Genomic DNA, 72,089 nt, shown 5'->3' with positions numbered 1-72,089 from the left:
TATATCTCTGCGACTTGTAATGTGGAAGCATTGTATTTTACTATCTTCTCTGTTAAATTTTTGCTTTACTCAGTATCCCCACTCCTATATTGTCGTTATTCTCTGTTAGAATTACATCCTAGCCTATGGTTTATTTTGTTTTCCCTTTCATTTTTATTTTCTATTTGCATGTTATTCCTGTTTTCCTGTTGATGATCCACTGTCCAGATATTTATCCTTTTTTTTTTCTTTCTCCCCTCTTATAAATCATCGTCCCCTTTAGAGATTTCTGCATTTTCTGTAAGGGCTTCATAGAATCAATGCTAGATAGCTTCATTATTACCATATCACGTGAGCATTTTGCTTCCTGGTTTATGCACTTCACGACATGTAGCCATTTCCCCACTACATTATGCACAAATTTTCCTTTACTTCATCATGTACATCACCTCTAATTGTGGCACTAGGTACCAATTTATGTATGTCCCATATAGATTTTTCTGTAGCATCCCCCATATACCTCTTGTATGTTCATTGCCATCAGTGTGTTGTCCCACCTTCTTTTCATTTTGTTTTTATTTATTATTGTGAGTAATTGATTGAAGTGGGCGTTGGTTAGTTTGATTCAATCTATTGCTGGAAAAGGGTTTCATGACGTTGCACATAGGGCTTTACGTCATGGAACAACCAATATGAATGTGCAAGTCGTGCCTGGCATTTCAGTTTCTTATTTCTATCTCAGCTCATGCGTTGTTGTATGATGCATTGATTCTAACACATGATGAGACAAGTGCCATGTTGATGATATTGGTGTGTGGGGAGAATACTTGAAAGATGCTGCAAAAGAAAAGGCATCAGATACTCTAAAAAAAAAAGGCGTGTGGAATTTGCTCCAACAATTACATTATTGCTCACTATGGATTCTGAAGGGAAGTGCATTGGAGAATGTGAAATTGATTCTTGACTAATCTAGCCTGGTAATATCTTAAGAGCTTTTTTTTTCTCTTTTCTCTTTTCTCTTTTTCTTTTTCTTTTTTTTTTTTGATAAAAAAAAAAGAAAGAAGATTGCCATGATGGTTGTTATGCCAGATATGCTAGATAACATCATTAGCACCAGCAGTTACAATATGATCTCAAATCCATGTTTGACTTGGAAATAATGCAGAATGATGAACACAAATATCACTTGGCAGGCTTGGATCATCTCCATGATGAGCATTTTTTTCCTTTTTACTTTCTATTAACTTTCCCATAGCCATTTTGTTCTAGGATTCAGCAGTGATTGGTTCCATCAGTAGTTGTTGGACTGAAGATGACTGACCCATGAATGTGTCTTTGTTGGCGTATGCGTGACATGCCAAGTTTGATACAGGGGAGAGGCTGACCGCAGGTGGTTGTCCTACTTATTATGCAAAGAGTTTTGATGTGTTACCTGATATTGCTTGTAGTTGTAGATAACCTGTATTTATTTTATTGTGTTTTCAATAGCAGTTGTAATCTTGTAAAACCACCCCTTTCAAATCTATTGTTGATTTTCCAGCCCAAAGCCAAGCTAGTTTAGGGAATTCCCTGAACGAGAATTTGCCTCACACAGTACCCACCTCACTTATCATGCTAACTTCTCGGCAGCACCTATGCATCACTCTCAGCCCATTTGCAACAGTTGCAGCAAGAAGTTTGAAAGTCCTGCTGACATGTTGAAGTTGATAGAAAATAGTTAAATAAAAGGAAATAGACTGGGTAACAGTTGGAGATTGGGAATGCCTTGGTAGATTTTGTCATCTGCCTCACCCTCAAAGAGAATAAAAAAAAATGCATGCATCATTATCTACTGCAAGTTTGCTTACTCAGGTGCAGGTTAGTAGAAACAATTGATTCCATGTAAATTTATGGTGATTTATTTGAGAAATAATTCATTCCCTATGTACTCATCATGATTTGTCAGGTTGTTTATAGCTTACCCTTATTTTGAATCGTGATATATGCCTAGAACAGGAGATCTGCCAGTTCCACTTTCCATGCCACCATCTAGCATTTATCTGCAGTTATTCTATCATATGGACTTTAATTTTAAAAAGTCATTTACAGTGGGTCATTAAAATCATTGATCGAGTTCTCAGAAATTTTACACTTAAGTATCACTCAATGATAAACCCCTTGATTGCATTTTATGTTTTACATTCTGGAATATGTGACAATCCTTTGATCAAAACATGATTCTCCAAAGTTTATGCATGCCCTGTATCTCGTATTATGGCATTGGATTACATGAGGTCTTCATCTCAGTGAAGTCTTAGCGGGGGCCTTTATCATATCACCTCTGCTTAAACTATGGATATGAAGTTTTCAGTTGTACCACGTTTGGCAGGGGATCATAGGTTAATGTTTTGGGGCACCCATAATAAATGGCTTTCGATATCAAGTGATTGGATCATACACTTTAGTACCTGTGTCACTAGACCTACGGAGAGATCAAAGTGTGAACTTTCCCCCTTTATCAGGTATGAACTATATCCTTTTGAGCATTGCATACATGTGGGATTTTGTACAGGGCACTCCACCTCTCACCTATTACATTATTACTGTATATTCCAATCCCCTTGCATAGTTGTTCACAGTAGCTATCCACTTCACATCACCACATTTCACCATATAAACACATACATCATCTCACCATGGCACCCAACATCACAGCCTTGTCACCTGTAGTATTTCACAAGATTTTGTCATCTTCACAGCCTACCCCTTTAAAATTTTTACCAACACCTTGCTGCACAACATCACATTTAAAACTTTCATAACACTTACTATCCAACAGTTGCTCCACTGCACATTTTTATTTCTTTTCTCCAACCACCTACTACATATCATAATATTTAATATCATTCCTTGCAACTTGTCCTGTCTCCAACAGCTTTTCATATTCTCAGAACATAATTAGTCCACCACTTGAGTGATTATGAGTATTCGCTAACTTCTCTAGTTCAATTTATTTTGACAGATCCATGGTGGAGTGTCGTGTGTCTAAAACATGTAATCGGTTTCCCAGAGTGTGTTGTGTTGATACTTGATCAAATTTTAGAATTCTATGCTTTATATTTGGTTTAAGAGGAATTTGGTAATCTTTAGGAGGAAATGGGTTTGTATTTTGCTGAATTCGTTCATTAAATTGTTTGGTTCCTGACATGGCAGCTTCAAATTAGTTCATGAGTATTTTCCCCTACACACTGCCAATGCACTTACAGATGCTACACTTACAACATATTCGCTGCCAAGGCAAATAATTCCCACTTGTGCATCCTGTTTGTAGTAATTTCACTTGATGTATACATCACACTTTGGTCCAATGGTGTAGACAATTCTCATTTTAACAGCATATAGATCTCGATAGCATATGCAATCTCTCTCATCCTAGCAGTATATACATAAACAATATGACTTCCTCCATTTCCTCTTATGCTCATGTTTGGCTAACTTGGTTTTGCAGGGGTTATATAAAAAATTTTGTTTTCCTTCTTAGTCTAGGAATTTGAATCAATGCTGCAATGACTAGATATCAATAAGAATTTCACATCTCTAACATTAGGGTAGAATGTATGAGCATGTAAATATCATAAATTACCTGTTTTCATGTCATTTTTCTTTATTTTCAAAATACTTAAACGGTGAAACACGAATGACACGTGCACCATTTCGTAAGAGGTAAATTAATCCTAAGTTGATGATTTACATCAACGGCCATAGTCGAGATGTAAACAAAACTTAGTATTTTTATCTTTTATGAAATAACACTGGATCCACACTAGATCCCTCTTTTCAAAATCATCATATTTTCTTTAAATATTTTTCTCTTTTATCAGAGTTTAATTTAAAATTAAGTCAATATATGTACCAATGGCCATAGTCAGGGTATATTGAGAGTCAATTTCATTTTAAACTCTATAAAAACACCAAAATGTGTTTTATTCTTCATTTGAACTTAGATATAGATTATTATATAATACATTCAATGACCATAGTCAGGGGTGTATTATATTTTCAATCTTATTTTAAATTCATTTAAAGAATGAGATATGACTTTCAAATTCAATTTCGAAAATTATTTTAATTCATTCATCATTTAGGAAAGAATTACATCATATTTTCAAAATTCCTTTTTCAAAACTCCAAATGACATTAATATCTTCTTCAGTCAATCTTCCATTCTTGCAAAATCATATTCATCTTCTCATTTTCAATTCTATTTTATCTTCAAATCTCAAAGTTCAAGTTAACTTTGAAATTTCAATCAAAAATTTCCAAATCAGATTTCAAAGTTCAATTTGACTTTGAAATTCCAAATTCATTTTATATTCAAAACTCCAATCAAATTCAAAGTTCAATTTAACTTTGAAATTCTTGATTCATTTTCTAAATTCCAGATTCAAGCTTCAAATTCAAAATCCAATTTGACTTTGAAATTCATTTGTGTATTCAAAATTCAATTCTCAAATCAATTTTCGAAATTCCAAAAACCAAAGCTAGATCCTAATCTCAACTTGGATCCAGATTTCCAAGTATGAATCCAACTTCACTTTGAATCTCAGACTTCAGATCTGAAATCCCTTCTAGGATCCAGATCTCCATTCCACTTTGGATCTGAGGCTTAAGATCCAAATTCATTTAGGATCCAAATCTCGATTCCACATTGGATCTCAGGCTTAAGATCCAAATTCCATTTAGGATCCAGAATCCAATCTACTTTGGATCTCAGACTTCAGATCCAATTCCATTTTAGGATCCAGAATCCAACTTCATCTTGGATCTCAAATTGAAGATCCCAATTCCATTTAGGATCCAGAACCCAATTCTACTTTGGATCTCAGACTTCAGATCCAATTCCATTTTAGGATCCAGAATCCAACTTCACTTTGGATCTCAGACTTCAGATCCAATTCCATCTTAGGATCCAGAGTCCAATTCTATCTTGGATCTGAGACTTCAGATCCAAATTTCATCTTAGATTCCAAATTCTCAAATCCAATTTCACTCAAAATTTCTGATCCAAAATCCATCTTGATTCCAATTCTCAAATCCAATTCCATTTTTCATCTCAGATTTTAAATCCAATTCATATTTCCGGGTTCTAAATCCAAAATTCAACTTTGAACTCTATTTAAAATTCAGACTTTGGATTCAAATTCCATCTTGAATTCCAACTTCAAATCAAACCCGTTTTTCAATTCTATTTAGATTTCCCACATTTCCTTTTGATTTCAAACTTCAAAAGTTAGGATTCAATTCCATTTCATCTTTATTCTGATTCGAAGTCCATTTAAGACTTTGAAATTTTTCTTTCTTCTTCTTTTATCTCAAACTTCAAAATCATCTCTTTCCAAACCCAGATTTATTTTCCCAAAGCTCTGATTATTTCAAAAACTTAGAACTTTAATCTTAAGTTCTAGGTTAAAAACCATTTCTTCACTCTATTATCAAATTCATCTCAGAAACACTTGGAAAATTTCAAAAACATCTTTTCAAAAGAGAGCATACATCTTTGCATTTGCACAAGCATGATTCTTTGTACATTTTGGACTTAGAATAAATTCTTAGATAATTTCTTAACAAAGCAAAAGGCATGAATTCGACCCTTGGTTCGATTACCCCTGGTAAAGGCGCCAGGAACGGTCGAATCTCGTACCGACGAGCGGATCCCGTCTCCCAGTTTTCTCGCAAATATTTAAAAAACGGAGGTGAGTTGTTTTCTTAAATATTTTTAAAATTAAGGTCAAGTGAGACCCCGCAAAAAAATTCCTCTTTTCTCTTCTCTCTTTTTCTTTTCCGTCTTTTATTTTCTCCCTTCAAAAAGGAGGAAATAAGGGATTGGAAAGGAAAAGAGAATGAAGAGAGAGAATAATACGAGAGGAAAATTTTGCGATGATCACAGAACGTCAATTACATGCCTGTGTTGACCACATACATCGCAAATGAGTTTTGAGATTTGCAATCAATCGTAAATATATATGCCAGCCATTGTTGACCGCGTACATCGCAAAACTATCTTGCAATTTTCATTCGCGGATGTTGAGAAATACGACGATTTGGGAACATCAAAATTTTCTTATCGATGACGTCAATTTCTAAGGGCGAATATTATAAGCAGTTGTTGGCCGCGAACCTATTGCGCGATTTGAATTTACCGATGATCATCAACAGTGATTTCTGAGCAGCAAACTTTTCTTATCGATGTTGACTGTTATCATTTAAGACGGGAGAACGTGTTCACCCATTGTTCACCGCATACATCGCAAATCTATTTTGTGATTTTCTTTCAAGGAGGGAGACAAATTCAGCGATTGTTGAACAACAATCATTTCTTATCGATGTTGACCGATATCATTTCTGAGCATCGATTACAGGCCTTTGTTGACCACATAAATTGCATATGTGTTTTGCAATTTTCATTAAATAACGACAAGTTATATTGTGATCTGTGAACAATATTACTCGTCGTCAGGTGCTATTTTCTTTCAAGGAGGGAGAGCAATACAACAATCACGGAACATTAGTCATTGGTAGATTGATCTGCCTTCTATCGTTCCCAGTTACTATCAAAGGCCAATGAGTAAACTGAAAGTGTTGCTGTTGATGATGACGATAATGTTGATGAGGTCTGTTTCGAAGCACATCAATATATGGACGTTGGTTGATGTTGTTGATGATGATGTTAATGTATTATATCTAAGTCAAACCATTGGTCATTATGTATTGTAACTTAATACTCTTGGTAACTGAATATGTTTCAAAGGGCCAATATTACGAGCCTTTCTTTACTGCATGAATCGCAAAACTATTATGTGGTTTGCAGTTACGATAGATCAGTAAATGAGTGATTTCTGAGTAGCAAACAAGCAATTGTTTACCGCATAAATCGCCTATGTGTTTTACGATTTTCATTCAATGACGATGAGTAATATTGTGATTTCTGAACAACAAATGTTCCTTATCGCTGCTGACTATTATCATTTAAGATGGGCAAACGTGTAGAGCGATTGTTGACAACATACATCGCATTCATGGAGGTTGAGCTATAATAGTCATTTTGGCCCCATGAATCGCGTATGAGTTCTGCGATTTTTATTTATTGACGACGAGGAAAATTGCGATTTCTAAACAACAAACGTTCTATTTCCTACATAGCCAGCCTATTGATGACCTATATCCCTTCCCACTTAGAGTACTCTAGAACATGCGAGGCGTGTCAGTAGTATGACGATTGGATGAGAATGTCTTATGACCTCGATTAGTTCTTTGTACACGTTATTGATCAATACAGTGATTTCTCATCATCAAAATCTTCTTATCGATGATGTCATTTATGCAAGCCGAATATTATAAGTCGTTGTTGACCTCATGAATCGCAATCCTATTTCGCGGTTTGCATTTAAGGTATCTCAGCAAAAGAGCGATTTCTGAGCAACAAACATATCTTACCGCTTTTAACCTTTATCATTTAAGATGGTCGAACATTAATTGTAACGCCCGAGAATCCCAGCTTGGAAAATTCTTTAGATTTTCAGGGTAAATTTTTTTTTTTGAAAACATTACACAAATACGAGAAAACCAAAAGGGAAAAACAAGTGGAAATTCTGAGTGGGTTACAGAGAACAACAAGATGAAACATTTTATTAACCATATTTTACAAGATGATACAATATTTCCCTTTTTACAAAAACCAACTGCCAAGATCTTTGACGTTCTAGAAGTGTGGGTTCAGTCCTTTGTCGCACATCGAGTTCCATCGCACCATGAGAAGTCAAAACACTGTAGCCCCATAAAACGGGGTCAGTACTCTTACAAGCTGGTGAGAAATCAACCACGACAAGCCATTTGCGCAAATCATAGCATTTACAACATGATATGCATCTAAAAACATAATTAACCAGAGCAATAGCACAAGTGAATTTATCATGACAGAACAACTAAAATATCACAATCAATGCATATGTACAAGTAAACATATATGTGCATCGTGGTGAGACAATTAACATAATTAAAGTGATTAAATAAGTGTAACTTCAATAAGTAAAGAATAATGCCAAGAAATAAACAACAATGTCAACCACTAACATACTTAGGCAGTAACATCAAATATCTAGCAAGTGAGCCAAAAAGATACAGCTCTAACATTATGATCAAAGATAAGTAGTACGATCATGATCAATCAACTAACATGATTGACATTAGCATTCAACAATGAATATTTCATTAATTATCTAACCAAAGGAAGACCTCTCTAGAATTATATTGCATGAGACATTCATAAGAAAGAAAGTACGGGTAACTGCATATTTCTGACATAAGTGAGCTCAACTCACAAGGTGGGTCTGTTGCCCACACTAGCTCGCCACAGAGTTTTTAGTATTCCACAAAGTCTCACTGACAAATACACCCTTACAAGGGGCCTCGAGCCTCCCTTATACTTGCGGGACATATCAAGTGTCAAGAGTGGATCATGTGATCAATACAAACATACACAAAACATAATCAAATATTTATTAAATGTTAGGACACTTGAATTATTAACGTAATTCATTTAATACATCTAAATTTGGTGACAAGATGTGCAAGTGGAAGTACGCATTCATGTTATAACATTTATGTCATATTGTTCTCATGTAGTATATAAGCGTACATAAATTAAAGCAATACGAGCATGATATCGCATATTGGCTAATCCCAATTTGACCATATTAGATGATAAATAATCTTAATTAGGCAATTTGAGTTCAGTGACTTGGTGTCTCAGTTGGGCTGCACCCAACTTGACCCCAAAAGGACTCATATTTAAAACAAGTTAAAAGAAATTCATGACTTCCTATAACAGCAGAAAGATTAATATTTTTTAGGTATTTAGGCAAAAATTCAGCTCTGACCCTAAACACACAAACTATAGAGTTATCTGTTATCTTTTTACAGAATCAAACCAATCGAATTTTAATGGAGGGAGTCAGGAGAAATCTCAAAAATACAAGACATTGTCTAGAGTATTCTGGACTGAACAAGGACTAACAAAAATCTGAATGTTCTATATTTTGACAGAGGATTTAAGAGACCTTTAAACTGAATCAAGAAATGTCTTCAACTAAAAAGTTGGAGGATTGTGTCTTGGCTTTCTAAAATATTCAAGAACACTGAAATATGACTTGTATCCAAGGAGATACACTCAGTTTATCAGAGGTATCTCTGACAACTCTGGATTCGGGAAATAATCAATGCATACAAAAATAACATTTTTAATAGAGCTTTTCTAGGATGATTCATACCACATCAGACTAAACCTTCAACTACAAAGTTGGAGGTCTATGTCTAAGTTTTCTAGAATGTCTAAGAACACCAAAATTGAATGTGTATCCAGAGCAATACAGTTAATTTATTAGAGATGTCTCTGACAACTTTGGATTCGGGAAAGCATCAATATATGCAAAAACAATATATTTGATAGAGATTTTAAAGGATCTCAAGCCAAACCTTTAACTACAAAGTCAAAGGTCTACATCTTAGCTTTCTAGAAAGTCTAAGAATACCAAAATCGGACATGTATCTAGAGTGATACAGCCGATTTATCAGAGGTATCTTTGACAACGCTGGATTCGGGATAACCAATGCATGCAAAAACAATATTTTTAATAGAGATTCTAGAGGATCATGCGAACTAAATCAGATCAAACCTTCAACTACAAAGTTAGAGGTTTGCATCTTAGCTTTCTAGAATATCCAAGAATACCAAAATCAGCATGTATCCAGTGTGATACAGTCGATTTATCATAGGACTCTCTGACAACTCTGGATTCAAGAAAAACTAATGTATGCAAAAATAATATTTTTAACAGAGATTTTAAAGGATTATGCGGACCAAATCAGACCAAACCTTCAACTATAAAGTTAGAGGTTTTCATCTAGGCTTTCCAGAATATCTAAGAACACCAAAATTGGACATGTATCCAGAGTGATACAGTTGATTTATCAAAGGTATCTCTGACAACTCTAGATTCGAGAAAACATCAATGCATGCAAAAATAATATTTTTGACAGAGCTTTTATAAAACTTTGCATTCCGAATCTGGAAAAGTCTTCAACTACAAATTTGGCAGACTCTGTCTGGGCCTTCCAAAATGTCCAAGAATACTAAAATTTGACTAGTATCTAGGGAGATACGATCGAATCTTCGAAGGTATTTTTGACAACTCTAGATTCGAGAAACTCATTTTTACAAAATACATATTTTTTTTGAAATATAAGTGTGTGTGTTCACGTGACACATCTCACACAAGTGCTATGAACTGAATATAAGGAACAACACACAAATCTAATACACATGCAACTCACATACATGCATTTGGGAAATCAAGTTTCATGAAGGAAGAAGATACAATCACATATATTTCTTTGAAACGAAAACAAAGGATTTACAAATGGAAGATTGAAGAAAACTCACCTTCAATGACTTCTGGAATGATGGAGGGGGTCTCCTCTTGCTTGGGTGTATAGGATGGAGTCCCACGTGGTACCCAACCCTACACACTAGCAAGGTGAAGAGAAAGAAGGGGTTGGCTATGGTGGGAGAGCCCCACAATTTTGGGAGAAAGAGAGGGGAGAGAGGAGGGAGAGGGAAAGAAGAGAAGAGAATGACTTTCTCTTTCTTCTCAAAGGTTAAATATGCAAGGGTTTTAAGTAGATGGCTGAGATTAAAAGTTAAAAATGAAAGGCTAGGATGTATGTCACACCCTTCTAGGTGATGGCATACTTGTAATACTTTAGTTCTACTTTTCCAGCACCAATAGGCTTATTTCATTTGAATTCTCTAAAAAGACTTTTAAAAATGCCATTAATTAAGGTCTATTATGCCCTATTGCCTTTAAAATTTTTCAAGAAGTGTCCCATGGCTGGAACCAATCATAATCATTTCTGAGAAAAGTCTTTCCTTAAATTACAAAATAGTCACCTCTTAGATTGGTCAACTTGACCAGCTGGTCTCTAGTGTTATCCATGTCCACCTATGGTCGACCATGGGCTAGGTCAACCCCCCCCCCTAGTTGGTCTCAAACCCGATAAAAATTCAAATATAACCTGAATATTAAAATATATTCTAAATTATTATTTTTCGTGAAAAACCATCTTCGGTATGACCCATACCTCTTTAAAATTTATATTCCTTATTAATTTACATAAAATGATGAGGTTTTAACATCGTTTAAATTTCTTGATTTGAGATCTGATTGATCTCATGCAATTTGGATAAAGCTTTGGGTTTTGATGACCGATGCATCGAAATATGCATGCATATGCATTTATTTCAATACGTATATAAACACTTGTCCACATTAGGGTTTTTGATATATATATATATATGAATGCACATACACACATACATATGCATATACATATTTATGTACAAATACATAGATAATGACAATTATGAAATTTCATCTTCTATTGGATAATTTTCTTAGAAAATTCAGGGGTCTTATATTCTACCCTCCTTAAAAATGATTTCGTCCACGAAATCACAAAACATCTAACAACGACAAAATGGTCAGATCTCCTCTGACGGTGCCTAATCGGCAATAACTAAGTCTCTAGTAGACTTCCTCGGACAAAACTTGGCAATATGCCAGGTTGTCCACACTTGAAATACTTGCCATCGTAGCGAGGGAAAGTTCCGAAAGAATGATCTTCGTTGCATCGTCGACACTTTTGTTGGGCATTCGGTCGCTGAAATTGCTTTTGCTGGCAGTTCTGGTGTCCTTCCTGATGCTTTCGCTTCCTTGTAGGTGGCGAGGACTCCTTCCTTCTGAGATTCTTCTCACTCGCAATCGCAACAATCTTGGTCTGTTGCTCGTCTTGGTCTTCTTCCAATAGGGTAGCTACCTCAATAGCCTCCTCGAGCGATTTTGGCCCGCTAGTGAACACTTTGGTTCTTAGAGTAGGCCTCAAACCACGAGCAAACTTCATTGCTTGTTCCTTCTTCGCGACATAAACGTTTGGACAATATCGCTCCAAACAACGAAACTTAGTAATATAGTCAGACAGGGTCATCGTCCCTTGTTGCAGGTCCAGAAATTCTTGCATCTTATTTTTTTCATGCTTAGGAAAATACACCGAATTAAAAACTTTGACAATTTCATCCCATGTAACATTTTTGTCTTTGAATTTAACCAAAGAGATCGTGTCCCACCACTTCTCAGCGTGGTCTTTCAAATGATAGGTACCAAAGTTCACCTTCAGTTCCTCTGGAACATCCAAAACACGAAAAGTACGCTCTATCTCATGTATCCATGACTCCGCAGCTTTAGGGTCCGTCTTACCCTTAAAAGCATAAGGATCCAATTCCATGAAACGCTTATAGGTAATTGTACTTATGTTCTTCCCACCTTGGGTTATGTGTTGAAGGTTTGCACCCATTTGTTGCAGAACCTCTGCAAGGTTGCTCACAGTGCCCATAATATTGTTGCATCTGGTCTTCCAAGTCATCTATCATGACAAAAAGACATAATAATTAATCGATAGGTCTGACAACCATGCTCGCTAAACGATAATTGCAAAAATCATAAAAAAAATCACTGGGCGCACTACATATAATTCAAGCAAAATACACCAAACTTAATTATGCAGCAACATGACATATAAACACATTCCTCGAACAACCTCAAGCGACACCATACAAGGCCGCTATCGCTAGAAAGTCATTATTCTAGACGACCAACGTTAGAGAATCACCACTCTAACATAACAAAACAAAGAGAATCGTTACTCATATGACATCGTTAGGGAATCATCACCCTAGCGGCATCGTTTGAGAATCACCACTCTAACGGCATTGTTGAAGAGTCACCACTTCAACAACATCATTAACGAATCACCACCCTAATGGCATCGTCAGAGAATCACCACCCTGACGGCATTGTTGAAGAATCACCACTCCAACAACATCATTAGAGAATCAACACCCTAATGGCATCGTTAGAGAATCACCACTCCAACGGCAGCGCTGGAGAGTCACCACTTCAACGACATTACCGAAGAATCACCACTTCAGTAACATCATTAGGGAATCACCACCTTAATGGCATCGTTAGAGAGTCACCACTCTAACGGCATCGCTGGAGAGTCACCACTTCAACGGTGTCACTGGAGAATCACCACTCCAATAACCTTCATTAGAGAATCACCACTCTAATGGCATCACTAGAGAATCACCACCCTAGCGGCATTACCGAAGAATCACCACTTCAGTAGCATCATTAGGGAATCATCACCCTAATGTCATCGTTAGAGAATCACCACTCTGACGACATTACTAGAGAATCACCACCTCAGCAGCATCATTAGAGCATCACCACCCTAATGGCATCCTTAGAGAATCACCACCCTGACGGTATCGTTAGAGAATCATCACTCTAACGGCATCGTTGGAGAGTCATCACTCCAACGGCATAATTGGCACTACCAGGAATCACCACCGGGGCCAACTCACCACAATTCTTTCGACTGTGGTTGGGAAACAAGAATTCCCACAGCGCTCTCTCAAGAGCAAAAACACCTTGAAGATCAGTGTTATGCTATCCCCAATAATGGCCCTCTTAGGAGTCAATTACCATTATTGGCAACACAAAAGTCATAAGCTAGGCACTCAATATCATACATGTTCTCATCACCGAGAATGATTGGGGATCAATAGCATCCTTCAACGAGGAACTCAAAGATCAACTGACACAGACAAGGCTTTCGCCTTCTGTGCGAAGATCACACTCGAAGAGATACCCTTCATCCAAGACAGGGTCATGAATATCTCTAATGAAGTTGGAGAAGGAAAAAGATGAACTTAGAGCCTCATCCGACGATTCTCCTTAAAACCACATCATCTTTAACACGATTGGTACATCAGTTCGATATTCGTTACGATTTATCCATCGTCTTCACCCAAGTAAGGTGGAACAAGAAAACGAAATACGCAAGAGGTCTCTAGGTTAGATCAACGACTTTAACTCTCACAGAAGTTGACATGAACTAGCTTGGGCAGCTATATCCGCAAGTGTAAAAGCACTATCATTCACGAATTTTATACTGACATCAACCGACACTTAATCTCTAAGTGTCTCTATAGGACACAATAGGCACGTATACTCAGTTCATCAAGATAGATTCACCTCACAAATCTATCTTACATAATAGTCTGAACCTCTTGGATCCGACACTTGATACCTCAAGCCAAAACATATAAGGCTTTAAACATAAAATCGCGTCTCGCATCAGACGACAACCGTAATATCATACAAATTTATCTAAACATGTATGAAAAGAAATAAAGCAACAAAAACTCAATTCTACTAAATTAAGCATACTTACAGTGTGATGGTCGATGTGTGCAGAGACTTGAACCACACTTCTAAAACACTACTCTGATACCAAAACTGTAACGCCCCAAAATCCCAGCTTGGAAAATCCTTTAGATTTTTAGGGTAAATTTTTTTTTTAAAACATTGCACAAATGCAAGAAAACCAAAAGGGAAAAACAAGTGGAAATTCTGGGTGGGTTACAGAGAACAACAAAATGAAACATTTTATTAACCACATTTTACAAGATGATACAACAGTTTCCTTTTTATAAAAACTAACTGCTAAGATCTTTGACGTTCTAGAAGTGTGGGTTCAGTCCTCTGTCGCACATCGAGCTCCATCGCACCATGAGAAGTCAAAACACTTGTCGCCCCATAAAACGGGGTCAGTACGCTTGCGAGCTAGTGAGAAATCAACCACGATAATCCATTTGCGCAAATCATAGCATTTACAACATGATATGCATCTAATAACATAATTAACCAGAGCAATAACACAAGTGAATTTATCATGACAGAACAGGTAAAATATCACAATCAATGCATATGTACAAGTGAGCATATATGTGCATCGTGGTGAGACAATTAACATAATTAAAGTGATTAAATAAGTGTAACTGCAATAAGTAGAGAATAATGCCAAGAAATAAACAATAATGTCAACCTCTAACATACTTAGGCAGTAACATCAAATATCTAGCAAGTGAGCAAGAAAGATACAACTCTAACATTATGATCAAAGATAAGCAGTACGATTATGATCAATCAACTAACAAGATTGACATTAGCATTCAACAATGAATATTTCATTAATTATCTAACCAAAGAAAGACCTCTCTAGAATTATATCGCATGAGACATTCATAAGAAAGAAAGTACGGGTAATTGCACATTTCTGACATAAGTGAGCTCAACTCACAAGGTGGGTCCATTGCCCACACTAGCTCGCCACAGAGTTTTTAGTATTCCACAAAGTCTCACTGACAAATACACCCTTACAAGAGGCCTCGAGCCCCCCTTATACTTGCGGGACAGATCAAGTGTCAAGGGTAGATCGTGTGATTAATGCAAACGTACACAAAACATAATCAAATATTTATTAAATGTTAGGACACTTGAATTATTAACGTAATTCATTTAATACATCTAAATTTGGTGACAAGATATGCAAGTGTAAGTACTTATTCATGTTATAACTTTTATGTCGCATTGTTCTCATGTAGTGTGTAAGCGTACATAAATTAAAGCAATATGAGCATGATATCGCATGTTGGCTAATCTCAATTTGACCATATTAGATGATAAACAATCTTAATTAGGCAATTTGAGTTCAGTGACTTGGTGTTTCAGTTGGGCTATGAAAGTGCAGTAGGATCGAGGCAACAAGCACTAAAGGGGGGGTGAATAGTGCTTTTAAATATCGTCTGCAAAATTATGACGGATTTTGCAATCCGTAAAGCAATCACACAAAGAACACAATAATTTATCTTGGTTCGGTCTTTCCCGACCTACATCCAGTCCTCAAGCAAAACCCACTTGAGATTTTCACTATCAACCTTGTGTAAATACAAGATCATACAAACCAAATCCGGTCCCACTTTCAATAACACACCTACTGAAAGCAAACAACTCCTTTAAACCAAGGAGTCTTTCCTTTTACAGAAAATAGAAGTAAGTAACAACTTACAAAACAACTTATGTGCCCTTCTTGTGAATGCAAATGAGATGCAATTAGCTTTTGAGGTTGTTGAAATACTCAACTCATGAATTCACTGTCTCTCAAAGGAATTTGAGTGACAAACTGAAGTGAAAAATATCAAGTGAGTGAGAAAATGAATATGAGTGAAAAGCAAAGAGTAATTCAATGAAATTTCTTTCAATTTGATGCTTTTGCATGTAGAATGCACTCATATTTATAGTTGAAAGATTTCATACGTTGATGGTATGAAAGAGTGTCAAAACAGTCCATTTTGAACAATCAAAACGTTTGAAAAATGAAAAGACATGCCTTTTAAAAGTTTTAGAAAAAATAACAAAATTAGTCGACTGGAATAGTAGTTAGTCGACTGATAGTTAACTATTAGTAGACTGACAGTTATCGTCGATCGACTAATGTGTTTATCGAGCTGTTTGAAAATCTGGAGATTTGAAACTTAGTGGACTAGAGAAAAAGTTAGTCAACTGATAATATCATCAGTAGACTGAAAAACCTTTCAATCGACTGCTGCTAATTTTTTTTTAAAATACATGTTATGTCTGGTCGACTGATAAAATCATTAGTCGATTGCTGCTAAATTTTCAGAAAACAGACATTCTGTCTTGTCAACTGATAAAACCTTCGGTCGACTAATTTGACAAAAATGACATTTTGTTTAGAAAATTTGGCGCGAAAGGATTAGTCGACTGGTGAGTCTATTAGTCGACTAATAAACACGAAAAATTAAATAAAGAGTTTTCTAAAAAGATTTTCATGAAGGGTTCTTTTAGAAAAGTTTTTCTAAAGACTTTTTAGGTGAAATGCAACCTAAATATGCACTCTAAGTAAGGCTCTTACAAGAATCTAAGACATTAAATAAATTTTACATTTGCACACAAGTCTTCAAAGATTCTTCATCAAATTCTTCAATTCTTGTCATCTTTCTTCATTGCCTTAGCTGAAATGCAGTTGATTCACTTGTTCATCATCAAAACCTTATACTTGAAGTATCATGTACGGCTTCATTGTCGTAACAATCTCCCCCTTTTTTATGATGACAAACTAGTCAAAGATGGAGCATTTAGATGCATAGATGGAGATTTTACTCCCCCTATCAATATGTTGCAAAACATTAAAAGTCAGTGCATTCAAAGCACATATATCACATATTGATTGGTTTGCATTTCCATCATTACTTCATGCATTTTTTTTAACTTTTTCATAAATGCAATTTTAAATGCAATTTCCATGTCATAATGCAATATGCAATTTCTATCTTTTTCTTTTAATTTCTCATGTTTTATCTATTTCTTCAATTTTCAATTTCCATATGCATGTGTCTTTGTCTCATGCAAGTTCTATCTTATCTTTTTCTCCCCCTTTGTCATAATAAAAAAGAGTAAGGGCAGACATAGCATAAGCAAAATGCAAATTCAAGTTCAAAATATTACAACCCATAAAGTATCAAAGTTTAGTAAGGACAAAAATCAAAAGAGTTGGTTGAGCATCTTCTTGAGTTTCGAAATATCTTTCTGAATTGAAGAAAGTTGTTGAGTCACATCTTCACAAAAAGTGTGTTGATGCAGCTCCAAATCTTCCATTTTCATCATTGTCTTGACTAGTAAAAAACTTCTTTCGTTTTGCTTGAGATGAAGGTGTCACAGAAGATGGTGATGGTTCAAAGAGTGATGGTTCATATGGTTCAGTTTGATCAAAGTTTAAAGGAGGCAGATATTTGATTTTCATACGTTTAAAAATAGTTTGATCAAAGAACTCCTTTTATTCAATATATTTTTCATTGGTTAGGGATACTTTAAAATATTTGAAAATACGAGTAAGAAGACATCCATATGGAAGAAAAGGTTTTTGTTTCCACAAATTAGTAAAATACACATTGGCCCAATTTACAGAAATATTTCCAAATAAGACATAAAGAGCTGTAGAAAGATTTGTGGAATAGTAATCAAAAGATCATGTTTTAGGTAGAAAATTATGGGCAAGAATTCGTCCAGCAATACGAGCACGAGTTTGAAGATTGGTATTTTTGAACGGAGGACAATAAGGTGCACCGAGAAGAAAAATTTGTTCAAAAATTCTTTTATCATTAAGTTCAATAGTAATGAAAAGAGTTTCTGAAGGTGGAATATCTAGGATTTGTCCAAGCAGTTTAGAATCAAACTCAATTTCAACATCGCGAACAAGAGAGAAAAGAACTCCAGTTTCATGATCAATCTGTACATTTGTGTAAAACAAGTGGATCAGTAAAGGATAATGAAGGGGGTCTGCACTGGCATCAAACAAATATGAAATGCCTGAGAATAACTCTTTGATTTTGTAAGGAGAAAACAAGTGAAACAGGACATTTCGGCCTGGTAAAATAGGAAGTGTAGAAATCGATCCAAAAGTATCATATAAAAGAAGATTTCTGAGTAGTCTGAGAGAAAATCCATGACGTGCTGGAGGTGTAGTTGAAGGAGAACCTTATGCGGATGCAGTCTTATGACGAGGCATGGTTGATAGAAAATGAAACGGATTCACCTATCAAAGAAGAATCACAGTGGATGTCGGCTTCCAAATGACGTCTGGTTGGAGAAAGATATTGTCTGGCATCGTGGTGGAGATCCAATGCAAACGATGTGCCTTCTACGATCAAGGTTGTTGGTAGTGTCCAAAACAATCGATAGAAATAATCCACCGAAAAAAAATCGATTTACCATGAATTTTAGGCAAGAAGGAATAGCCGTGGAGGAGTCTGTCTGCTAAAGAATGACACGGTGGTAGACGGCAGGTGAGAGGAGGCTGACACCGACGACATTTGCTGAAGAGGCACCTTGTCACGGCAAGAGGATTTCAACGAGGAGGGGTGCGACCGGCACTCCGAGAGGTTTTCGAAAGAGAGAGAGGAGAGAGAGAGTGAGAGAGGGTTTTGTTAAAAAGAAAAACGAATAGGCGTAAAAAAAATGAAACGATGCCGTAAAAAAAAGACGTGGGTGTTTAAAAAAAATATTCCAAGGGGTATCGGGTCCCTTTAGTTGAAATTTAAAAAAAATATCAGTCGACTAAAATTTTATCGGTCGACTAATAAGGTGTGTTTCCTTTAGTAAAAATTTTAAAAACATCAGTCGACTAAAATTTTATCAGTCGACTAATAAGGTGTGATTTTGAGATTTTGTCCAAAAAGCAAATTTTATAAATCTAAAAATGAGCAAATGTCTAGTTCTCTTCTAATTCTCACAAAATCTTCATTTTTAAGTGGTTTAGTGAAGATATCGGCATGTTGTTCATTAGTGAATATAAAATTTAATGAAATATCTCTTTTTAACACATGATCTCTTAAGAAATGATGTCTAACTTCAATATGCTTAGTTCTTGAGTGCTGAACAGAATTTTTCGAAAGATTTATAGCACTAGTGTTATCACAATAAATAGCTGTTGTGGAGTAATTCAAACCAAAATCTTTTAAGGTTTGTTTCATCCATAGTACTTGTGAACATGCTAAACTAGTCGCTATATATTCTGCTTCAGTTGTTGAGAGTGACACTGAATTTTACTTTTTACTAAACCAAGAGACTAAGAAATGACAAGTTTCGCTAGTATTCTTGCGATCATATTTACTTCCTGCAAAATCTGCATCACTATATGAGACTAAATCAAAGGAAGATGATTTTGGGTAAAACAAACCAAATATGAAGTATCTTTCAAGTAACGAAGAATTTGTTTTACTGAAGTTAAATGAGATTCCTTTGGATTAGCTTGAAATCTAACACACATACAAACACTAAACATTATATCAGGTCGACTAGCAGTTAAGTATAATAGAGATCCGATCATACCTCTGTATAGCTTAGTATCTACATTTTTACCATTTTTATCTTTATCAAGAGAAGTAGTTGTACTCATAAGATTTCTTCTTGATTTCGATGAGTCCATCCCAAATCTCTTGAGAAGTTCTTTTGCATACTTAGCCTGGTTGATGAAGATTCCTTCTTCAGTTTGCTTTATTTGAAGTCCAAGGAAGTAGTTTAATTCGCCCATCAAGCTCATTTCAAACTCTTCTTGCATAGCTTTAGCAAACTCTTTACAAAGAGAATCATTAGTAGAACCAAATATTATGTCATCAACATAAATTTGCACAATAAGAATATATGAATTAAGATTTTTAATAAATAAAGTGGAGTCTACCCGACCAATGGAAAAACCAAATTGTTCTAGAAAATTTCGTAGTCTTTCATACCACGCTCTTGGTGCTTGTTTAAGTTTGTACAAAGCTCTTTTTAATCTATAGACTTTTTCTGGATATTTCTCATTTTCAAAGCCTGGAGGTTGCTTTACATAAACTTCTTCATTGATGTGTCCATTTAAGAATGCACTCTTAACATCAATTTGATATAACTTAAAATTCATGTAACTAGCAAAAGCAAGCATCATTCGAATTGACTCCAATCAAGCCACTGGTGCATAGGTTTCATCAAAATCTATGCCTTCTTCTTTATTATAGCCTTGTGCTACTAGCCTTGCTTTGTTTCGAATGACTTCACCATTTTCGTCCAACTTATTTTGGAAGACCCATCTTGTTCCAATTAATGGATGATCCTTTGGTCTATCAACTAGATCCCATACATCATTCTTAGTAAATTGGTTAAGTTTTTCAGACATGGCCAAAAGCCAAAATTCATCATCACAAGCCTCATTGATATTCTTTGGTTCTATTTTAGATATGAAAGCAATATTTGCAATATGTTGCAACTGCCTTCTAGTTTGGACACCACTCTTTATTTCTCCAATAACTTGCTCATGTGGATGATTGAGAACTTCTTTCCAAACCGGTTGAAGAGGAATATTTTTTTGAGAAGTACTCTCTATCAAAGGTTGTTCTTGAAGTATTACTTCTTCTTCTTCACTTAGAGGAATAACCTGCTCACAATTCTCATCAAATGCAATATGTAAAGATTCTTCAATGCAAGATGTTCTTTTATTAAAAACACGATAAGCTTTACTTCTAGAAAAATATCCAAGAAATATTGATTCATCTGATTTTGAATTAAACTTATCAAGATTATCTTTGGTATTTAACAAGAAGCATTTACTACCAAAATTTTTGAAATATGAGATTTTTGGAATACGATCATAATACAATTCAAAACATGTTTTATGTAAATTGGTCGAATAAGAACATGTTTTAAAACATAACATGTTGTATTTATTGCTTCAGCCCGAAAGTATTTTGGTAAATTTTTATCTTGAAGCATGGTTCTAGCACATTCTCGCAAAGTTCTATTCTTTCTTTCAACAACTCCATTTTGTGGAACTGCTTTAGAAAAAGCAAAGTTGTGAGATATACCATGTATATCACAAAACTTTAGAAAAGATTCATTTTCGAATTCACCACCATGATCACTACGAATTTTAAATTTCGTAATAGAACAACACTGCCAACATAATTAAGGCCAGTTATCCGCGCCACATCTTCTAGGGTCATGGTGATTTCAAAAGAATCAAACTAGAATGTGTTCATTTTATCATTCCACTTATTTACCAGGTGGGTCATGGTCTTCCAGCAAGTTTTAAAATATTCCTGGTCCAAAAGGCCATCAAAGTTCATATTTCGTAATCGGTTCTTCTGATATGCACTCAGCTGACCATACCACGATAGAACTACAGGCCACTGACACCGATCTCCGAGCTTTTCACCTGGTCCTCTACTTCTCTTCTGACCTCATTGTAACACACAATAACATATTATTTGTACCAATTGTACATCAGTCTCATTTGTACTTATAAATAATATTCTACTAATCACTATAAATAATATTGGTTGCACACACACTATCACAGTAATCGCTATACATATTAATATCTATCACAATAATCGCTAAACATAACATTAAATCTTCACAGACATGACGAATTTATTTACCTTGGTCGCACTTTTCTCCTCTTCAACCAATCCCTCCAACCTAGGCCTTTCTTGTTGGTCAACTGCCTCCCACTGCTTTTTCACTTCTACCGTCCCTAGCTCCATCACCGATATCATTTGATTTTCAATTTGTTATTTTCTTTCCCTTTTCTTCTCTTCCTCCTCCCCCGTCTCCTCCCTTTCTCTTTCCTTCTTTTCCTTGTCCTCCTTCTCCTTCCGCCGCCTTTCCTTCTCTTCCTCATGTTGTTTCTTTCTTTCCTCCACCTGCTTCTTCCTTTCTCTTTCATTTTCTTCCTTCTCCTTCTCCTTCCTTCTTTTCCTCATCCTCCTTCTCCTTTTGTCGCCTTTCCTTCTCTTCCTCATATTGTTTTCTACTTTCCTCCACTTCCTCCTCCTGCTTCTTCCTTTCTCTTTCATTTTCTTCCTCCTCCTCCTTCTCCTTCGTTTCTCTTTTTTTTTTCCTCATCCTCCTTGTCCTTCCATTGCCTTTCCTTCTCTTCCTCAAACTCCTCCTTTGCCTTTCCTTTTCTTCCTCATCCTGAAGCTTCTTCTGTTCCTTCTCTTCCTCCTCTTTATTCAATTGCCTTCGCCTCCTTCATTTGCTTTACCCTCATTCACATAGCTTTATGCTCAATGAACATCTTTGGCATTTCCCTCCTAGCCTCCTCCTTTATATTGTTCAATTGCCTTTCCCTCTCCTCCTTATTCTTTTTTTGCCTTTCCCTCTCCTCTGCCTTCTTCCTTTGCTTTTGCTTTTTATTCTCCTTCTTATTTCTTTGCTTTGCCTTCTCTTGGTCATCCTTATTCTTCAATTTTAGTTTTTCCTCATTATTCCTTTGATTCGCAACCTCAATATCTGATGGATAATCCTCTGCATAATATAATTCCAACGCTTTTTCTCTGTCTTTATCATTCTCAATCTTTAGTATATTTTGATACCTTTCAAAAAACTCAGATAGATGGGACTGACAGATCACTTCTCTAATACACAACCCATAGAACGATTGGGTATTTCTTCTCTGATAAGCCACAGACTAATAATACAAATTAGTCTGTATCATTATATGTTATAACCGCCTCACCAGGTATATAATAATATAAATTATCACATTTGTTAAACGATCATCATGATTACAAATCATCGCAATATTTGGCTTCATAGGTAAACATCATTGTAAAATTTAGCAAACTTATCTACAAATTGAGGTATCTTCATAAATACACATCGTTGTTGCTTTAAATTTATAAATCATCGCAGATTCAAACTTACAAATCATTGTATAAATCGCAACCTTCAGATTGCATAATGAAACCTTACACGAAACTCACTGAAACGATAGGAGTTTGGGTAATCCAATAGTAGAGTAAGAAACACTCAGAAGGTAGACGCAATAGATGCTGGCAACGATGTTGCCACTGCGCATAAGATGGAAAAGGATGCTTTAACAGTAGCAGAAGAAAGCAAAGGCTGCTCCGACGACAACAGAAGAAGGCAACAGATGATCCAGCGACAACAGATGAAGGCGAAGGATGCTTCAATAAACTTTTCTGCTTAGGGCGAAAATGAATTGTTTGGACTATTTAAATCCTAGAGATAAAGCTTGCTACATACGCAAACTTTGCTGGAAATTTTGGTGCGATCATGATGGAAGGCAGTTTTGTCCTTTTCATGAACCAACAATTTAGTTTTTTAGATGGAGGGCATTTATGCCCGTTACAGGAAAAAGAAGAGAATGACAGTAAAGGGTACTTAAGTCTTTGTGACAACACCAAATTTCAATGCTATGTGATGCAGACATACATGGGGATACTAGCCGGATTGGATCTTATAAGTGGTGCTCATTGGGACCCCCAACATGAGATGTAGCTACCTGCCATGTTTAGGGGTAACATATATCGCAATGTTGTCAATCAAAACATAAATAAATAAATATTAGAATGCAAAGTCGTACGATTAAACAGTTTGCTAGGAATGCCACCCGGTCAGATATAATTTGATGTTAGATCCAAATTCAAATCCAGTTAGTCCCATTCAATATTGAGTTTTGCATCAGTGTTTGAATCTGAATTATACAGAATAGGAAGCAGATCAGGTCATGAACATGAGCGTTTTTTCTCATGCCGACATCATGGCCGTTTGTTTGCACGTGGTTTTGTTGACTTTTGAGCTTATAAAATGCAAATCGGATGGCCACGATGTCAACACGAGCAAAAACGCTCATGTTCAGCATGACCTGATCTGCTTCCTACAGAATCCATCCGATTATGCGTAAATATCGAATTTCAGGCTAGTCGGATCTGAATTCGGTACTGACTGATCCCATCCAACTAATATTCTGGTTTTGAATCCGATTATGTCAAACTCGCTAATGGCTAAATCCAACATGTTCGCATCCCTAATAAAACGATAGGGCTGTCTACTAACTGGGTTTGGCTTGGATATTTGATTTGCCGATTAGCATTTACTTGGACCCAATCAAAAGGTTTCAGGAAATGGGTCATATTCAACATCAATATTTTACATTGGAATCCAGATATGTGTATGTATATCAATCGGATTCTACTTCACAAAGAGGTTCAACTTGAAAGTTATTTTTTTTTTTTTGGAAAATAGGACACAAAGGATACAGAATTTTTAAATTTTTTAATCAATAAAAACCAACTTTATGATATTTTAATGTTAAAAATATAATTTTATTAAAATAAAACTTTAAACATTAAAATATTAAAAAATTGTCCGTATAGTTCCGTGTCTATGTGTCCGCTTGTGACACTACGGAGACAGCACCAAATGCGTGTCCTTGTGACATACATTCATTAACAGATTTTCCCATCCATGTCTGAACCGGATTGCAAATCCTCTCACGTTGGATTCAATAATATGCCCATATCCTATCTAAATCCTATCCGTCTACATCAAGAAGAAGTCACCCGATCGAATCCTGTCTGCGCCCAACTATTTTGAAACCCTAAAATTTCTCTCTCTCATTGAAGGGAAGGAGGGAAGGAAGAGAGGAGGGAGTTTTCTTTCCCGCTTTTCCCTAAAACCCTAAACCCTAACTTGGCAAACACGCAACGTTTTGATTGATCAACCCTAAACTCTAAGTTCCACGGACTACTGCATCACTGATGCTTCTTCTTCCTTGATCCTTCCTTAATATTAGCTCAGAGTGATACTCTTTTTTTTTTTTTGAAAATTGCATCCAAAAACCCACTAAACTCTAGAGTTTCCTCCAAGTTCCTAGGGTTTCTTCTTCGTTATCTCTTGATTCTGTTCCTGCTTGGATCCGTCGTCTCCCGATGTCAGCGAAGTGGAGAGCTCTGCAGCATCGCCACAAATGGACCTACGGCGTCATCAGTTTCCCGTCCCGCTACCTCGACACCCTCCGTGATTCCGAATTCGCAGATTCCCGACTCTTCGAGAAATTGAGGGAATTCTCGTCTCTGAGCTCCACCTACCTTCAGGTGAATGCAGCGAAAGATGTCGCTTCGGCGTTTGGCGAGCTCGTCTCTTATGGTGGAAAGAATCCTGCCGGACTGGTTGAATCAGCTATTCGGTTGTATCTGGAGATCCTGTTTCTGGATAATTCTCTCCCTGTGCATCGAGTTCTCATATCTGTCCTCGCAAAGAATCGTTCATTTTCGTACCATCGACTGTCTTTTGATCGTTGCTTCAAATTGCTGTGTGGGGAATACGGGGTTATGGGTAAGCGATTCTCGGTTGCCCGGGCATCTCTATCTCTTGTCAATTACCCTGGGATTGGTTTTCTGATGGAGACGGTTGGAAGTTGTTGCAGAGAAGTTGCGTTTGATGTTTGTAATGGATTGAAATTGGTTTTCTCGGAGATCAGAGATGGTTCCCGACCATCGCCCATCGTCATGGAGCAATGCCAAGATGCATTGTCGTGCCTGTATTACCTTCTCCAGCGTTTCCCGTTGCAATTCGTCAGTTTGGGAGGTAATGAAGAATCATTAGGTGTTTTCGATGTCGTCGTTGATTCTGTTTTCCATGTTCTTAAATCGTCTGAATTCTCAAGGGATTGTCTGGTGGGTGCTGGAGTGAGCTTATGTGCTGCTCTGCAAGCTTGTATGAGCCCACGGGAGCTTGCTGTGTGTATTGCTCATGGAGTTTTTTGTCGTCCTGGTTATAATTTTGATGCCATCTCTGATGCCGAGCAAGAGAATTTCAACAATGTCAATCCTGAGAGTGGGAAATTGGTTGGTTATGGTTGCAAAATGAAGGAGAGATTGAATTCAAATATCCAATCTCTGTCTGCTTTAAGTAGGCTGTGTTTGCTAAGAGGCATTCTTAATACTGTTCATCGTCCGGTGCTTAATATGCGATTTATTCTATATATTGATGGCAGTCGAACAAATGACTCGGGAGTGTGGACTGTCCTTTTTGATGGTATTTTGTGTGAACTTTGTGAGTATTGCGAGAACCCATTTGATAGCCATTTCAATTTCCATGCTTTAACTGTCACCCAGATAGCTTTGCAACAGGTGAAAACTTCTTTCATGTCAGATCTTGTAAACAAATCGGGAAGCTATGTTCCATTTTCAGTTTCATTGGCTAACCGCGTACTAAAGATCATTTGGAATAATTTAGAAGACCCCCTAAATCAGACAGTAAAACAGGTTCACCTCATATTTGATCTTTTCTTGGATATCCAGGCGGTGGTTCTTAGAAATTTCAAGCAGGATTCAAAGGCCTTTTACTCCAAGATTGCTGGTGACCTCTTGTGTCTAGGCAGCCGTTGCAAGGGAAGATATGTACCATTAGCATCTCTTACGAAGCGTTTGGGTGCAAAAGCTCTTCTAAACATGTGTCCAAAAGATCTCCTATCTGAAACCATTCAAGCATACACAGATGACGATGTATGCTGTGCTGCAACAACATTCTTGAAATGTTTCCTTGAGTTACTGAGAGATGAATGCTGGCAGAGTGATGGCGTAGAGAGAGGATTCATGTCCTTTAGGCGTCTTTGCTTGCCTCCTATTTTACGGGGGCTTGTCTCTGGTTTGCCTAAGTTGCGGTCAAACTTAAACACCTATGCACTTCCCTTGATCCTTGTCATTGATGTCGACAGTATATTCCCCATGATTCATTTTGTATGCAACACACAAAGCAGACACAAGAACGGTATTGATATTCATGATGAACGTGACACTGAACTTTCCTTGCCTCTTACAGAAGATCAGCGTGTAACTTCATTGCTCTCTCTCCTTAAGGTAGCCCGGTCACTTGCTTTAATTGAAGGAGATATAAATTGGTGGTGTGACTCTTCTGCAAATGGGCATGAATATGCGGTTATCCATATCAAGGGGTTAGAAATCAAGGTTCTAGTGAAGTGGCTAGAGTCTGCACTCTCCCATGTTGATGATATTCTCCGTATAGATGCTGCGGAGTCTTTGTTTCTAAATCCGAAAACTTCTAGTTTACCTTCTCCATTGGAACTTAGCCTCATGAAGAAAACAATTCCCTTGAATATGCGATGTTCTTCAACTGCTTTTCAGATGAAATGGACAAGTCTGTTTAGGAAGTTCTTTTCTCGTGTGAGAACTGCATTAGAGAGGCAGGTAAAGCTAGGTTTATGCAAACCAGTTTTTTGTTTGAAGGTTACATCTGAAGAATCAGAACTAGCATCTAGTGTGGATTATCATGGCAATGATAGTATGGAAATAACAGAGCAAAAAGCTTTGGATCTCTTTCATTTTATGAAATGGTTGAGCCGCTTACTATTTTTCTCATGCTATCCTTCTGCTCCATATGAGAGGAAGATGATGGCTATGGATCTCCTTCTCATAATGATCAATGTTTGGCCTGTTGTACACAAAGGAAATTCTCACCAAGATTCTGCTTCAACTTGTGCTGCCTCTTTTTATCCATGTAGCAGTGAGATTGTTTTGCCAGATTCAACTTTGTTCTTAGTTGGCTCGATAGTTGATAGTTGGGATAGACTGCGGGAGAGTTCCTTTCACATTCTTCTAGATTTCCCAACACCTCTTCCTGGCATATCTCATGAAGCAGAAGTCAAAAAAGTGATTGTGTGGGCAAAGAGGCTTGTGTGCAGTCCACGTGTTAGAGAGAGCGATGCTGGGGCTTTGACCTTGAGGCTTATTTTCAGGAAGTATGTTTTGGAGCTTGGATGGATAGTAAAAGCTTCACCTGATATCATTGTTCCATGGCATCATCCTGCAGATGATTTTACAATAGGTTCTAGTCCTGACAGGTCTAATGCAGATGATTTTACAGTAGGTTCTAGTCCTGACAGGTCTAATGATTGCATTCAAACTTTCAAGTTTAAGAGTCCTGTATCTGAATATGTATTCTCACTTATTGACTGGTTACAAATGGGTGTTGAGGAGGGTGAGAAAGATCTATCTGAAGCATGCCAGAATAGCTTTGTCCATGGAATATTGCTTTCTCTGCGGTATACTTTTGAGGAACTTGATTGGAATTCAGAACTGGTAACAAGGATTAGCCATGAAATGAAAGAGGCATTGAGAAAGCTCCTAGAACTCATTACAAGGATAACTTCTTTGTCACTCTGGGTGGTATCTGCAGATTCATGGTATATGGCTGATGACTTGGATGATCAAGTTGAAGACAGCTCTCTTCTTTCAGATTTGACAATTGAGATCGGTGCAGGTGAATCATTGTCGGCAATGCAGAGCAAGGATCTGAAAGATGTAGATGATGCAAGGCCAGCAGAACATATTGTTATGGTTGGTTGTTGGCTTGCTATGAAAGAGGCAAGTGATTTACTTATTTCCTTCTTGCTGCTAATTTATTTGCTTTTCAAATTAAAAGCTCTGGGAATGATTGAACATTTTAAACCTTAGTCTAATATGTCTGGAGGCATACCTTTCCAACAAGCAATCACAGTTGCAGCTATATTGTTGTTATCTGGATTAAATCCTACGTATTTTACTTTATTTCATGCAGTTATGATGACTTATAGTGGATATGCTGAAATAGTTTGGTTGAACTTCATCAGCTATTATAATTGTATCTCTGTTTGCAATTTTCCCCAGCCACTGATTCTTTCGATATTTTGAAAAATATCATGATCTTGAGGCTTGCAGGGAAAGAAAAGAAAACAAATGAAATATTGAGATATTCTGAAAAAACTTCAAATTGAGAATATCTTAATAATATCATGATCTTATCTGATAAACTCGGTTGTTTGAGTTTTGTTTTTTTAATTATTATTTATAATATTAGTTCCTAAATTTGGTTAGTGATGTTTTAGTTCTCCAGAGACAAACCTTGCCAAGATATTGCTCTTATTTATATGGTGACTGTTATTTTGAAGGTTATACGTATCGTATCGTAAAAAATCATAATTTTTTAAAATAAAAATAAAAATTCTAAAATAAATCGTAATGCCCATAGATTTTCCTTTTATTAATTCATCATAGAGAGGTAAAAGGATCAACAATTCTTGCTACCTGCCCATTTTGCTTTCTAGTTCATAGTTTTTTGAATTCATCAATCTCAGTTGTTCCTAAGAAAACTATGCATGTCCATAATTTAGGTTGTGATTATGAGATAAAAGCACTTGGTGCCAAATATTGCATGATTTCTTCAACCGATGCATCATTTCTAAAGAACAACCGAGTCTTCTTGAAAAAGGTGCAAAAGGATCCAACCCGGGATCCGACCCGATCCATGTAAAAATAAATGTGTACAATATACGTTATATTTTAATCGGGTCTGGATACACCAGACTCGGATCCAAACCTCTGTAAAAATTAAGTTATAAATGAATAGTTTAGGTCACGATTTCACACTGAAATAGTGACAGCCGCTCACCTCTTGCTTTCATCTCTTCGTTTCTCTCTCTCTCTCTCTCTCTCTCTCTCTCTCTCAACGCAGGTACGAGTGGATTTCTAACATGGTACCAGAGCGAAGATCTGTCTAAGGGCAAAAAAAAAGGAAGGAGGTTTCCGGCAGGTGCGACCATCGGAGTTTTGAGGTTTTCCCCCTTTTTCTACTCTTCTTCTTCGTTTCCTTCTTCTCTCGTTCTTTCCTCCTCGTTCTTTTCTTTTTTCTGAATTTTTTTTGTGTACCCACATCGCACATGGGTTTGCTTCTCTCTTGGATCTGAGATTCAGTTTTTTTTCTTTTTTCTACTCGTTTCCTTCTTCTCTCGTTCTTTCCTCCTCGTTCTTTTCCCTTTTTTGATTTTTTTTTGTGTACCCACATCGCACGTGGGCTTGCTTCTCTCTTGGATCTGAGATTCACGTGAACCCAAATCGTAAAAAAAACCAAAACAAAACAAAAACGAGTGGCTGAAACCCAGACCTATCGAGTGCCTCATTTCATTTTTTTTGTTGGATATTGCCTGCGTGACTCTTTTTATTGCTATCGTTTGTCCAATCCCCTCCACGCATATATTTCTACATATTCAAATATATTTGCTGTGAAGTTCCCTTTCCTGTTTCTCTTTTGCTACTTGTTTGAAAATATATTTAACGTGGGAAAGTTTCAATATCAATTTTCTCTGAGTGCAAACAAAGGGGTTCAGTCTCTCTATTCTCTGAATCTAACAACCTCTCTATTCTCTGAATCTGACAGCCGTAAAAAAAAAGGGGCTGAGCATTTTGTGAGCACTCTTGCTGAATTTCATTCTCTATGGATCCTTATTCCTCCCAATCACATATTTCTTCAAGTTTTCTCAATCAACTCGTTTCTGAAAAGTTGAATACCTCAAACTTCTTGATTTGGAAGAGGCAAATCATTCCTTTTATAAGGAGCCAAGGTCTATTAGGTCACCTGGATGAAACCACCCCAGTCCCACCAGAATTTGCTCCGAGAGAAGAGAAATATGATCAAGGGGCGAGTTTGATCGTGTATGTCAAAAGTGTAGAATTTTTCAATTGGGCAAAGAAAGATCAATCAGTTGTTGCATACATCACCTCAACCCTATCTCAAGAGGTCCTTGTTGCCATTCCTGACAATTGTACAATACTACAACTCTGGGAACGACTGGTTCAGACGTATTTGCAGGTTTCTCAAGCAAGGATGTTTTTTCTGAAAAGAGAATTTCAACTGTTAAGAAAAGACTTCATGACCATCATGAAATATTTGAACAAGATAAAGATCATTACAGATCAGCTTGCAGTTATAGGATGTGCTGTAAGTGACAATGACATGGTGCAACAAACTCTGAGTGGATTGGGATCTGACTACAATATGATAGTCACTTCACTATTGTGCGTTCCTGTTCTTCCTAACTTTGATGAGCTACGAGCCAAATTGATCCAGTATGAAATGACTCTGAAGGGATTCTCTGAAGAAACACACATTCACCCAAATTCTCAAGAAGTTTTTGCCACAGGCGTGATTTATGGTAAAGGACGGGGACGAGGAGGACAAGGGCGAAGTGGATACGGAGGGCGTGGTCTGCTTCCCACTCCAAACATGTCAGCTCATGCGCAAGGACCAAGATCCATCCCTACTTGCTTCCTTTGTAACAAAAAGGGGCATATCAAGGCGAACTGCTGGCATAATCCAGAAAATAAACGAAGGGGTCCACAGACAGAAACCAAAAGAAGATTCACAAATACCAGAGACAGTGGAGAAATTAAAGATCTGCTGATATCTGCCTTGTCAAAGTTGAAATTGAAGCAAAATGCCGAAGGCACTTGGTTTGTCGATTCAGGGGCAACGACTCATGTGACCTGCGATGCAGGTAAAATTTCTAACCCTATTCCTTATTTTGGAAAAAGTAAGATTGTCACTGGAGATGGATCCCACCATCCTGTTTCTCATGTTGGAAAAACTGTCATTCCCATGTCATATTCTATTCTTACTCTTTCTGAAGTTCTTTATGCTCCTGACATAAAAAAAAAGTCTCTGCTTCCAACCTTATTGATGATAATAATGCTTCAGTTGAATTTACCCCATCTTCTGTGCAGGTCAAAGACCTACGCACGAGGGGAACATTCGCTGAAGGAAAGAGACAAGGCAATATGTATGTCTTTGAAGAAACTCCATGTCATGCTGTCCACCCTGTTCATCTGAATTCGAAGCCTTTATTAGAGTCATGTTCACCCTTTTATGCTAATGTTTTTAGTATTTCTGAATGTAATAAGCCATTCTTATGGCATAGTCGATTAGGACATTGTGGGGTCATTTTATTGAAAAACTTGTCTCTAATAATCTCATTCCAAAAGAAAGTCTCAATGGGGATGAGAGCAGTCATAAGTGTTCCAGTTGTCTTTCATGCAAGAGTCATGTATTGCCTTTTCATTCAATTAATAAGAGAGCTTCAAAACCTTTTGAGATTATTTGTTCTGAAGTATGGGGACCCGTCTCAATTGTCTCTGGATCTGGAAGCAGATACTACCTAATCTTTGTTGATAGTTATTCTCGATACACTTGGATATATTTCATAAAAAATAAGTCAGAAGTCTTTCTTTGTTTCAAAATTTTCTTTCCCTAGTCAAAAATCAATTCTCTGAGTCCATTCAATTTTTCCAATGTGATGGAGGTGGGGAATTCTCATCCTGTAATTTTATTTCTTTTCTTCGAAATAACGAAATAGGAAGAAGGGTGTCCTGCCCTCACACTCCTCAATAAAATGGAATTGCTGAACGAAAACATAGACATATCGTTGAAAGTGCCATGAGTATACTTCATGACAATAATCTTCCCATCAACCTCTGGACAAAAGCTTTCCATTCTGCCGTGCATGTGATAAATAGACTGCCCATGGTTGTTCTGGAAAATAAGTCTCCTTATCACTGTCTTTTTGGAGCTCATCCTAGTTATCATGATATGCTTGTTTTTGGATGTGTTTGCTATGTGCATATTGATCAGTCTCTGAGAAACAAGTTTCAGGACAAGGCCCAGAAGTGTAGGTTTGTGGGATTTGCAGATGACTACAAAGGATATAGGTGTTATGATCCCACCAACAAACGTATCAGAATCTCAAGAAATGTTGTCTTTGATGAACAAAACTTTAATGACAGAGCTGACGCAATGAACATGCCAACTGAAGTTTACTATCCTTGGATGAGTTCAAAACTTTTTGCTGGCTCCAATGAAGCATGTTCCTCAGATTGCATGCAACAAGAAGAAGAGATGTTTGAGAACATTAGGACGTTGGGATCACAGAATGCAGAGGAAGTACTGGGCAGATACAAAGGTATTGTCTATTCTAGACAGAGACCGACATCATCAAGTCATTCAGATCATGTCTCAGTCACCAATCCAACTTCTTCTCATACTCTTGAGGTCAGAAAATCAAACCGCATACGACATCCCATTGACAGGTGGGTTAGCTATAACAACTTCTCCTTAGATCTTCAACTCCTTTTAACTGCACTCAATAAGGAAGATGAGCCCATTATGCACTATCAGACAGCCACTTCTACCAAATGGGTAGAAGCCATGAATGATGAAATACAAGCCTTACATGAATGTGGAACCTGGGAAGTTGTTCCCAGACCACCTGACAGATGTAAATGGGTCTACAAAATAAAGTACAAGCCAGATGGAACCATTGAACGATATAAGACAATGCTTGTGGCAAAAGGATTCACTCAAGAAGCAGGGCAAGACTATGATGAGACCTTTAGTCCGGTTGTAAGAATGGGAACAATTCGAATTATTATTTCTCTGACTGTTAAACATGGACGGAAGCTGAGTCAACTCGATGTGAAAAATGCATTCTTGCATGGAGATTTGAAGGAGGAAGTATACATGGAGCAACCCTCTGGATATCAAGAACAAAATGGTAAAACCCATGTGTGCAGGTTAAACTGAGCTATCTATGGTTTGAAGCAAGCATCTCGCTCTTGGTTTGATAGCTTCTCGCTAGAGATTCAGAAACATGGATTTTCACGTTCCATGCTGGACCACTCATTATTTATTTTTAAAAGTCAGACTGTGACCACTCTATTATTAATTTGTGTCGATGATATTATCATCACAGGAAACTCTACCGCTCACAGTCAAAAAGTAAAAGGCTTGCTAGGTCAAAGGTTCAAAATGAAAGATCTTGGAGTTCTACGTTATTTTCTTGGTGTAGAAGTCGATAACCAGACTCATGGTTTGACACTCACTCAGCATAAGTACACCGTAGACATTCTCAGCAAGGCAGGTATGAAAGACCGCAAACCTCTAGGAACTCCGAGTGTGCTTTATCAAAAACTTAACGCTGATGATGGAGATCTGTGTGATAACCCAACTAGGTATCGAAGCATAATAGGAATGTTACAGTACCTCACATTCACTAGACCTGACATCGTTTATTCAATCAATCAAGTGTCTCAATTTATGCATGCGCCATGTACTGGACATATGGAAGCGGTCAAGAGAATCCTTAGATATCTGAAAGGGACTATTGAGGATGTATTGATATATTCACCACAGTCATATGGTAAAGATGAGCACGAACTTACTGTATACTGTGATGCAGACTGGGCAGAAGATCCTGACGAACGAAGATCTACATCAGGATATTGTGTCTACATTGGAAAAAATTTAGTCTCTTGGAGCAGTAAAAAACAAAAGGCTATCGCTAGATCAAGCACTGAGGCTGAGTATAGATCCATGGCTGCTGCTACTGCCGAAGTCACATGGATCAGACATCTACTAACTGAAGTAGGAGAAAAGATCTCTCACACTACCTTGCTATGTGACAACCAAAGTACTATCAACATGTCATTCAATCCAGTACATCACAGTCGTGCTAAGCACATTGAGATTGACCAACACTTTGTGAGACAGAAGGTTGAAGAAAAATAGATTGAACCTGAATTCATCAGTACTGAAAGACAAGTTGCATACATATTTACCAAAGGGTTAACAAATGATCATTTTTGGATGCTTAAAGGCAAGTTGTTCATGGTCCAAAACCATGATTAAATTGAGGGGGGGTGAAAAAGGTGCAAAAGGATCCAACCCGGGATCTGATCCGATCCATGTAAAAATAAATGTGTACAATATACGTTATATTTTAATCGGGTCTGGATACACCAGACCTGGATCCAAATCTCTGTAAAAATTAAGTTATAAATGAATAGTTTAGGTCACGATTTCACACTGAAATCGTGACAGCCGCTCACCTCTTGCTTTCATCTCTTCGTTTCTCTCTCTCTCTCTCTTTCTCAACACAGGTACGGGTGGATTTCTAACACTTCTAACCATTAGAACATAAAAGTCTTCAATTTATAAATCTACATGGAAAGGTTGAACACGATTATGTGATCTTATTTTTAAATCATAGGTAGGTCACGATGTCTAAACGTGGTGAGCCTCCAAAACGGTCTCATGACTCCTAGGGTGCATGAGAAGCTCTCTATTATGTTTTGTACAAATGAGGGTTTCGGCCCTCAAAAGCCTTTAAAACCCCAAAAACTTAAAACCTCAGTTTTGCCCTTTTTAAATTCCGCTGGTATGGTACGATAAGGCCCCATATCCTACGATACATAGATGCACGTACAATATAGGGTGTGTATCGTGCCCTTTCATCAATACGATACATATCGTACAATACACTACAATACAGACAACATTGGTTATTTTTCATAGATAGATCGAATATCGATAACATTCCTGGTAGTTATGTTGGTAATATCTCAAAATGTAGATCTAAAGCTGTAAAACATCATAGCATGCATTTCATGATGTTGGTGTGTGACTGGTTTTAGATAACTTGAGCTTCTTACTCCATGTTGTGTCCTAGGAAAATGAACATGACATGACATTTAGTGGATATGGTGAAACATGTGATTGCATCTGCAATGTTCTGTTTCCTTATGGCGAGTTGGTCTTATTTTTAGTTGGTGTTTTTATTTTACAGTTTCTCATTTGCATGGCTTTATTTTGTCATCCTTGAATTTCATCCAACAAGAACAGTTCTAATTTTATGCACTTTTTTATGGTATATTAGGAATTTTGAAGTTTTATTATTAGTTCGGGTTGTGACCTGCGAGAGACAATTTCTCCACCTTCCTTCACTAAATCATTCAATTTTGTTCTATTTATTTGTCAAATGTGAGATTTTCCCTTGGTTTGATGAACAACCCAAAGGCCAACAGAGGACTGCCATATGTCTACCAGGAGGGTCTCAAACTGGAAATGGTCTCGGCATTGACTATGTCTTGAAAAAGGTTGTTCACTTCATGATGATAATGAACATTTTAACTTCTCTCCTGGGCTGGGATTACGCCCTCCTCTACCTTGGACTCTAAAGAAACAGCATCATGGGTGGGAGTGTCAAGACTCAAGATACTCCTGTTGTAGGTAAAGATGATATTTCTTTCACTTGTATGGATGATAGATTGTTCTAACCTCCTTTGGGATTCCTTTAAGAAAGGCTCATTTTGTTGCTATAAAGTGGACTATTATGATGAGTATAACTGCTTTGTAATCCTCCCTCTCTTTGTACCGAGATAGCTAAGTGAAAATCCATAAAGCTTGTTATGCTTCATGAATGAAAGTGATGGAGCTCTCTTTTATTGGAAAATTTCATAGTGGGGGCTTCAATTTTAAGTATGGCGTTGACTTTCTAACATTGCAACTTGATTCCAAAGTGAGAATCTAAAGTCTTTCTCCTTTCATGATTTTTTACCTTCTGGACTAGAGAATGGTTTTTGTAAAGTGATTAGACGCTTGGTTGGTAACTGTTGCTCTGTTTCAATGACTATTTTGGTTCCTGAACGATCTCGTAACTTTTGAAACATTCATATATTAACACTTGGATGCTAATCTTCAATCTGCTGCTGGAACTTTTGGAAGAAGCAATTCTTGCTTGTGTTGCTTCTTCTCTTGGTCGGGTGCTCCTCCATGTTGGCATGACCATGGTTGCCAGTTGAGGAAGCGGGAGCGGGAAGCGATACGGGAAGCGGGAGCGGGAAGCGAGGCACTTTCAAAATTTTAGGAAGCGGGGAAGCGTGGGACCACTTAGGAGCGATTCGGGAAGTGTCTCGGAAGCGACCTAGGAAGCGTCTCGGAAGCGACCTAGGAAGCGTCTCGGAAGCGAGGGGGAAGCGAAAAAATAAAAATAAAAAATAAAAAATACAAAAAAATTGAAAAAAACAGGGGAAGCGAGGGGGAAGCGTGATGGGAAGCACGCTTCCCATTAAAGGGAAGCGCGTCCCCCATTAAAGGGAAGCGCGTCCCCCATTAAAGGGAAACACGTCCCCCATTAAAGGGAAACGCGCTTCCCAAAAAAGGGGACGCTTCCCCCCACGCTTCGGAAGCGCGACGTTTCGCGCTTCCGAAGCGCGCTTCCCCTTTTAGCTAGGCGCTTCCGGTAACCCTGGGCATGACTACTAAAACTGTTAAGCAGACATTACATTCATCTTGATTCTTGAGCTTCCCATGGATGTGGAGAACCACAGTCTTTTGCTAGAACCTCTTCCTCTTATATGGCAATAAAATAGGGTTTCCAATTATCAAACAACAATGTGTTTTTTAGCCTGTGTCTCTCTTTCAGAGAGGGGGTGTTTTGGCTATGAATTTGCTAAATGTGAGCTAGAATCTTCTAGGAATGTAATCAGACTATTTCAGTGGATGCCAGTCTTCATTGGTGAATCTGTTGAAAGACATGATCATATTTGTACGATATGATCATAAGTTGACTCTAGTGATGGAGGTGAGGTTGTAGGCTCACCTTTTATTGGAATGTAATCAGACTATTGTTTGTTTCTTCTCCCAAAATAGATCCTGAAGTATGTTTTATCAGATGTCCTACCCAATTTTTTTCTGGAGTTTGGGAGCCATTTTTGGTTCCAATAGTTGACAGATCAACCATGTATTCATGTCAATGTCAGAAATGGGCATGGGCCTTGCATTCATCTCAGGTGGGAAGCAAATTATAACAGTATGCCATCTGGACCTTCCTCTACTCCTCTTTTGCCTCTCCAACGTGTGAATCATGCAGTCCTGATTGAAATAACCACTTCTGCGTGCCCATTTCCTCCCAAACCAACTATGCTCTCCTGCCCCCCTTCTTTTTCTCCTCCTTTCTATCTTTGCAAATGCCATTCTCTTCTTGCATATGAATATTTGCAGTTCAAAGAACCCAATATCTTCCTCCCTCTGGTTAGTTGAATGTCTGTCATTCTTGGTCATTTTTCTTTGTGAACTTCTATACTTTTGTGGGAACTATTCTTTCATCCCCTGATTTGGCTTGCACATATATAGGAGCACAAGCACAGGTACATGCTTATGTGTATATTATTTGTGAGTGAAATGCATGTGGCTGCACAGTTGTGCATGTCTTTCTGTGTATGGGTAGGTGAGTTCATACATGCATTCGCTGGAGACGTGTGCGATTTGACCACAAAAGACCCATCCTTTTGACTATCATCTTTCAACGCTGGGAAACTGCCGGGGTGGCACCTGGTACCACTGTATAGTTTTGGTTGGCAAGTGCTTCTGTAAATAATGATGCAGTAACTGCCTGCTTCAATATTTGAATTTATTTGTGCATATATGTATGTCCACGTGTTCATTATCCTACCTATTATATCTACATCTTTCAGTCCTTAGTGACAACCCATGTCAAATGCTTCACGTCAGGTGACTTGGTTGTCATGAGCTTGTCAAATTTGGCTAAACTGGTTGAGTCCTCTGGAACTTGGGGTTGATACACATTCTTCAGTCAAGGCAATTTTCTGTTCTTACCTTCGACAAACTTCTTGCTATGTCACATGGGTGCGGGTGCGGGGGTGCGGCAAAAAAAAAATATTATATAATTTTTAAGTTTTGTCAGTTATCAGTTAAAAAAAATATGTTGTTTCACAGTCTGAATTAGTTCATACTTACACATGCATGGCTTAATCTTTGAGACAAGCATATGACTACTGGCAAGATTCCAACATTGAAAATATCAGTGCAGGAAGGAGAGCTGTTTCGACTCCCCACCTGAGCCAACACATACCGAACATCCGAAAGCCCACATAGCGGCAAGGGAACCAACAATGAAAGAACGCTGTAGTGTGGCCTGCCAAACCGCATGTCCAAGCCCTCTGGCAAGATGCACAAGGAACCTTGCAGTTGAGCCGTTAGCACCGAGTAGGGACACAATTCCGCTGCGGCAAAGAGAAAGCAAACACAGAGACCCAGAAAAGCACAAGCTGTGCGCACGAAGACCATGACGTTTTAAGAGGGAGATAGGGAAGATAGAGAGGAGAGGAGGAGAGCAGAGGGAGTCAGAGAGGAGAGGAGGAGAGCAGAGGGAGTCGGGGGCATACCTGGAGCGGTCGGCAGCTGAGCGATCGGCGGCAGTGTCGGGGTCGGCAGAGAGCAGAGGGAGTCGGAGAGGAGACAAAGGGAGGATTAGGGCAAAAATTGCCCTAATCCCCTCCGCATCCCATTTTATTGGGCAGATTTTTTTTTTAAATTAAAAAACTGGACCAAAATGACCCTGGGTGCATTGACTGCACCCTGGGTGCGTTGACTGCACCGTGTGCCACATGCGCACCCTCGTCGCGTCGACGCAGGTGCGGCACCTGGTTGGCCGAATCCCTGTGACATAGACTTCTTGTCTTAAGATTCCATTGCCAGCAACTGCAATCAGGTAAAACAGACAAATATGTTAAACATTTGGATTCCATATTTCATTAGGACAGTGGTTCTGAGGATTTGAGGACACTGGTTCTGAAGAGTCAATATGTGTACATTTGGGTTGGGAATAATGTTCATAAAGGGCCCAAATCTTCTAAAAAAAACTCCACTGGCACCCAATCTTACCAATCTCCTAAATGGGCTCTGAAAGTTTAGCTCATCTACCTCATTTTTAAAGATGAAGGCTTAGGTTTAAGAAAATCAATATGCTTACGCTCTTCTCTCAGATGCAGTTTGTATTTTAACATGTTTTTCAAGTTGTTAATGGGGCCACTTGTTGGTCGATTGAAATGGCTTATATGCTTTTAATCGTTTTATTCTCATAAATTTGTAGTCTCAAGACTCTTAACAAAAGAGAAGGAATATCAAATGCTTGTACATGCGTATGCATTGATTATATAATAATGATTATGTATTAAAAGAAATTGCAATTTAAACACCATATCCTACTTTTCAATAAAATGCTATGTCAAGCAGCCATAGTTTACCTGCATCTGTGTCCACGTGAAATATTGCATTACAGTCTTGGCCATTTTTACAGTCCACAAAAGCTGAAAGGTAATCTCATCTGAAAGTGAATTTACAGCATAGTCTATAAGTAAAATTGCACTGAATATAATTTCTTATAGCTTTTGTTTTATGTTCCACTTTTCCATAAAAAGTTTCTGTATTTTGAGGTATACTTCTCTGGTTCACAGGTTAGTCTTCTATTGGGGACCATCACGAGGAAGATTCCATTGCCAAGTTGTGTTTCTTGTTCTTCAGATGCATCTAATATTATAAACAGGCTTCCAGTGGCTGTTTACATGAATCAGTCGTCATTATCTGATGGAATTCTTGATGTGAATCAACTAGAAACCATAGGGGTCCATTTCTTGCAGGTGCTTTTAAAGATGAAGCATAATGGTGCCATTGATAAGACGAGGGCTGGTTTCACAGCTCTTTGTAACAGGCTTCTTTGTTCAAATAATCCAAGGTATTCCTCATTTAAACCTCGCTCTCTTGGTCATAGCTTATTTTTTCATATTTTCTCTGGGTGCTTGGAAAAGTTATTGTAAAATTGATTAGATGTCTTCCTTCTGGCTTTGAGTTTTTATAGTCTAGGCTGGTGTTTTATGCAAAATTGAAGTGTTAATTGCTGATTGAGTTACTCTTCCCCCCAAAAAAGTATGTTTTCTTCTCATCTTTGTACACCTGATTGATGAATCTGTAAGTGTATGCTGTACCAAGGATCATTTTGCAGCAATTCATGAGCTGAAGATTGATAGAGGCTACATCTCATCTCAAGATTTAAGTGTCATCTATTTTGCGGCTGCTTCAAAGAGGAAGAATACAATTTGTTGCACAACATATTATCTCAAATGAGCATACTTGAATTTTGTCATTGATGAGATGATCCTTTGAGGTTTAACCTAATTTAACATGTTGCAATGCATCTATATCACATAGATAAGGTTACAGAGGTGCGACATAGCAGTTTAGAAAAAGTGGGTGTGAGGGTACATATGTGTGTGGATCCATATTGAGAAGCTGGTTAGGATAGGGGACATTTTCCCTTCTCTCTCTCATACACACACACACACACAAAGTTAAAGCAATCGGGTTTGGATTTGGGATCATGGTCAGGTTCAAGCCGATCTGCATCTGGTACCCATACCCATGTTGCCATGGGTACTCTAGGGGTGTGGACACACCAGAGTTGCCAGTCGAGGAAGCGGGAGCGGGAAGCGATACGGGAAGCGGGAAGCGGGAAGCGAGGCACTTTCAAAAATTTAGGAAGCGGGAAGCGTGGGACCACTTAGGAGCGAACCGGGAAGCGTCTCGGAAGCGACATAGGAAGCGTCTCGGAAGCGACATAGGAAGCGAACCGGAAACGACCTAAGAAACTATAAATTTCTAAATTGTAAATTATAAGCTACAAAGTTCTAAACTCTAAGTCTAACCTTAAAATTAACATAATCCACTACTTCACTTCATCATGCAAGATTCAAAATAAAAGTATACAAAAAAATATTATAAGACCATGACAAAAAAGTAACATAAAAGTTTTTAAGTTGGACTACTCCAACTACATCATAAAAAAAAATAATAATTCAAGAGTTCATTAATCTGTCATCTTTCTCTTTCCCTTCAAGTCAGCAATAGATCGCGAACTTTCTGCATCATCACGTGCATCTTGTCCTCCACGACCATGTCTTCTGCTCCTTCCTTCATTTCCTATAATGAATACGTTAAAAAGTTAAAATGTTCAAAAACCATAATTTAAAATATAAAAAACACAATATCAACATACCTTGCCTAGGTCTCCGGCTAAAGAAACGATCAATCCGACCATGAGGAACTGATGGTTGCTCTTGTATATCTGCAGTTCTACTAGCTCTGATGGATTGATTTGTATCCTCTTCAACTTCATTTGTACGTATAATTATTGGAGGTAATGGAGTTCTTGGTTGTGCATCTTTATGTTTGGATTTGGAAATAGTGCTTGATTGTTGTGCACTATCATCCAAATCTCTCCATCGCATATCCTTTAATCTCAACGTATTTTCTTTTACAATAGGAAGTTCTGGATTGATATCCCATTTTCGACTAGGCCCTTCTTTATAGCGATTGTTGCACCTTTTATAACAAGAATATAAAATATGAATGCTAATAAACAATCAATGATAAAAAAAGAGAAAAAAAAATACCAAAACAAAAGTACAACACAGTTTAATTATACCTGTCAATCAATCGAAGATTGAAATGAATATACACTAAGGTATCAGCACGATCTTCATTGAACCTATTTCTTTTAACATTGTGAATATAACTATAGGTGCTCCACACTCTTTCTGCAGAAGATGTGCTAATAGGTTGAGATAAAACCTTAATGGCTAATGCTCTCAACTCCGGTGTATCACCACCATAAAAACGCCACCAATTAAGCACTGACATTGTAGGATTCAGTGCATCTATTCGTGCTGCATTTCGGCTAAATCTTCCACTTCTTGATGCAAAAGCCACAAGTTGTGACCTATAAAGTGTAGATAACTCTTCATTTCCAGAAGATATGACTTCAAGCGCAAGCATTGCACCGTCTAAGATATCATTATCCTTTTCTGCAAAAAAAAATGTTTAGTAACTATAACAAGAGAAATGCAACTGAAATAATAAAATAATTAAATCATTTAACTTTAAACTTTATTAAATAGATAGAATTAAATTTTTACCAGGAGAAACTCGTTTGACCCCTCCTGCTGCTGGGATTTTGAGATACTCTGACTCGTAATATTTTGGAGTAAGCATGTGGGCTAGACTATGGAGAGTCACATTCATTCTATCCCATCTATTTGAGACAATCTTATGAATCTTTTCATATAAATCTGATTGTCCTTTTAGATTGTCTTTGATTTCCCCCAACATGTTGTCCATGCCTTCATACACTTCACCAATTATAGGGCCTTCCTGATCACAAAATTTAATCATCTTATAGATGGGTTTTGTAATCAATAATGCTAAACGTACAGAATCCCAATATTCTTCATCAAGAACAGTTGTTTCTGTTGTAACAACCATTTTTTTCATAATTTCATCCGTGCATGATTGCTTCCAATCGCTCCATCTATCTGAAATTACTGTGAGCCTTAAGCTCTCCCTCACATCAAGCAAGCGTTTCAAAGTAGTATAATGTGAAGCAAACCTTGTTTTTGCAATCTTTATTAATTCTAATTTTTCATTGCTTCTAAAGATTGCTAGTGCTTTTGAATGATTTGTGATATACTTCACAATTTCTTTACTCTGCAAATATGTTTCTCCCAACCAATGAAACTCATGTGCCAAATCCTTGAAGATCAAATTAAGTGTGTGCACAACACAAGGTGACCAAAAAATATACTTGTACGTTTGTTTTAATTCTTCACCTGCTAACTTGCAATTTGCTGCATTGTCTGTAATCACTTGCACTACATTAGAAGGCCCCACAAGTTTAAATCCCGTCTTCAAAAACTCGGCAATGTTTGCAGCTGACTGTTGCACATTAGAAAAATCGCTTGCATATAAGAACATCGAGCCAAAACAGTTTGAGGCAAGTATATTTATCAAGTGTTTGTTCTTGATATTTGTCCAACCGTCTGAGACAATGGAAACTCCAAACTCCTCAAACTTTTCTCGAAATTCATTTAACTCCCTGTGAACACACTCTTTCTCACTGTCAAGCAACGTTGTTCGCGCTTTTTCATATGATGGGGGTTTATATCCGGGCACTTTACTAACTGCAGATATCATCTCTTCCCAATATGGTGATCGAAGCACATTGAAAGGTATGCCATTTGCACACAAAAATCTGATAATTTTGTGATCTACATAATCTCTTTCTACCTTTTTAAAGGTATCACGAATATCAACTGTTTTTCGGCTTCCACTAGATGATGTAGTCATACTAATAGGCTTCTTCGGAGTATCAATTCTTGATCTCCTCAACTCAAATGCACTTGATGAAACCTCCACTCGACGAACTTGCCTCTTAATTTTTTTTGCCAATTCTGCATTTTTTGCAATTTCAGGGCAAAAGGCAATCCCAACACTTTGTCCCTTTGGAGATCCCATGAGATGTGCAAAAGCTCGAGTATATGACCCATGATAAATATTTTTGCAGTGCCTGCACATAAAAACTTGGGTTCCACCTTGCTTTCCTTGCCCACTCTTCTTTTGTTTCAATACATGGCGCCATAGCACTGTTGTTTTATGCATGCTAGGTGGTTCATCATCTTGGTCATCTTCAGAATAGTAGTCATCCAAGTCATATTCTTCTTCATCTTCCTCATCAAAACAATTTTCGTTTCGGTCCTCAAACTGATATGGACAAGCAGAAGACCTCTTCTTGCCCTTCCCAACACCACTAGATGATTCATGCTCCAAATTGTACAAAGAATCGTCATCGTCATCATAATTATCGTGATCATAGCTTGAGATGGTCATTAATGAAGCAAAGAACATGCAAATATATCTGCATCATAAAAGTATCAGAATCAACCTAAAACACTTTAAAAAAGCTATTATTAACAGTAAATAATGGAGAGTGAAGAACACAAATCATTACTCATAATTTACCAATTACTAAAACAAATAAATAAACATCATTTAAGGGGGTGAAAGATCTATGATTCTATAATATACTATGATAAAGCAAACAAAATTAAAAAAAAAAAGTTCTTTCAAAAGTTTGCATTTATGAAAAAATGCCAAAATAAGATAACATAACAACGAAGAAAAACAAAATTCATATTGGTCGACTGTTACTAGCAATAATGATATTTATTTAAAATTTTAAACAACTAGCTGCATCATACTAGTTGCCCCACTCTTCTGATAGAGTAAATGAGCCGAGCCTGGGTGTGCCCACGCTCAGTATATCAAAGAATTCATACTTAATAGGGATGATAAGCTCAATCATGCTTGGTATACATTTTGTATAATATGTTTTTATAATATGAATTCAAGAATTTTCCTATAATATATTTTTTATATATTATAGGATACTTATAAGTATCTCTTTTGTTTTGTTTCTTTTATCATGCTTGGTTCACTTGATCAACATGTAAGTTCAGAATTCACATAAAGCAAAATCACTTCAAGAGATCAAGGAGAGAATAGATTCTAAAAGTCTGCAAGATCAAACACCATAATGAAACCATAAGACAACTTGTGGAGGCAGAACATGTTTTTCATTGACTTTGAAATTGAAAACAATAAATCAATAATCCATATATATCCAACAGTAAAAGAATAATAAAAGTGATCCAGTCAATCTGATCAGGAATCAGGATTCAAGCAATCGTCAAAATGACTTAAAAGTTAAAACCTACAAGAATGATAAAAAAATACTGCATTAACCCTTATTTCTAAAAAAGACGACCAAATAAACTCAGTTAAACAACCACAAAATGTGAAATGTTTCTCAACCAATATACTGTTCATTCATGGGTCTCAAATAAGAATATAAATGATCATCATATGATAACACAAAACAAAAGATAAAGACCATCATGTTATTGCAACGGAAAAATGAAACAAATAGTCTCTAACAATCCCCTGTTCCTTAAATGTACTTTCTAGAGAGAATGAAGGAATCAAACCTCTGCTCACGAGCTGAACCTCACACCACACAAGTCAGACACCAGCCCTATATCACTCGAAAACTCTTCATCAAAGCAAAATATGGGCCTCTCGGTCCAGTTAATTTTTTTTTTTAAAAGCTCAGTATTAGCCAAGCTCCGATTCCATATGAAATAGATTTTTATCCATTTTTGTAGCCCAACCCTGACTGCAGCAAATAGTTTGATTTGTCCATATGAAATAGATTTTTATTAATAATTGTAGCCATTTTTATTTTATCTCAAAAAAAAAAGGAGGATGCTGCCCTTGAACTCCTATCACACCATTTTTTTTTCTTGCTACACCCCTATTTGCGCCCCCGAACCCCTATCAGCAAAGTTTTGTTCATTTCTGGGTTGACCCAGTAAATGCCTGAGTGAAACCGAGTCACTAGGTTGACTCGGCCAGTTTTTAAACCATCATTAGATAGCGTATCATGGAGACAATAAAAAACAACCCACTGCTTCATGCAGAATGAATAAAAAAACCCGCTGCGATAATGAATCAGAAACTAAAAAAACTACAAACAAACCCTTGATCTACAAGAACAAAAACACCCTTGATATACACCCAGAAAAAGAATCTTACACCTAGCAACCCCTGCGATAGATCTACACCGAGAAAGAAAAAACCCTTGATCACTTTCCCCAAAACTACCCTATTGGATCCCACTGGTGTTGCTGACTGGAGGGGAGCTCGCACGACAGAGAGATAGAGAGAGTGACAGAGCGTGAGAGAGGGGGGTAAGAGAAGATAGCGTACCTGAAGGTGAACATCTTCATCTTCGGAAGTCGGTGGAGGCCACCGGAATTTTTTGAGGTCGCTGGAACTCGGAGCTCGCCGAAAACTCGAGAGAGAGAGAGAGAGAGAGAGAGAGAGAGAGAGAGAGAGAGAGAGGAGTCAGAACGCGTGAAAAAACAAAACCCTAAGCCCCTTTCGATTTTATTTTTTCACGGGTTTTATAAAATACCCATTTTAACCTCGGTAAAAAATATATTCATGTGTAAAAAAAAAATTTTTAAGGGCAAATTCGACCTTTCCATAATAGCGTCCCCCTTTAAAGGGGTACGCGTGAAAAGAAGACATTATTATCTTCATTGTATGTCTGACCCGATCCATTTGTATAATGGATCGGGTCCAGATCCAGTTCATGTATTGTAAATTATCATTTTGTAAAAGGGTATTTACGTACCCTAATGTTTACACTTTATGTTAAATAGAATGAGAGGGCAGTCACGATGGACTGAACCCTCCTTTCATCTGGAATTTCTCTCTCCCTCTCTTCTCTTCTCTCACTGTAGATTAGGGTTTCATTCTTTTATGGTATCAGAGCAGGGGGTGGATCTGCGTGAATCTGCGTGAAGAAAGCAAGGCGTGGATTTGCGTGAATCTGCGTGAAGAAAGCACAATGTGCATCTGCGTGAATCTGGGTGTGAATACCCAGCGTGAATACCCAGTGGAGAACGTCTGGTCGTGAATCAGCGTGATTCTGGAAGTTGCATCAGCTATCTGTCTCTCCTCTGCATCAGCGTGGATCTGCATCAGCTATCTGCGTGAATCTGGGTGTGAATACCCAGCGTGAATACCCAGTGAAGAATGTCTGGTCGTGAATCAGCGCGATTTCAGCGTAGATCTGCATCAGCGTGGATCTGCATAGCTATCTGCGTGAATCTGGGTGTGAATACCCAGCGTGAATACCAGCCTTTGTCACCAATCAACGTGAATCAGCGTGAATACCCAGCGTGATTCTGGAACCTTCATCTGTGTGTTTCTGTCAACAAAATCTGTGTCTAATAAAATCAGGTTCCCCCTTTCCTTTGTGAAAATTCGATCATCTCTCTATCCGTGGTTAATTTCTGCTGTTCTCTTGTTGTTTTTCCTACAGTTAATTTCTGCTAATCATTGCCAATCTACCTCTCTTGATCTGTGATTTCCTCCTGCTGTTTTCCTTACTGATTTTCCCTGCATTGAATATGTGTTTTCCTGCTACCTGCTAATCCCTGTCAATCTGTAATTTTCTTTCTTCTACTTTGCATCTTTTGTTGAATCTAAAGAGAACTGTCTGCTAGCAGCCACCTGTCTTTCCTAATCTGAAGAAGTTAGCTGAGTTCTTTGTTTTAACTAAGTGTCAGTTCAATCATATTCATCAAATGGAATTCACTCACAGGCAATCATGCCTGTCCTCAAGTTTTCTTGGTCAACTAGTTTCTGAAAAATTGAATAACTGCAATTTCTTAACCTGGAAAAGACAGATTATTCCGTTTATAAAGAGTCAGGACCTCTCTGGTCACTTGGATGGATCAGTCCCATCGCCTCCAGAATTTCTTTCGCAAGAAAAAGCGGACGATAAAGGAGAACAATCTGTTGTTCTTCACAAGAATCCAGAATATGTTGCTTGGATGAAGAGAGATCAATCGCTAGTGGCATACATCACTTCAACTCTTTCACAGGAGGTCCTTATTGCTCTTCCTGATGATTGTTCGGCAAAGAAACTGTGGGATATGTTAGTTTAAACATATTCACAAATTTCTCAGGCAAGAATCATGTTTCTTAAGCGAGAATTTCAAATGCTGAAGAAAGATTCCATGTCTATTATGGAATACCTGAATAAAATGAAAGGCATCACAGATCAGTTGGCGGTTGTTGGGTGTCTTGTCCGTGAAAAAGATAAAGTACAACAAACCTTGAGTGGATTGGGGCCAGACTATCATGTTATGACGACAACCTTACTATGTCTACCAGAACTTCCAAAGTTTGAAGATCTTCGTGCAAAATTATTGCAATATGAGATGAATCTGAATGGTTCCTCTGAAACCTCCCATGGGAATTCCGGGACACAAGATGTGCTGGCTATGGGAATGAGTTATGGTCGAGGTAGAGGAAGTTCCTTTCGAGGAAAAGGAGGCCAAGGGAGAAATAACTATGGAGGTCGTGGCATTCTTTCAACACCCAATGTCCAGGGACAACGACCCATTCCCACCTGTTTCCTATGCAACAAGAAAGGGCACATTAAAGCGAATTGTTGGTTTAATCCCCAAAACAAAGGGAAAGCTCCACAAGCAGAGGCTAAAAGGGATGGAGAAGTAAAAGAGTTACTCTTGGCAGCTTTGGCAGGATTAAATATGAAGCAAAATGACAAAGGAATTTGGTATGTCGACTCCGGAGCAGCTACTCATGTTACAGGTGATGTAGGTAAGCTCTTGACTCTTACACCTTATGTTGGAAAGAATAGCATAGTCACAGGAGATGGATCCCATCATGCCATCTCACACACTGGAAATGCCATTATACACATGTCAAAATCCTCTCTTAAACTTCCAAGTGTCATCCATGCTCCTAATATTCAAAAGAACATTGTTTCTGTCTCAAAACTTGTTGATGATGCTAATGCTTCAGTCGAATTTACTCCCTCTTCTGTTTATGTCAAGGATCTTCGCACGAGAAGGATATTCGCTGAAGGACAACGATGGGGCAACATGTACATCTTCCAAGAAGATCCTTCCTTCATTCATTCCAACTATTCATCCTTGAAGCCTCACCAACGTCAAGTCTTTGATTCTGATTTTATATTTAATGTTTCTGAAAGTAATAAGCCAAGACTTTGGCATAGTCGTCTTGGCCATTGTGGCCGTCATTTCATTGAAAAACTTGTCATGAATAATCTTATTCCTAAGTCCAGTCTGAGTTCAGAAGTCGTTGATACAAAATGTTCTAGCTGTCATCTATGTAAGAGTCATGTTTTACCTTTTGCTTCCATTAATAAAAGAGCTTCAAGGCCATTTGAGGTCATTTGTTCAGATGTCTGGGGTCCTGCTCCAATTACTTCTTTTTCTGGCAGTAAATACTATCTTATTTTCATTGATAGTTACTCACGTTACACTTGGATATTCTTTATGAAGCACAAATCAGAAGTTTTTGGATTGTTCCATAAATTTCACTCTTTTGTTCAAAATCATCTCTATCAACATTCTTAATTTCCAGTGTGATGGAGGAGGTGAATTCTCCTCGAGTGATTTTGTTAATTTTCTTCAACATAATGGGATAAAGAGAATAGTGTCTTGCCCTCATACACCTCAACAAAATGGGATTGCTGAGAGGAAGCATCGACATATTGTTGAGACTGCGATGAGCATGATGCACGGGAGCAATCTCCCATTATCATTATGGACTGAGGCTTTCCACTCCACAGTTCATGTGATAAATCGCTTGCCCATGAATATCTTAGAGAATAAGTCACCATACTTCTCGCTTTTTGGCATACAACCTGATTATCATGAATTACGTGTGTTTGGGTCTGTTTGTTATGTGCACATTGATAGCTCTCTCAGGCACAAGTTCCAAGATAAGGCTTTGAAATGCAGGTTTATAGGATATGCAGAAGATTACAAAGGGTACATGTGCTATGATCCCCTGAGTAAGCGTGTCAAAATATCAAGGAATGTTATTTTCGATGAAATGAACTTTGCCGATCAGGATACTAATTCAACTATGGTAGATACTGATAACTCAAGCTCCAACATTGAGGTATACTACCCATGGTTAAATTCAGAACTCTTCTCCAACGGTACAGTAGACTGTCCAGAAAATTGCAGTCAAAATGAGCCACATGAGGATTCAACCAATGAGACTCAAACGAAGGAAACTGTCACATATGACTTGGAGCCAACAAGGTATAAGGGAATTGTGTACACTCGGCGAGAGAAAGAGCCCTCATTCATTCCTTGTACGAACACGGATCCATCTGGAGATATCAGAAGATCTTCACGGATTCGACATCCGCTTGACAGGTGGGTAAGTTATAAAAATTTTTCAATGGATTTTCAGTTATTCTTGACATCCATAAGTAAAGAGGATGAGCCTCTTATGTTCTATCAAGCTGCGAGCTCTAGAAGATGGGTAGAAGCAATGAATGAAGAAATGGAGGCCTTACATGAATGTGGTACATGGGAGATTGTGCCTAGACCACTGAACAGAAATGTCGTTGGGTCAAAATGGGTGTACAAGATAAAATATAAACCAGATGGGAGCATCGAAAGGTACAAGGCTCGACTTGTAGCCAAGGGATTCACACAAGAGGAAGGCCAAGACTTTGATGAAACTTTTAGTCCTGTTGTTAAGATGGGGACTATTCGTATTGTGTTGAGTCTAGCCATTAAACATGGATGGACATTGAGTCAGCTGGATGTAAAAAATGCTTTTCTGCACGGGGATTTAAAAGAAGAGGTCTACATGGAACAACCCACTGGGTATGCAGAACGAGACGCCAAAAAATATGTATGCAAATTAAAGAGAGCACTCTATGGTTTGAAACAAGCTTCTCGTTCCTGGTTCGACAGTTTTTCTCTAGAAATACAACGGCATGGCTTTACTAGGTCTCTTCTGGATTACTCATTATTCATTCACAATGAACAAGGAGTTACTACTCTTCTGTTGATATATGTAGATGATATCATCATCACAGGGAATTGTAAAAGCCACATTGAGCAGGTGAAGAAGTTATTAAATCAGAGATTTAAGATGAAAGATTTGGGAGAGCTGCGATATTTTCTTGGGGTAGAAGTTGATAACAAGAATGATACACTTACCCTTACTCAACACAAATATACACTGGACATTCTCGGCAGAGCAGGCATGACAGATTGTAAGCCGTTAACAACTCCAAGTGTCATTCATCAGAAATTGAGTTCGCAAGAAGGGGATATATATGGAGATCCCACTAAGTATCACAGTTTAGTTGGCATGTTGCAATACCTGACTTTTACTAGACCTAACATAGTATATTCGGTTAATCAGGTATCCCAGTTTATGCATGAACCTCGTGTGTCACATATGGAGGCAGTCAAACGTATACTTCGCTACCTAAAGGGTACAGTGGGTGATGGGCTGGTATACAAAGGCAAGGAAGAATTAGATCCAGGTGGGAGCCATGAGATTATTACTTATGCTGATGCTGATTGGGCGGGGGATCCAGACGAACGACGATCAGTATCCGGTTATTGCAGCTTCATTGGGCCAAACTTGGTATCCTGGAGCAGTAGAAAACAAAAGGCGGTTGCTAGATCGAGCACTGAGGCCGAATACAGATCGATGGCCATTGCCACGGCCGAGAGTACATGGATAAGACATCTTCTGACTGAAATGGGAGAGCCGATTGCTCGATCACTGTTGCTGTGTGACAATCAAAGTGCCATCAACTTGTCATTCAATCCCATTCACCATAGTGGAGCAAAGCACATTGAAATAGATCAACATTTTATTAGGAAAAAGGTTGAAGACAAAGAGATTGAGCCCATGTATGTGTCAACAAAAGAACAAGTTGCTGATATCCTCACTAAAGGGTTAACAAAGGATAGATTTTGGTTTTTGAAGAACAAGTTGTTCATGGTCCAACACCATGCACAACTTGAGGGAGGCTGAAAAGAAGACATTATTATCTTCATTGTATGTCTGACCCGATCCATTTGTATAATGGATCGGGTCCAGATCTAGTTCATGTATTGTAAATTATCATTTTGTAAAAGGGTATTTACGTACCCTAATGTTTACACTTTATGTTAAATAGAATGAGAGGGAAGTCACGATGGACTGAACCCTTCTTTCATCTGAAATTTCTCTCTCCCTCTCTTCTCTTCTCTCACTGTAGATTAGGGTTTCATTCTTTTAACGCGTACCCCTTTAAAGAGGTACGCGTCTCCCTTTAAAGAGGTATGCGTCTCCCTTTAAAGGGGTACGCGTACCCCTTTAAAGAGGTACGCGTACCCCTTTAAAGAGGTACACGCTTCCCTTTAAAGGGGGACGCGCTTCCTCAATTGAACCTGCGCTTCCCCTCACGTTTCGAAAGCGCTGCGTTTCGCGCTTCCGAAGCGTGTCCCGGGGAAGCGCGCTTCCCCTATTCTATAGGCGTTTCTGGGAACTCTGGGACACACCCATGTTAATTTGCAATGAATAAAAGGAAATTGTTGTCATAAAATTCTGTTAGGAAGTACCATCAGATACATCACATCTGCCACTGAAGGGGAAAAAGATTGAGTATAAAAGGAACAAATAGAAAACAAACTTTTACAATTTCTGGCAGTCAGCATGAGGTCCAAGCCTAGCACTTGTGTGAAAATGCTACTTGACGTGATTAATGTTTGGAGCCAAGTATGGGATCTTGTTGCCAATTTTTTTTGCATGTTCCGCTGGATGAAGTTACCATACTGTCCACTATATTGTCCACTACCACCATGGACTTTCATAACACTATATTGTCCACTACCACCATGATGGAACCTTACCCATCCACCTTGGGTAGGGTCATGATGAAATCCATGGAGACACTCTCCATGGATGGGCCCACACGAAAGCTCCTATCGCAAAGCGTTTAGCCTTTGGGTTTACTTCAAAGCCGCCCCCTACCCCATGGGACATAAGAGGAACAACCACGAACCTGTGTCTTTGACATGAAAATTCGATAGCAATCCCTGGAATGATAGGAATTCTCTATTGAGAATCTGCTGCTTTGACTTAGCAGTTTGCTTTGTGCCATTCGTTCTATGTTTACGAGGGGAAGGTGCGGACCCACATAGAGAAGACACTATTGACTGTTGCCACAACGCCTGATGCGTTGGATCCGTTTGAGCCGCCTACGACACTCAAGTAGGCGAGCGAGTTAGCGAAGACGTGACGGCTAATAGATAAGAGAGCGTTGGTGCTATGCCTTTATTCTACTATGCTACGCGTCTTTTGATTTGTTGTTCGGTCGCTTCGCTCCCTAAATTAGTTAGCTTTTTCTTTGTTGCTCAGTCGCTTCGCTGTCTTATAGTTGCGTGGATGCAAGCTCTCTCTTCTAGAGCCCTTCTCAACTGGGTTGACTATACAAACCTATAAACTTAAATGAGCAGCTCCTTTGGGCATGATGAATATGAGTGCCTTCCTTTTTAAAGCTAAATGTGGACATTCAAAAGAAATTGAATTTATCGATAACTCTGGTTATGAAAGAAGTGAGCGAAAAAGAGGTATCAGTAACAATCACTTTTATTATGGGACAATTAAACCTATTATCCGCCCCTGCATCTAGCATTGAGTAGACCCCATACACTAAATGTCCTAGTTCTATCGTATCTTTTGCTTCAAAACAATCACAAATCCCTTTTTGATCATAGATCTACTCATGGGAATTTCATTCCCACCCTTAGCATTGAATACATATTCCTGAATAATCTAATTTTTCAATTATTCAACCATTTTATTTTACCAATAGTAAGACTATTGATACACAAGCTAAATATAAGAATAAATAAGAAGAAATTTGCCCCCCTATATATTTAATCCCTTCTCCGAGAACCAGCGCTTCGGTTGCTAGGCGACACTTCTTTGGTTGGAGCTCTGCTCTTCCCCTCTAAAGCCCTTCGTGCCTGAGCAACCTCTTCGAGACCGCCTTACCCCGACTAGGGTTGGTAGTGCGTCTTCGGGACCCAACCAATCTTTAGAAACAAAGAGAAGCTCGACAAAGGTTTTCACTCCGCTTAGCCCTACCCCCTTTTAAGGGTATTTTAGTGATCATCAACCTCTTATCTCCAGTGTACCTTTGATCCGTTGAGCGAGAGCCCTTGCACATGGGATGCCGGGAGAAGCATCAACCTTGAATCCTGTCGGAATGAATAGGAAGGGGTGTGACGGGGTGCCATGCACTGGAGGTCAGAATCACACTTACGAATGTCGGGATCTCGCCCCCATTGGCTACAGATAGCTAGTCATATCCGCTTGCTCCACGCGGTTCAAAATCCCAATCCAATCTACATCAAAGTGAAAGAAAAAGAAGGGTGGAGGAGGCGGTCATAGAAAAGGAGACTTCTCCATCTTAAAGCAACTTTAGACACCCAACCCAGGTTGACAGAGTAAGGATGGTTGGATCAAATGGGTTCGAGCAACAATAAATCAAAGGCGTCACCCCCATCTTCGACGGGGATCAGGGATATGCCCATTTTTCGGGCTTCAAATCGCATTGGTCATTTACTCTTTCGACGGAGAACTAGAAGCTCTTTAGATCTACCCAGTGTTATTAAAAACGAGCCTCAACGCGCAAAAAGCGCGCCTTGCCTCAAGGCGAGGGGCTTTATGCCTTGAGGCACATGTACAAAGGGCAACAACCTCGAGGCGTGCACCTCATACGCCTTGGGGCGCACACCTCGAGGCGAGGCATGCCTCAAACCGAGGCATACACACCTTGAATTTTTTAGTCAAATGAGGGTCAAAGCCCTCATTTGACAAAAAATTAGGATTTTTTTTACGCAATTTTGACTAAGCTGCTAGTAAAAAGGGCATTTACTATCCTGTTCAAGCCCGCTGACCGTAAGTACGTCTGGCAAAGCCAACACGGCTAGGTCTCTGATCCTAGGGGTGGTTTCTATGTGTAAATATAAAAAAAAAGGCATGATAAATGCAGAGGCAGTGCCATGTAGGGGTGTTAATGGGTTGGTGTTACAAAAACTACGCGCAAGAAACAACTGAAGGAAACAAAACACAGCAAGAACACATAGATTTACGTGGAAAAACCTCCCCTCAAATTCGAGAGGGAGTAAAAAACCACGGTCGCCCAGAGGAAAAAACTTTATTGTTCTTTCTCGACAGATACAAGAGAGAAAGAAAAGAAAGAATTTATACAAGGCAAGGGCGACAACCCTAAACCTGAACAAATCAGGTCTGATCCATAAGACACCGGGTCTCAAACATAAGCCCAAGAAAAAAAATTTCTTCTTGGGTGCGCTGCCCCCGCCAGGGGTGCACCCCCCCCCCCCCCCGCGCAGGGGGGGGGGGACCCCCTTACTGCAAGGGCAAAAACTCTGAATCAGGCTTCACAACTCATCAGTTGGACCTATGTTAAAATGAGTGGGTCTAAACCTGAACCCGACTAAGTAATGTAGGTATCAAATCATGATTCAGGTTTAACTGAATTTTTATAAGAAAAACTATACCCAGATCCGATAAAAATTACATAAACTAGACCCAGTCCATACCTGGCAAAATAATATCTTTAATTATTTTACATTGAAAATTTGAGAATCTTAACCGAAACTCCGGTCGGACCTGGTTTGGTATAAAATTTTATAAACCATACCCAACCCATATGATAATCGGACCTCATGGGTCCAACCTGAATAATTAATCAGAATCCCTTCTTTGCAACCAAACCCTGGCCCTATAAGATCCAATATGTGTCAGAATCGGGTCATACCCAATCCATTGACACCCTTAGTAGCAGGTTCACCAATTTGCAGTCTAATAGACACTCAAAGCAACCACGTTAATGAAGTCATTGAGATTAGTTGCTTCGTTTCACAGAAAATTAATATCATCGTGTCAACTTGTTCAATGTATTCAATTTCGTAGGAGCAATAATCTCTTCTAGAATGTGACGTTAAACCCTTTTAGTGGCAAAATCAAGTCATGCAATTACATGCAGTCACAACCCTATATATATATGGAAATGAAAACATGCATTTTCTAATATATATATATATATATATATATATATATATATATTAACATTTGGTTGTTAATGCTAAAATGCATTTTCTAATTATGACACGATACTGTTAATGCTAATATGCATTTCATTGTTAATGTTTATTTTTTATTTAATGAATGTTCATGTTTTATTTCTTAGATACTTACATAGATCAAGTTGTTGCATTAATGTTATTTTTACATGTTAGTCTCATATTTTTTCAGTATTTATTTGAGATTTTTTATTTCTTGTTGGTTGTTGCTTCATCAATAAAGGATTTTTTATTTATTTATAATTTTAGATATTTTTTATAGTTTTTTTAAGTTAAAAAAAAACTTTGAGGCTTACGCTTTACGCCTCGAGGCTTACGCTTTACGCCTCGAGGCTTACGCTTTACGCCTCGAGGCTTACGCCTCACCTCAGATTTTGGTGGAGCGCCTCGCTACGCCTCAATGCTTTTCACAACACTGGATCTACCCAATATGGACCGAGCACGGATGTCCCCCCGCCAACTGCCTATCTCTCTCCCTCGCATGAGAGATTGATTGATGGACTTAAGCTAAACTTATAAGATTGAACCTAAACCCAAGCCTATAGATTGAATTAGGAGAGCAGAGGTTTAATCCAAGACCTGGAAAACAAGCTATATCGAAGCCCAATGTTGAGGTCGCCGAAATAGCTTGAACATTCGAGCGCGACATGCGACCCTTTAGCCAACATATTGGAAGGAGGCCGGACAGGAAGCTTCAAGATTCCATCCGATTTAGGGCAACGAGGGACACCTTCCTCCAACAAAAGGATAGATAGCCTGCCATCCGATCGTCGACCCCTGCAGAGGAAAAACTTGATCCCAACGAATATAAGATGATCAACACCGTGGTTGGGTTTGGTTGGAAACTATACGCATATTGGCAATCTTCTTTTGCCTGGCATGGGGAAAACGACTTACATATGGGACGTATCAAGCAATGACTTGGCTTGGTTCCGTCTGGGTGCTTTGGGAGCGAACTCAGGCCAAGATCATCTTGTTCTTCCGATCTATATGACCTCCGGGCCGTACTAACTACACCTCTTCCGTAGAGGGTTCTTTTAACTAGTAGTTTCCTTTCTCTTCACTTGAGTACTTCTATGTGCTGCTTCCCGTAACTCCTGCAGAGGGAAGCCCAATGAATGTCAGATGCAAAGCCTCACACCTCATTAAGATCATGTTGGCATCCTCGATTCGTGGGAAAGTTTATCCGGTTTCTCCCTCTTTACTGGGTACGCTGGATGCAGGAACAAGTCTCATCGAGGTAAGGTCGGTTCATGGCTTGCTTTCATCTGGTTCCTATAAAACCTATCACTAAAATACTCCTAGAAAGTGGTAAGGCTAAGCGGAGCCAATGTCTCCCCCATCTGCTTCCAAAATGAAGAAATTATTTCTTGAGAGAAATTCAATCCAAACTCTTAATAATCTAAATGAAAGAATTAACAAGACGGAGGAAATAAAATGCACGAGAAAGAGCATAACATTTCTTAGTCTGCAATTATTCCTCGTAGAGAAAGGACCTGCAGTTTACATAGTGCTTAAGACTGCCAGATCCTACAAAAGGGCATTAGAAAAAATACCTTGTACTGTCCCAAATTCTGATCTGTAGATTGCTAATAAGCTTGATGAAGATTGTTTGGTCGTTGCAATAGGTCATGCTGTAAGATTTTACCATTAGCCATAACCAAGCTAAGCTTTATTCCCTTGAAGAGGGAGTCAAATGTGGCTAGGCTTTTTATCCCTTGAAGAGGGAGTAAAATGCATGGAACATTTGTTTGGAAGGGGTTACACTATGAGCTCTAATGCAGCTAAGTAACAAATTAAGACTGCTAAGGGACCATCTTTGCCCCTGTCCATGCATACTTGTCAGAATATGATTCACTCCTTTTTCTTCGGCTGGAATTTTAGGAGGATTTGAGATCTGAGTGTTCTCTAAAAGGTGATCCATAGCTCCCATGTTCTGCAGCACCTTGTTGGATTCATCCCTAGTATGTTAGAGGGGAGGGTTATCTATTTGTGAAGGTTCACATACTTAAGGACCTACAGGAAACTGTATACATGAGTTTTATATTGATCTTAGTGCCATATATTTACCTGATCATATTTTGAGATGGTACTGAAAGTATCTGGACTACTGATGCAACTGCATCAAAAGTTTGAGATGACATGCTGGGGACATGCATGTCAAGGTTCTTGATTTGGAATTGGCACATCATATTGATGCCTTGGATAAGGCATACGATTACCTGATTTAGAATGATAGAACACTGAAGAGTTTTGAAACACCTGATAAGCTTAATATTAAGTTCTAAAATGCATATTGCGAGCCAGTATTTGACTTCCACTTCATCAAGGTTTTGTTATTGATTTTTGGCTGAATTGGTCATCTGGTTTGTCATAGTTATTGATGTTTCATTTATCTTTTTCCAGACTTTGCAGGATGATAGAATATTGGATGAAACAACTGATGGAAAGAACTATAGCCAAGGGGCAAACTGTGGATGATTTGTTAAGGAGGAGTGCTGGGATTCCTGCTGCCTTTATTGCTCTTTTCCTTGCAGAGCCAGATGGAATACCAAAGAAGCTTCTTCCTCAAGCACTCAGGTGGTTAATTGATGTGGCTAAAACTTCACTTGCTGATGTAGGTGAAGATCGTGGCCTAAGTGGCAACCTGAAGAATGTATTTTGCATGGCAAACCAAGTTTCCTCTCCACTTGGAGGGTTGGAGGGTTGTGAGCCAATCTCTAAGGTCCGAGATGAGGGTGTGATCCCCACTGTTCATGCATTCAATGTCCTTAGAGCTGCATTCAATGATACAAAACTTGCAACTGATACATCAGGCTTCTATGCTGAGGCTTTGATTGTTGCCATATGTGCATTTTCTTCATCATATTGGGAGGTTCGAAATAGTGCTTGTCTTGCATACACTGCCTTGGTTCGTCGGATGATTGGATTTCTTAATGTGCATAAACGTGAATCAGCAAGGCGTGCACTATCCGGACTGGAGTTTTTCCACAGGTATGCCTCTTGTGCAGCATGTTTCTTTTTTGATTTTTTATTAAGAAAATACCATTGCTGGCCATTAGGTACCTTATCCATAAATTATGAGGGCAATTGCTGCTGAGAAGTTTAACCATTACTCTTCTTTCACAATACTGGGAATTTTTAAATGTCTAGCACTTCATGTTCCCAAAACTCAAATTCCTGTCATTCAGATCAATTTCAGCAGCTATTGTAGCTATTTGTGATGCTATTTGCCACCCGGATTGATGAAAGTGGTCTCATGTTGATGGGGAGTATTGCAAAATTAACAGCAGATCAAATTCAGAGATATGAGCTTCTTAAGTTGTTGGAAGCATGCTTCCAAGTCTGTTAATACCCTTTGGCATTATTCTATTTCATATTTGTGACAATGTTTGAAACTTGCATATGATGGTTTGATTTTTAAACAGGATGGGTCCATCAGAAGTTGGTTACACATTTTTCTGAAAAATACCTTATTCACTCTTTAATCTGGGTCTAAGTTTTAGTTTTTAAATTATTCTGTTAAGTGTTCTCGTCTTTATACCTAATGACTAATGCAGAACTGAAGCCATTGTCTGCTTAAACTTTGAGGGTTTTTACTTTTTCATGGAATTGTTCAAACCCATGTGTTGGTTTAGAAGTTATCGCCCACATACACATACACATACACATACACATACACATACACATACACATACACATACACATACACATACACATACACATAGGGGCATTTTTCTCTCTCTCTCTCTCAAAAAAAAAGAAAAAGAAAAAAACATCACTACAGAAAAATTTATATTGGCCTGACTTGGTATACTTAAGTGTATAGGTGAGCCTATGCACTCTTAATGGTTTTTACCAATGGTCATGCAGGAGACTGGTGGGATTGGCACCATCATCCCAGCATTGCTTTAGCTAGAAACTGGTGATATCATGATTTTTTATGTGAATACCATTTATTAGCAGCAAAGTGGTCAATTTTAGAGCCGCAAAAAACATATCCTCTTGACCTGCATCTTTCTGGTGTTCTATGAGTTCAAAACTGGTGGGGAGGCGCCACCTTTCATGATCGGTGCCACCCTGTACTTTTGTTTGACAGGTGCTTCTGAAAATGAGGATGCTGTAACTGCTTGTTTTAGCATGAGTTTATTTGGATATTTTTGTCAGTGAAGTGTTGACCAGTAGTATTGCATGCCAGACTCGTTTCATGTGATGTGTACCTCAATTTATTTCTTTTGATTTTTTGTGTAAGCTGACTCTAACTTGTTCTTGAAGGTATCCCACTTTGCATCCGTTTATATGCGACAAACTGAAGGCTGCCACTGATTGGATTGGGGATGTCAACCGACAGCGTCCAGGACATGACATGGCAGCAGTTGTGCATCCAAGCTTGTGCCCTGTGCTGATCCTCTTATCCAGGCTGAAGCCCTCTGTTGTCGGATCTGATAACAGTGATGCATTAGATCCGTTCATCTTTATGCCATTTGTTAGACAATGTGCAACTCAGAATAATCAGCGCATACGTATTCTTGCATCAAAAGCTTTAATTGGTTTAGTATCTAACGAGAGATTGCTTGCTGTACTCCTGTATGTTGCAAGTGGGCTGCCTTGTGTAAGAAGTTTGTCATCAATGTCACAATGCACCTGTTCAGCCATTGTCAGCTTTGGTATGATCAAGGGGTTTGAGGTTGAAAAGCTGCATGTTTCTTCTTCCAATGCAATTCATGGAATACTTTTGCAACTCTGTTCACTTATTGACGTTAATTGTAGGAATTTGACTGACGATGGCAAAAAGGATCAGATTCTGGGCGAGTTATTTCCAGTACTCGTCAATTGCTCATGGATAGGCAGCGTCAAATCATGCTCATGCCCCATCCTTACGGCATCTTATTTGCAACTTTTAGCTCACATGCTTGATATTGCAAGAGATTGCAGTATGAGCAGTCATACTTTTATCATCCAGAAGCTTCTGATGGAGTTAACTTCTCGGTGTTTGGAAGCAGGTGGGCAGTGCCATCCATGTTTAACATTTTTTGATCCCACAGTATCAGAATTGCATCGAAATGCAACTGGTTTTTATTTTGACTCTGTACTTGGAAGTTCAGGACTCCTAGGTGATGGTTTATCCTTAGAAATGAACAGCATAACCTTGGATTCTTCATCAGGAATTTTGCAAAGGAAAAGGTCTGATGCCTTTCATGTTAGGTTTGAAACTTGCATTTCAGATGCATCACATGAAGTTAGGCTTGCAGCCTTCAAAGGACTTCTACGCTTCTTGAGATCAATAGAATCCAGGGTTGCCTATGTCCATTACGGGGAACAGATGGATGGCATTTTTAATTGGTTGAATATCAATCTTCATCCCACGTTAATGCAGCTATTAGATGTTGAAGAGAATCCGAAGTGCATTTGCTACATACTTAGGATAATTTTCTGCTGGAACTATATGCAGTTTCAGAAGTCAGGTGAGTTGTATTGCCAAGAAGCCATTGGTATTGGCAAGATGGACTTGCAATCTTTGTCACAGTTCTGGGCAAAATTAATTTCCATTATGGAAACTGCACGACATATTAAGACACAGGAAACATTAATATGCTGCATGGGAGTGTGTGTGAAGAAATGGACAATGCTATTCAGGAACTTGATGTCATTTAATGGAGAGGGACCCATTGATCCTTCTGCCGTTGGTAAATATGAAAGCTGGTCTGCAAGCTATGATAACATTCACTATTTTATCATCCAAGTGAGGCAATGTAGTTCATCATCTGAGCCTGTAAACATGAGACGGGCAGCAGCCGATGCCTTGGTAGCTTCTGGGCTTCTTGAAGAAGCTGTCTGGATTGGTTTGGTCATCTCCAACAACCAAATGCTTGCAGAAGAAATATGTCAATATGTCGATCATGATAATAGAACTTTGTCAAAGCAGTCAAATGCATATTATCTCTATGCCATTGATATCCTGGATTCATGGTTCACATGCGTCACATTACTTGAGGACGAGGATGTTGGCCTCAGGCAGAAACTTGCAGTAGCAGTCCAAAGGTGTGTCCAGACCAAGGGATCTTTAAGAGATAACAAGGCTGAGGCTGTTCCTATACAAGTTGAAAAAGTGATCGGATTGAGTTTCGAGTTTCTGTCCTCAGTATTTGGTCAATGGCTTGCTTATATTGACTACTTGTCAAAATGGGCAGCTGTTGGCTCAGAAAACTACTCTCTAGGCAAAGGAAACCTCATTCGTCGTGTCTTTGACAAGGAGATTGACAATCACCACGAAGAGAAGCTTCTGATATGCCAGATTTGCTTTCATCACTTGGAAAGACTCCTGATTCACAAGTCTTTTGCTGTTGGCGCATGTCACAAAACTAAAAAAGGACAAAAAAATGCAGATTCCTACGTAGGATTTGAGAATTTCTTGCACAAGCGAAGGATGGAACTTCTTAGTCAGACATCCTCTTTCATAAACAATCTCATTGAAACCGAGAGCGGAACTAACTGGATTGGTAGCATAGGTAACCACAAGGATACGTTTATACCACTGTATTCAAGTTTACTTGCCCTTTATGCCTTCTCACATGTGAAAGAGAAGGGCCATTCAGACAGAGAAGCTGACCAGCAACCATCTCTGATATCCGGTATTGTGGAACTAGGACAGATTATTACACCATTGTTAAGGAATCCGTTGATAGCTAACATGTATCTTTTACTGCTTCAATCATATGAAAAAATGTTTGGCATTGCCTTGGGCTCACTAGAACATAGAGACCAAGTCAAACACTTGGGCTGGGAAGGATTTGATCCTTACTTTTTGTTGAGATGATATGCATGAATTGTTTTTTTTGAGTCAAAGTTGAATTAGAATGATTTTTTTACTCTGTAAGATGTGATGTTGCTTATGGGGGATAATCTGCGTGAGTGCTCGAACATTCTGCAGGCCTAGTTAAGTGACTTGATCCGAGTTGTTTATGGTTCTTGTTAGGAAAAATTTTCAGGGGCTGTCCTTGGTTTTGGGTCTTAGTTACTGTGTTTCAACTGAGTTGCATTTTGGAGTTTATTTGGCTTGCTCTGATTCATTCCAAAAGGTCCACATGATACAGTTAGCTGCTTGATTTTTATAGCTGTCCGAACAATGTTGCACTTCATCTCTCCAGGTATCACAAAACCAAGGAGAGATTAAAACAGCAGCTCATATCGCACTAAAACTTAATGACAGACAAGCAAAGAAAAGAACTCATTTGTTAATAGCCACCAAAGCAAGCCAACTGTGCACATGCAAACTTGGAGATCAAGGTGTATCCATGGAAAAGTGGAGTTTATTACTAATCTGCTCACCATCCTCTTTTCTGATTATATGTATATGGATATACGAGAGGGTGGTGTATGTTCTCCCCCAATGATTCACTGAATCTCACGTCTGTGTTCGGGGGGCTGAATGAGCGCCACGTATTTATGCACATGGGGCTCGTATTCCTTTGTATGTTGACATAACTTTGCATCGGAGGCTGATGCTGTTGCAAAGACTTAAGTACCCTTTCTTGCTATTCTTGCTCTGAAATGATGGTTCAAGGAAATGACAAAAATATCCTCCATTCAAAAGTTGGGAAATTACGGTTCGAGAAAAGGACAAAAAAGTCTTCCATCCAGAAAGTTTGATGTTAACTATTTAAAGTGGAAACGTTCCCTATTCATTAAGCTCTTGCGCCATCTGTTGTAACAGTAGCTCTCATTGTCAATGCAAACTTTGCCTTCGTCTTCAATTGAGGTTTTCGCCTTGTTTTTTATCTTGTTTTACAACACATTGTCGCCTTCTCGTGCCTACCTTGTGTTACAAAACATTCCCGTGTCTTCTCTTCATTTTTGTTGTCGTTAGGCATTATGAAAGAAAGCAATGATGCACAAACATTCCAACCAGTGCCATTAAGGCAGCGTGAATTGCTTTCCATCTCATCATGCTATCGATGAAGAACGCATATCATCTTGTGTGCCATTAAGGCATTGTTTTGTTATTGCAGGTAGATCTTATTCTTACGATGGTTGGAAACTTATCGATATTTGTAAGACGCTGAGACCTGTTGACAAGAATGCTTGTTTACAAATGCTAGGAAGGGCCTCTACCCCCATCAGGTATCCTACATTCACTCGTTATATGCATTGTATCTCAAACCACTGTATTAGTAACATACTACCGATTTGTGAGATATTGTTTTGTTAGTTAATATCGATTTGTTTGCTATTATGCTCAATTTCTTCCGTATCGATTTGTAATTTATTATGATATTTATCGACCTTTTAGATATTATGGTTTTGTATTATCGATTTGTAAGTTATTATGTTGAACTACCGTATCAATTTTTAATATATTATTCGATATGTATATCGATTTGTAAGATATTTATATGTTTTGTAATATGTATTTCTAAGATATTTGTACACAAACTTTGAAAACATGTGCGTGCAGAAACACATCGTTACACGCATGCGACGACGGTTTTCGCATTCAAATCGCTGCTCTGTCAGCGATTTCTATTGAACTCGTTTCACAGCCTTGTGGATATAATGAGAGCGTTATCGTCAACACACATGTATGACATGTCGTGTCTTTTATTGGCATGGTAAGTGACAACTCGATGCTCAGTATAAGCAAATATCAAACCACACTTGCTTTTATACTGTCATTTATTAAATCGTTTCTTTGACTTTCTTAACCTTATCAGTATCCGTTGTTATATGCATCCTGATTTAATCATGGTAAATGTATGCGCTTGCTAATGTAAATTGATATATTGCTTACAAAACATTCTCGTGTCTTCTCTTCTTTTTCGTTGTCGTTAGGCATTATGGAAGAAAACAATGACGCACAAACATTCCGACCAGTGCCATTAAAGCGTTGTGAGGAGCTTTCCATCTCATCATTCGATCGATGAAGAACGCATGTCGTCTTGTGTGCCATTAAGGCATTGTTTTGTTATTACAAATAGATCTTGTCCTTACGATGGTTGAAAACTTATCGACATATGTAAGACGCTGGGACATGTTGACAAGAATGTTTGTTTACAAATGCTAGGAAGGGCCTCTACCCCATCAGGTATCCTACATTCACTCAGTAAATGCATTGTATCTCAAACCGCTGTATTAGTAACATACTATCGATTTGTGAGATATTGTTTTGTTAGTTAATATTGATTTGCTTGCTATTTTGCTGACAACACAAATTGATATATTGCTTATAACATTGTTGAGCTTATCATCAGGTTGTAATGAAGATGATATAGCTCAATCAATTGAAAGATATGAAGAACTGAACATCTATACTAATGACGCAACAGAAGAATTGAACATCTGCACTAATGATACACATGATAAGAAGGGTGTAAGCATTAGACTCACTCTTGACTTGAATGTTCCAGTAGAAGAAATGCAATTCAATAACGAGGTAGATTATCATGACAGTACACATAATAAAAGTGTAGGCACTGAGAATGTACATGGAAGTACACTTGACTATATTCTGGTAGAAGAAATGCAGTTTAATAATGAGGAAGCTGCATATAAATTTTACAATGATTATGCCTTAAAAGTTGGCTTCAGTGTGAGAAGGTTTTCTTGGTAAAAAAATGCACAGGGTGTCGTGGTGAGAAAGACATGTTTGTTCCAAGCAAGGTTGGAAGAAATCAATAGAAAATCCAACAAAGAGCATGCCAGAATCAAGATGTGGATGTCAAGCGAGAATGGTTTTGAGAAGACGTCCGAATGAGAAATTTCTAGTTTGTACTTTAATCAGTGATCATAATCATGATTTATCTGCATCATTTATGACTCCTATGCTAAGGTCACATCGTAAAGTAATTGTAGCGCATGCTGCAATGGCTGAAATAGCTGATAGCGCCAGCATTGCACTAATAAAGACATACAATTTGTTTGCCCACATAGATGGTGGTCGCGATAATGTGCCATTCACACCTTTGGATCTAAGAAACCACTTGAGAAGGAAGAGGACAAATAACATGAAGAATGGAGAAATATGTTTTTTGGTTGATTACTTACAGAAGAAATCAAGCAATGACCCTGATTTCTTTAGTGCAATGCAACTGGATGAAGATGGATATGCTGTGAATATGTTTTGGGCAGATTCAAAGTCAAGAGTAGATTTATGAATGCTTCAATGATGTGCTTATATTTGATACTATAGTAAAGATTAATAATGAACAGTGGCCATTTGCGCAGTTTGTCAGAGTGAACCAGCACTCACAAAGTTGTATATTAGGCGGCATATTTTTGTATGACCAGACCAAGGAAAGCTTTGAGTGGTTGTTCAGAGTATTTATACAGGCAATGAACGGGAAGCAACTTGAAGCTGCTGCAGTGCTTCATGTGTGGCTAGATGCACATCATCGCCTATGTTTGTGGCATATCTTTCAAAATGCAACAAAGAACATAGGACACATAGTTAATCAGAAGACAGAGTTTGACAAAAAGTTTACAAGGTGTGTACTTCATAGTTTAGACGACGTCACCTTTATGTCAGATTGGGAGGAAATGATTAAAATATACGACCTTAAAGACTGCCTTTGGTTATAAAATTTATATGCAGAAAAAGAGAAGTGGGCATTGGCATATGGAAGACAATACTTTTGTGCAGGTATGATAAGCACACAAAGAGCTGAATCTATACATGCCACATTGAAGAAAACCCTATATTCATGTTTAACAATGTTTTGCTTCATGGAACAATATGAATTATTTGTAGACGGTCTAAGACAGAATGAGTTTGAACAAGACGTGAAATGCTTCAATACACGACCTCTAACTTTTGACATGAAAATATTGATGCGACTTGCAGATCTGCATACACTAACTGTATTTGAATGGATCAAGAAAGATATGTTACATGTCATGAATTGCAATATAGAAGGACTCGTGCAAACCGAGAATATGCACAAATATGGTATTTTATGGCAGGGCGAAAAGCCTCACAAAAGGCAAGAATCACATGTCACGTACAATGTTGACAATGGAAGAGTTGAATGTTCGTGTAAAATGTATGAATTCAAAGGTATTTTATGCTGTCATACATTAAAGACACTTATTCAAGAAAAGATACAAGAAATACCTGAGTCTTATGTAATGCGAAGATGGAGAAGACAAGCAAGGATTGAAATGCTTGATATGGACAATGTTAGTAAATCTGGTGTTGAAGAGAAGTGCCACATAGCTTCCCGTTACCAACAACTGTGTAGGTCATTTATGCATGTTGCTGATTTGGCATTGAAAAGTGAAGAAGGCTATGTATGCATGAGAAAAGCGTCAAGGAAGTTACTTGAAAACATGCAGTTAATTCACCTTCAATCCGTTGCAGCGAATGAATATCAGTCGGAGATAATGGGATCGAACAACGTAGGTAAAAGTCATGCTTTGCTTGACACTCCTGAGAAGTTGCGCCGAAGCGTAAACATCATCTTCAACAAGTCAGTAGTGAACATTGTTGATTATGATGAACATGTTCATAAAGCGAAGGGTATCAAAAGAAAACCTGCCACATCTCACGGTCGTCAGAGGGCAAAGGGTGCACTAGAATTGGCTGGCAAGAAAAGGTCTAAGAAACAACCAACCTGTAATAAAAAACAACGAAGCCCTTCACATGAACATGTATATAAGACATTATATTGCTTCCCATTATGTGAAGCTTGTCAATATCTAACTCGTGTAATGTCCAACATGCAACAATACCCTAAAGACGTAATACCCAACGTTGTAACCTTTATTACTCCTGACCAGATTTCCGGCAATGATAGCTTAAGTTTTACAAGTCTTTTGGTATGTAATCAATGTTGGAAGGAGGTTTGCATTTCTTGTGAAACTTAATGCAGTGTCTTATATTTTCTGTCTCATGACAGGCTCTGATGAATTCGAAAAAGAGCTATGGGACACAGGAATCTCGTGTGGGCTATTAATTCAGTTGTCATGCCTCTTTGCATGACCCAATTTCCACATTGTCGGATTTGTTAAGAGTTTAGGGTTTACAGCAGAGTTCGTTTACTGAGAAATTATTGGGTTTCCCTTCTTATTCGGACTGCAGCAGAACTCCAAGGACGTCCACTGATATTGTCGAGAATGTCTTTCGTATTCGCTGAATTTTGATTTGTTAGTGACGATTTGTGGTTCGTGCTTGGTGGTGCGTGAATCGATTTCGTATTCGCTGTATAGCGATTTGTGCAGTCATCCGACTGCAATTTGTATAAGAATTCTATAACACTCATCCGTATACAAATAATACATATTTACAATGATTCATAGTTCAAATACTGTGTATCAATTTTATGAGAGATTTATAACAAAGTAACGATTTCAATACAGAAACCGCTGTACATATAGCATGATATAGTACAAATTAAGAAAAAAATTGAGCATGAAGCCTCAACCTGATTCCCTATAACATAAACCCTATACCCTAAATTGAATGAACATCGCAGAACACATTTGCGATTTATTCGGTCAACACAGGCATGTAATCGACATTCAAAAATGATAAAAGTAAAGATCAATAAGAAATGATTGACGTTCAGAAATTGCTGTAATTCTCTCCCTTCTGTACTGAAAATCGCAAAATAAATTTGCGATGTATGCTATAAAAAAAACATGGTAATGTTAACCATTGAATGATAATAGTCAACATCGATAAGGTACATTTGTCGTTTAGAAATCACAATTTTCCTCATCGTCATTGAATGTAAATCGCAGGACACATATGCGATTCATACGGACAACAAAGAATGTATTGACAAATTTTAATTGCTAAAAGATGTGCACTGCTCAGAAATTGTGGTATTGCTCAACCTCTGTGTTTGAAAATCGCAGAATATTATGGGATCATGGTATGTTTAATGTACGAGATGTTTAATGTACGGGATCATGGTATCGCTCACCTTCCAGGTATGAACATCACAATAAGTGATTTTAGAAGTTTTCGGTGGAAAATAGCTTTTAATGTTCGCCATTTGTAAAGTATACCATAAACCATAAACCATAAACCATAAACCATAAACCATTGGTCAATATGTATTGTAACTAAATACTCCTGGAAATGAATGTCATTCTGCTCTATCGCGATAGAGCAACCACTATGAAAAACAAAACGCTGTCTATTACATAAACCAGATTGCAATCAAATCGTGATCTCGTATAAAAAAGCCTTTGTAGCGATTTACGAACATCAAAAATTTTCTTATCGATGTTGAGTTATATCATTTACGAAGGGCGAATATTACAAGCCTTTTTGACTGCATGAATCACAAACCTATTTTGCGAATTGTATTTACGGTATATCATTAAAAGAGCGATTTCTGAGCATCAAAAAAGCCTTTGTTGAGCGAATAAATCACATGTGTTATCCGATTTGCATTCAATGACAATGAGGCGAATTGCGATTTTGTTAACAAGCCATTTTTGGATGCATGAATCGCTAACCTATCATTCTCGAGCGTCGATTACATGCCTTTGTTGACCGCATACGTCGAATATGAGTTTTGCGATTTGCAATCAATGTCAACGAGGAAAGTGCTGATTGATGAAAAACATACATTCCTTATCGCTTATGACTATTATCGTTTGTGACTGGAGAATTGGCCAGTCATTGTTGAACGCTTACATCGCAAAAGTATCTTGCGATTTTCATTCATAGAGGTTGAGAAATACGGCGATTTGAGAACGTCAAAATTTTCTTATCGATGATGTCAATTTGGAAGGGCGAATATTAGAAGCCGTTGTTGGCCGTAAACATATTGCACGATTTTAATTTAACGATGATCATCAATAGCGATTTCTTAGCAGAAAACTTTTCTTATCGGAGTTGACTGTTATCATTTAAGACGGGAGAACATGTTCACCCATTGTTAACTGCACACATCGTAAATCTATTTTGCGATTTTCTTTTAAGGAGGGAGAAAAATTCAGTGATTTCTGAACCACAATCATTTCTTATCGATGCTGACTGGTATAATTTTTGAGCGTCGATTATAGGCCTTTGTTGACCACATAAATTGCATATGTTCTGCGATTGTCATTAAATAACGACGAGTTATATTGCGATTTGTGAAGAATATTACACGTCGTTAGGTGATATTTTCTTTCAATGAGAAAAAGCAATACAACGATCGCTGAACATTAGTCATTGGTAGATTGATCTGCCTTCTATCGTTCCCAGTTACTAGCAAAGGCCAATGAGTAAACTGAAAGTGCTGCTGCTGCTGCTGCTGATGATGATGATGACGACGATAATATTGATGATGTCTGTTTCGAAGCACATCAATATATGGACGTTGTTTGATGTTGTTGATAATGATGCTAATGTATTGTAACTAAATACTCTTGGTAACTGAATGTGTTTCAAAGGGCGAATATTACAAGCCTTTCTGCACCGCATGAATCACATAACTATTATGCGATTTGAAGTTACGGTTGATCAGTAAGTGACCCATTTCTGAGTAGCAAACAAGCAATTTGTTTTGAGATTTTTGTTTAATGACGAAGAGTAATATTGCGATTTCTGAACAAAAAATGTTTCTTAATGCTGCTGAATATTATCATTTAAGGCGGGCGAACATTAGAGCGATTGTTGACAACATACATCGCATTCTCGGAGGTTGAGCCATAACACCATTTTTGGCCACTTGAATCGCTTATGAGTTCAGCAACTTATATTTATTGACGTCGAGGAAAATTGTGAAGTCTAAACAACAAACGTTCAATGACTTTTAGCGCATAAATATTATGGACAACATACATTGCATTCACGGTGGTTGAGCAATACAACGATTTCTGAACTTCACACATCTTTTAGCTCATAAATATTCATTCATTACATGACCTTGTACGAAATGAAACGTTTGGTGTTTAGAAATCGCAATTTTCGTCTTACTCAATGAATAAAAATCGCAGAACTCATATGCGATTCATGGGGCCAAAAATGGCTGTTATGGCTCAACCAACGTGAATGCGATGTATGTTGTCAACAATGGCTAAACACGTTCACCCGTCATAAATGATAATAGTCAGCAACGATAAGAAACGATTGTTGTTCACAAATCACATTATTACTCGTCTTCATTGAATGAAAATCGCAAAGTGAATCTGCGATTTATGTGCTCAACAATTGCTTGTTTGCTACTCAGAAACCGCTCATTTACTGATCGTCCGTAAATGCAAATCACATAATAGTTTTGCGATTCATGCAGTGAAGAAAAGCTTCTAATATTTGCCCATCGAAACACATTTAGTTACAAAGAGTATTTAGTTACAATACATAATGACCAATGGTTTGTCTTAGATACAATACATTAACATCATCATCAACAACATCAACTGACGTCCATATATTGATGTACTTCGAAACAGACATCATCGATATTATCGTCATCATCATCAGCAACAACAATTTATTGGCACTCGTATATGAAAACTGGCGTTAGTTGTTTGATTACTGGTGGCCTGTGAAAAGACATTGTCATCATATAAGAATGACACGTCGCACAAGTACTGGATGGTGTGATTATCTTCTGCTTCATGAACAAGCAACAAACAAACCGATAGTTCTTTTATAAACCACGAGTTCGTCAGTCGAACATGTAACTAGCTACATAGCAAATTGTGGTCGATGAGGCAGACGAAGACAGCTACACGACCAGCGATGGCGAATCCGGCGTATATTATGTACACAACATCTCCATTTTCATCAAAATCCATCTCTTTTATGCCGTTTATGCGATTTATGTTGTGTATTGTGTAATGTAATTTCAATATCACGGATTGAAAATTTTGCTCATTTCAGTACAACATCCACTGAAGAAGTTGGGCGAAA

The 72,089-nt window shown here is 38.1% G+C and overlaps 2 protein-coding genes across 3 annotated transcripts; one reads left to right on the top strand and one right to left on the bottom strand.

The window, feature by feature from the left end:
* Nucleotides 1–24,982: 24,982 nt before the first annotated feature.
* Nucleotides 24,983–63,116, top strand: LOC149816805 (thyroid adenoma-associated-like protein). 2 transcript variants are annotated; one of them, XM_089987546.1, is made up of 5 exons: nt 24,983–28,726; nt 40,262–40,539; nt 58,646–59,233; nt 60,515–60,926; nt 61,010–61,036. In XM_089987546.1, exons 1-5 carry the CDS (start codon nt 25,271–25,273, stop codon nt 61,019–61,021), a joined length of 4,746 nt encoding a protein of 1,581 aa, XP_089843672.1. In that variant the 5' UTR covers nt 24,983–25,270; the 3' UTR covers nt 61,022–61,036. The 2 variants fall into 2 exon arrangements, with proteins under 2 accessions (XP_089843672.1, XP_089843671.1); XM_089987545.1 differs by having other exon boundaries at nt 60,515–63,116.
* On the bottom strand, nt 41,326–45,899 carry LOC149816806 (uncharacterized). Its single transcript, XM_089987547.1, has 2 exons — nt 41,857–45,899; nt 41,326–41,780 (listed from the first exon to the last, which is right to left on the bottom strand). The coding sequence occupies exon 1, from the start codon at nt 44,538–44,540 to the stop codon at nt 42,750–42,752; it is 1,791 nt and encodes a 596-aa protein (XP_089843673.1). The 5' UTR covers nt 44,541–45,899; the 3' UTR covers nt 41,326–41,780; nt 41,857–42,749.
* Nucleotides 63,117–72,089: the final 8,973 nt, after the last annotated feature.

The sequence above is a fragment of the Nuphar pumila genome, chromosome 14 (assembly GCF_984573655.1).
Source record: "Nuphar pumila chromosome 14, dmNupPumi1.hap1.1, whole genome shotgun sequence".
Classification (NCBI taxonomy): domain Eukaryota; kingdom Viridiplantae; phylum Streptophyta; class Magnoliopsida; order Nymphaeales; family Nymphaeaceae; genus Nuphar; species Nuphar pumila.
The sequence above is the reverse complement of the archived record's forward strand: the minus strand, read 5'-3'. Positions and strand labels throughout refer to the sequence as shown.

Bases quoted from the DNA above. Each gene is read 5' to 3' on its own strand.
- LOC149816805 (XM_089987545.1), top strand. From the start codon at position 25,271: ATGTCAGCGAAGTGGAGAGCTCTGCAGCATCGCCACAAATGGACCTAC. The intron at 28,727-40,261 runs GCAAGTGATTTA...TCTGGTTCACAG, and splicing joins GTTGGCTTGCTATGAAAGAG to GTTAGTCTTCTATTGGGGAC. The intron at 59,234-60,514 runs GTATGCCTCTTG...TTGTTCTTGAAG, and splicing joins GGACTGGAGTTTTTCCACAG to GTATCCCACTTTGCATCCGT.
- LOC149816806 (XM_089987547.1), bottom strand. From the start codon at position 44,540: ATGTTCTTTGCTTCATTAATGACCATCTCAAGCTATGATCACGATAAT.